Here is a 72,089-nt window from a genome sequence, read left to right as displayed (position 1 = left end):
TACTTGCTACCAATTTGTGCGTATTATATATGACGATTCTATAGTAACAAATAATTGTGTCATAAGAATATACTTATAGTAACGATTTAATTGTGAAAAAGTTTAAATTGTTACAATTACTATTTGTTACAACGTGCAGGTCCAAGAATTTGACTGCTAAACCTGGGGAAAAATGAAGAAAAAAGCATTTCCAAAAGAAGTTAAAACTGAAGAGTCACCACTAATCATTTTATAGGGTGTGATTGGCCATAAAAAGTTTTATCCTTTTAATAAAATATTGAAAACTATACATCTAAACCATCAATGACACATAACTAGTGGCTCTTCAGATTTCAACCAACGGGACCGAAGGTTGATTCCCACAACTATACATAATTGAGACATAACGCATCCAAGGTGCCTTCTAAGTCACCGTATCCCTTTCTAAGCTCTTAAGAAACACCATCCACTGTTCCTTAAAAAACTTCTAAGGAACTCTTTTGCATTAAGCTTAATAAGAGGTGTAAGGGACTTTGTCTAAAACAAAAAGAGAGCTCAATTGGTACATTAAAAATGGCTTTGATCTACATATATAATAGCTAGATACAACTAATCATCCTTCATTTTCATTTCCTTCAACAATGATTCAATGATCAAATAATTTTTGCCAAAATCATTAATGAATGATTAATTTTTTGCTTCAATTGTATGAAAAAATTGGTTGCTGAAACCTCTATATACCTTAAAACCTTCAGGAAAATCACTAAACCATAAACTACCAAAGCAAAGATGTCCATAACCCAATCTTTCCTAAGATTTTGGAGCCTAATATCTTGTAAGAATGTCCATAGTATTCCTTTGCCAGCCCTTCTTTTCCTGTCATCCACCTGAACATTGACCCTAATTAACTTTGCCAATTTTTTCTATCTTGACAATTTATATGCTTTCCAATACATTCTATCAGGCTTGGATAAATCTAGGCATAGTAAAGCAAAATACTCCTCTATGGTGGGCATTAAGTCCTTTTTATTAAATGTGAAGCATCAAGATTCAAGATTTCAAAAACTCACCATGACATTTAGTAATTGATCATTAGGCTTTACCATTACCAACAAGGCAATGTCTTCGTATTTGGCTATAAAGGTTGTCTTCCTTTCTTATTCTCACTGACTCCAAATGTCTTCTAAATCCATCATATCTTTTTGCCTCAAATCCAAGTGAACAAACTTTGAAAAACTTACGGCATACCTATTCATCAGACAATCTTTTTTTATTAGCTGTCTATTTTTTAACTGCTCTTTAATGTCCTAAAATGACTTATTAATCGATAACTCCACTTATGATTCTTGGAATATCATGAAAACTTTTACTGATAAATTACCTAAGATGAATACCTCTGTGGTTTATGTTAAGAATGATGTATATAACAAACAAAATAAAAGAAAACACACACAAAAAAAGAAAAATTAGTAAAAGGAAAGCTTAAAATGTAAATGCAATGCAAAAAAATAAATTAACTTCTTCAAGCAATTTCATTTTTTTTTTCTTTCCATTCTTTTTTCTTTGCCTTTTATTCTTTTTTTGTTTTTGTTTTTGTTTTTGTTTTCTACCTTTTTTTATTATTGTTCTTTTGCCATTCCTAACAATTTTCACTTTCTTTTTTTTTATTAAAAGCAACAAAAACACATTATCAAAATATTAAATGAGAAAGGTAAAAAGCGTTCTTTTATGTTACTTAGGGTAATTTCTATAAGAAGGGTGTGGCATAGCTCTAAGGCTAGGTCCTTAAAGTTCATTATGTTGGGTTGAGAATTGACACATCTAAAAGTTTTCAAATTATTTTTCACATTATCGTCCATCATAGACTAATGAGACACACCGATCCTCACCTATTACTGGCTACAAGTAAAAAAAGTTTAATCTGAGTAAAAGTGTTTCACTAGCCATTGAAGAGGTGTTCATTTCACGAGAGCATAATTACTTTACTTCCTCTTAAATAGGGTTAGAGCCTAAGTATAAAGCTTGTGTATGTAATGCAAATATAAGTGTCTATGAAGGAATATACTTACCTTTCACATTTTTCAAAAATATCCCTATTCTAAATGACCCACAATTATTAAGAATAAAGTAAATAACAATTTAAACTAAATAACATAATTAAAGTATGCATGAAATGTTGAACACATATTTTTTTCAAATATTATGCTTTTTTTTAATTAAGAAAATTGAAGTCAAGATATTTTTTTATTATTATTTTTCAAATTTTTTTTCTTTAGAAAAACTAAAAAAATTAAAATTAAGCAATTAAGATTAAACACTAACTAGAACCATCAAACCAAAATTTATGATAACATGCAATCAAATTTTTTGCTCAACTATCTAAAAATGTGTCCCTTGTAAAGTTGCTAAATAGTCATGATGTGTGGGTTCGAAAATCTAACCATTGGACTTGGGAAAAAACGAAGTAAAAAACATTTTCAAAAGAAATCAAAATCGAGGAGTCGCCACCAATTCTTCTTTAAGGTATGATTGACCACCAAAAAATTTTATCATTTTAGTAAAACATTTAAAATAAGTTTAAAATTTATTAAAAAGACATTTACGATATGTGAAATCAGAATTGAGTTTGAAAGTCAGTTAAGCATGAGGAAGGATTAGCACCATCATAGCACCCGTTGAAAATGATACCAATTAGTTGTAGTAAATATGGTCCTATTTTAATGTTTATAGGTTAATTCTTTACTTTTACTTGTTAATTCCAAAAATTGAATCTCTTTTTCTTTTTAAAATTTTCCTTCTGAATGTAAATCATTTTTAATTTTTTTAAAGCAAAAATAATTTATTTTTTGATCAAGATGAAAAAGTCCTAAGTATTAAGATATTTGTTCCACCCTCTTATATTTAGCTAGAGCTTAAAAATGTCTTTAACTTAGGAGTATTTAAATTGTCCCAGAAAAACCAAAATAATACCTCGCATAAATGATAATCATTGAGAGTTCCTCTATATTTAGGTCAGATCTCAAATGTTATTTTTATTTAAGATATTATTTTATCTTAAAACACTTTGCTTGAAAAACTTCATTTACAAAACATAAACTGGTATGCATGAGCACAACAATATATAATATATGTGCGATAGTGAAAAATGAATGACAAAAAGTAAATGCATAATAATTTAAGAGTGTAGGTAACAAATTAGTAAAATGAGATGCAAATGCATAAAGTGGGTCAAGTGTTGGTGTTAGGGTTTACAGATTAATTTGGATTTTTGGGGTTTAATTAGGTTTGGGCTTATGGTTTAGGGTCTAGAGTTCAAGGTTTGGTTTAGGGTTTGGGGTTTGATTTAAGATTTATGAGGTTTAGTTTAAGGTTAATGGTTTAGGGTATGGTTTAAGGGCTAGTTTAAGGTTAAAGGTTTAGGGTTTAGGATATGGCTTAGGGTTTAAAGTTTAAGGTTTATTTTATGTTTTAGGGTTTGGTTTAGGTTAAGAGTTTAGGGTTTGAGGTTTAGTTTAGGGTTAAAGGTTTTGTTTAAGGTGTAGGGTTTGCATGGTGAATACATGTAACAAAATAACTAAAATGTCATTAATAAAAATGCAACCTTTATTGCATGAAATATGGATGAATATTGACACCAAGACTTAAGCATATTTACAAACATACCGCAAATTAAACATGTATACAACAACATAGTAAAAATGGATCAAACACTAAGGATTTAAAGACTAAAAAAGGTTTGGCCAAGCCATAATCAAGGGCTTGACTGAAACCTTTGAGGGTCAATTTCATACTCCATTATTTAGCCCAAAAAATTTTAAACGTTTGAGGAAAAAGTTAAAATATCAAATTTTCTTATAACAAATAATTTCAAAATTAGAAGAAAAAGTTAAAATATCAATCTTTCCTTAAAGAAAATAAATTCAAATTTTCAGGTAAAAATTGAAATATCAATCTTTCCTTAAATGAAAACAATTTTAAAGGTTTTAAGGAAGAATTAAAATATAAATTTTCCTTTTAAAATAATTTCAAATTTTTGGGAAAATTTGAAATATGAATTTCTTCCTAAAATTAAATTCTTTTTAAGATTTCATAAAAAATAAAATAAGTGTTAAATGATCCAACGACAAAGCTTTTGCAATATAAACAATTATTTTCTTGTATACTCTTAAGATGAGAAAATTCTCTTAATTTTTTATCAAAATATTAGAGTCAATTGAGAATAATTCCCAACATGTGTAAATTTTTTATGTTTAAATGGATAACACAAAAATAACTAGTACCATCTTTTGATGGGTGTTATGAGAGTGGTATAACATTTCTTATACGTAACTGTACTTCCAAATCTAGCTTGATTTTGTATACTAGAATCTACCTTTTAAAAATATTATTAAGTCAAGTTTAGAACTTTTTTTTAAAAAAATGGGACAAGATTAAATTAGGTGGCCAATCTCATTTAAACACAAAAAAAATATTGGTAACGACTCTATGTCTAGTGATCAAGTTTACAGACTTATACGTTATGATATTTATGAAGAATATTATCTTCGTTTTGATGGATTATTACAGAAACCCTAAAATAAATGGATGTTTTTAAGATTATACCTAAATATAAGAGAGTTAAGTAAATGTTTCAATACCAAAGGTTTTTATTTTAATCCAAAAAGAAAAAGAGTTGCATTTTTTAAATAGAAAAATAAATAAAAAATGGAAATTTATGAAAGTAAATGAAATTCAAGGGATTATCTTTAAATATTAAAGTTATGATTATTTTTTCTCAAAATTAAAGATAACATACAATTAATTGGTATCATTTTTGAAATGGGTGTTGAGGGATGCTAATCTTCCCTTACACATAACCGACTCTTAAACCCATCTTTGAATTCAAAAACCAAAATTACCTTTTTGGTAATCCTTAAATTTGTTTTTGGTTTTATTAAAAAAATAAACTTTTTAAATTGCTAATCATACCTACAAAAAAATTATTAGTGGCAACTCTATGTTTTGATTTTAAAATGTTTCATCTAAATGATCAGATTCCCATACCTATACGTTGTGATGGTTTGTAGTTGTAACTTTGTTACATTTTGTATTGCCTTTCTTTCGGATATACAAATGTTTGCTCGTAAAAAAATGCTAGTGATTGGAAAATGAATGAATCTGATTGTTTCCTATGATGTAATTTTCTTAAATATGTTCACAAGTGACTAAAGTAATGTGTAACTCATTGAAAGAAAACTTCACATCTGCAGTAAATGGTGCTCAAGGGAAGAAGCATAGAAAACTTTAGCTCACTTTTTTGAAGCCTTTTCAGCTTAGAACTGATGTATGCAAATTGTTTGTTTAGATAATACTAAAAAGAAAAAGGCAAAAAAATATTTTTCTTGTTATTTGAACACCTACTGGCTATTGGGAAAGAGTAATTTTAAAGGAAGCAAACTTGGAGAAGAAGCATTTTCAAGCACCATTGAAAGAAACAACAACTTTTCCGTCATTGCATTTTTGTTTGATCAGGTGACTTAAGCTGAAATTTATATATGTTTTTTTTTTTTTTTAAATTTTCTTTCAAGATTTCATATAAGTAAATTCACACTTCTTAAATCTAACTTTACTTTTTCTATTTTAAGTTGATTTCAAAATTTTTATGATTGATTTTTCCATTAATCAACTGATTTAAGTTAAATTTATATATTTCTCATATGTAAATTGTACGTTTGAAAATGAATAGGTATTATTCCTTTATTCTTTTATAGATATATTATGCTATGTATTTTTTAAATTTAATCATTTTAATTTCTTATAAGCATTCGGATTATAGGCTAAGTTTTGTCTTCATATTTGTCTTTGAAATTTTATTGAAGATCAACATCTTATACTTGTAGATTCTTATTTTTTCACACACTTCATTGGTTAAATTTACATTAAAAATAATAAAAAATTAATTTAAAAAGATTAAAAATCCTGTAGCAAAATAAAAAATAATTTTGCTAATGTTAGTATTTACAAATAATAAGTAGTGAATAACATGCATGTGTCTATATAGTTCTAATGAATACTACTTTTTTAGAATTTTCACAATTAAAAGAAACCATATGTAGGAATTCAAAGAAATTCTTGAGCAAAATTCTCCATTGGAAAAAAAATTTATTGATATAAGGGATTGGACAAATTAAAGCAACAAAAAGAATGGGTAACCCCTACAATGGAATGATCCTCTTTTCATGTGCAAATTTCATCAAAATATTGAACGAGAGACCAACAGAACAGAAAAACAAGTTTATGAAAAGCATGGGAGTCTCCTAAGAGGGATGGTGTAGAGCTTACTCTCCTGTATGGCTATGCTTTTCATAGATTTTTTTTTTTTAAAAAGGGGTAATATATTACTAGTCAGAATGAGGTACAGAATTGACAAGCCTTGGGATATTTTCAAGGCAATCCCCCACCCATGACTCGTCTGCAAAGGCATGTAAAGCATATCTAGCAAGGCTATCAGCATCTACATTGGCATTGCTTCTAATATGTCTTACCTGAAAAGAGGGAAAAGCTTTTCTATTGACTTTGATATCAATCAAAATATTGCCTACGTCAGTTAATCCCATTTATAACTCGCAGAGCATCGAAAAGCATCTCCTTCATGAACCGTGTTTTCCACCCTAAAAAAGGAGGCAAACTCCGATGGTCTAGCAGCAGCTGGAGTTTCTATTGTGTTCGGGTCATTCACAGGATTTAAATAGCGGTCACGGTCACATTTTCGATCACATAGCATTTGTCACGTTTTCGGATATAACGAAAATAATTGCGGTCATTGCGATCATCACGGTCGTAAAATTTTTTTTTTTACACAATTTATTATAAAATGTAATAATTATAATTATAATTATAAAAACTCTTATTCAATGATTTTAAAAATAGTTTATGACACTCTATGTTTTTTATTTTCTAAAAAAATTATTCACAATTTTATTTAAATTATAAAAATAATTCATATTTGGTTTATCCATAAAATTTTTCTTGGCCAAGTTCATATTTAATATTAATTTCAAACAAATCAAATATTAACAAAACATAATAAGTTAAATACCAAGCATTTAATTTAATAAAATTACAAACTTAAAAATATAATAATTTCAAATTCCATCAACTACAATTATTGACACATATTTCAAATTTTACCACATGGTAGAATGACGAGGACGATCAGATTCTCTATCTTCACTTTGAGAGCCAAGTTGACTCCATCGCCATCCCTGAGGCCATTGTTCTTGACACATTTGAGGTGAAGGATATATTTGAGGATGATACATTTATGGTGGAAGGTAAATTTGTGGTAATTGATACATTTAAGGTGGAGGATATATTTGAGGAGGTGGATGATACATTTGAGGTGGATAATAACCATGTGGAGGTGGATAACCATGAGGAGGTTGAAAATTAAGTTGTTCTGGTGGATAGTAATGTCTTTGAGTACTAGCAGATGATTCACTATACTCAAAGTTACTAGAATTTGATCTTTCACCTCAAGATGAAGAACCTCTAGAAATTTCATAATGGTGCTTCTTCGCTTTTCCTTTTGATTGAGCTGTACGTGCACTTTGACCCTCACTAGATTCAGCAAATGGATTTCCTCTGTATTATGCCATATTAATGAAAAGTCCACCAGTAGCAGCAAGCCCAAATTCTCCTCCAAGTGGGTTGTAAGGTTGATTTGCATCCATATTATCACCAAAATTCGCACCATCACCATCACCATCATCACCATCATCACTCTGACTTGGTGTTGACTTGAACTTGAATGAGACACATTCCTTTTTTGAGATTGATGTGATCGTTCAAAATTCATTTCATTATCAGAATAATCTATAGGCAACCAATCAGAGCTTTAACCATCTAATAGAGGATTTTCTTTCTCTTGCAGCCATTCTGTTAGTGGATCATCATCTTCAAAAATATGGTCAAGGCTAATAGGATTAAAACTATTATTTATTTCATCAATGCTCATTCTTTTCTGATGTCTCATCCTCAACCTCATGTTATAATAGGTATATACAAGTTTCTAGAGTCTTTCAAACTTCAATCTGTTTCTTGCTTTGGTGTGAATATAGCTAAATGTGCTTCAATTATGTTCACAATTTGATGCAGATGTTGCTTGACTAAGCACTTTGATTGCTAGTTTTTGTAATTCAGGAACACAAGTGCCATATATCATTCACCACTCAGCTGTATAAAATTATTTAAATTAAATTTGAATGGGCTATGCAATTAAATAATATAAATAAATTATAATTATTTAACTTACTATTTACCTGGATTCATTTGCTTCCAAGCTTTTTGTGCCTGTGGATTACCAAATGTTTCATGCTTGTCTCGAAATAATAACAACTACATCGATTGAAAATACAATAATAAATGAATAAATAAAAAATAATTTAATTTTTAATACATAAAATAAATGTTAAAGTTATAAAATAGTATTAAATACTAACCTGATTAATCATTCTTATTTGAGTATCTATCGAAGGTTTTAATCTTTCAATAACTGCTTTTATACCTTTTAATGTTTCCTTAAATACATTTACAGAATGTTCCACTCCAAATTGAAATTGTGGATTTAGATAGTAACCTAAACATAATTTATAACAATATTATACTATTTAAAAAATAAACATATTTTTTAAATACCATCTATATTCTTGGTTAACTTATCAGCTGAATGTAAGTCAAAGTGCATGAAACTCCATCTATTGTCAATAATTTTTTCATATTCAGTAGAATAACGACAAGTTTGTTGAATTACTTGTTTAGCTCTATCCATAGCCTCATAAATAAAGCCCATTGTTGGTTTTTCATCACCATCCACAAGGCGCAATACTTTTACCAAAAGCTCATAAATTTTTATTATATCGTCTGCTTTTTTTCAAAAATCTTTTTTCAAAATGATTTTTTTGGCTTCATAAGCAAGTCATGATTTTTGTTGTCCCCATTTTGAATCTTTAAATTCCTATATATTTATCAATAAATTTTTAGAGTAATATATTTTAAATTAATATTTTAAAACAATAATATCATAAAAAGATGCTAGATTTAAATAGTTGTACTAATTACTAAGTACTAACCTTTGAATTGAACATCTCTCTTAAACTTTGCTTTTGCCTCATTATTTCTTCTAATTGTTTGAAATGAGTGGTAAATCGAGTAAGAGCAGGAGGAAGTATTTACTTCCCTTGTGTATGTTTCTTCATCAAATAACAGTCCAAATGTGATTGTATATAAAACAAGCCACTTTCTTTGCATCATCCAAAACCTTTGCCACATTTTTTTTCTTCCCAATATTTTCAAAGCACAAGTCCAAACAATGAGCTGAACATGCTGTCCAATACAAATATTTTCTATTCTCCATTAGTCTTTTTCCTACGGCCTTAAGGGCTACCTCGTTATCAGTGACTATTTGAACAATGTATTTTTCTCCAATTTCTTCCACAACTTCATCTAATAATCTATAGTAAAAGTTTGCATCTTTACTACGAATACTTGAGACATCTACAGATTTCCAAAAAAGGTCCCTTTACTATAGTAAACAAGGAAATTAATGATATGCATTTGATTCAAACTATTGGTCCAACCATCACACATCAAAGTGACACCCAGTTCATTCTAATAAGTTTTTAATCCATTAACCCATTCATGAACTTATTGATACTTAGACTCTAAATACACATCTGAGACCTCATAAGGTGTTGAAAGTCTTACATGTTAGCCAACTTTTGCTACCACAGAAATCAAATTATGCAACCATAGAGAATTTGCTAATTGAAAAAGAAGTTGATCATATATAAAAAATTTTGATACTGATTCACCCATTTTTCCTCTTAATGTCTTTAGAAATGAATCACTTACTTTTGACTGTCCTGAACTTTTACTTCTAACCAATTCAGGAATAGCTCCCCTTAATAAAAATTCAGACTCATTTGGAGTTGATTTTCTTGTTCTTTCTTCAAAATATTCAGAATTGAACCATGAGAGCTTCGTCCTTCTTCATATATGTTACTCCAACCACTAGTTCTTTGTTTGAATTCTTATATTCTGTGCCACTCATGTTGTGATTGGATAATACCTCGCACGGCTTGTCTAGTAGCAATGTCTTCATCAATAAATCTTTCATAATGATCTTCCTCTCTTAACTGTGATAAAAATTCATTTTTTCCTTTTGTTGTCAATTTTTTTTTATTTGCTTTCTTGAATGAGTTTCATCATACTTTCTCTTACTATACCTATTAATAATATAGTTAAAAAAAGAGAGAAAATTAGTTGCACATGCTTATTTAATTTTATAATTTTTATTAAGAAATTAATAATAATATTTTCAAAGAAATTAAAAAAACATAACATACTAGTAACGTGAGGCGGTGCAACATTGCTAGTTTTATGAGCAATGTGTTATTTGAAACGTATTATTCCTCATTTTACAACTTTACCACAAAGTTTACATAAAACATTTTCTCTTGTATTTGGTACAGGTGTTCCAAAATGCCAACCTATACTATCATTTGGAGCGCCCTCTAATCCTTTACTCGGAAACTCTTCACGTGGTGGCATACTTACTATTTTCTATAAAAATAAAATAAACTTATATTTAGAAATATTAATATTACTTCTTATATCATTAAAAATTGATTTTACGCTAAATTTTTTAATTTTTAATTTTTAATCTTACGAATATTATTAAATAACTTAATCTTTTTGATACACTAATTGATATTAATTTTTTTATCACAAATAACTTCAAATAATTATATAATAAATACAATCTTCAATAATTACACAAAAATAATAAGAATTAATCTAATATCAAAAGAATTGACAACAATATAAATATCAAAACAACAAAAAAAATTATTAAATTTCATATACAAAATTATAAATTAATATCTAACAAAATCAAAATATAATATTTAATTTTAATTAATTTTCGTCTAACTTATATAAAAAATTTATCAATAATTTTCATCTACAATCTCTATGTATATCATATTAAATTATTAATTTCTTAATTTTTTTAATTAAAAATCTTCAATCCCTCTAATTAGATTTTATCTAAAAAAATTTCAAAAATTAAAAGTTTTCAAACTTATATTTTAATAAAATTTTAAAACCTATATTTTTTATTTTTTAGTTTTTAATCTTAATAAGAGTAATAGATCATAAAATGCTAAATTTGTTAAGTAACTTAGTTTTTTTTATACACTAATTGACATAAAATTTTTTTATCACAAACAACTTTTAATAATTATATAATAAACACAATCTTCAATAATTACACAAAAATAACAAGAATTAATCTAATATCAAAAGAATTGGCAATAATATAAATATCAAAACAACAAAAAAAAATGAAAATTCAAATACAAAATTATAAATTAATATATAACACAATCAAAATATAATATTTAATTTTAATTATTTTTCATCTAACTTATACAAAAAAAATTTATCAAAATTTTTCATTTAAAATCTCTATATATTATATTAAATTATTAATCTTTTTTTTTTAATTATAAATTTTTAAAACCACTAATTAAATTTTATCTAAAAAATTTTTAAAAATTAATTACAAAATTAAATAAAAAAATTCAATCCCACCCTCCAAACACCCCACCACACCCAATCCCTCCCCACCCCCATCAATCCCTCTCTACCTTCCCCCCAATGCCCCACCACACCCAATCCTCCCCACCCCATCCAATCTCTTCCCACGTGTCTAATATCTCAAATTTGTTTAATTCTTTCTAGCAAACGACAGACCCTTCTAGAAACGCTAATACTCTCTTCTGTTTATCTTCTTCTTCGTGCTACCTTCGTTGGCTTTCCAAAATTTTCTTCTTATCTCTTTTTTTTTCATCTCTCATTTTCTCTCACATCCTTTTATCATTATCACTTGCTGACTTACCTAATATCTACGGATACCTCGTTCGTCTTTTAAACTCTCATAACATATCATTTTATAGAAATTTTACAAAAAAAAAGGTAATTTAACTTTCTTTTCTTATCTTATTTGATCTTGAATGTTGATTGAAAACTTGAGGTTGATTTAAATTTGAATGCTGAAAATGCCGATTGAATGGTTGAAACTTGAAATAACTGATTTATTTTCTAGCTCGTTTTTAAATTTATTTTGATGATAAAAATTTGATATTGTGAGCTTTATTTTTTGCTTTAGCTTTTACTTTTACTTTTGTAGTTTTATTGTTTTATTCTATAGATTTAAAATTTATTTTTTTCTTGAACTATTAGATCCGTGAGTAGAAAAACGAAATAGCGACAATAACGATCCGTTATTATCACTATTACCCGTTACGCCGTTATTTTGTGACCGTTACTCTCCGTTTTTACTGTAAATAAATTTTTCACCATTTTTTATCTAATAATGATGACAAAAGGTAACGCTACCGTAATTTTACGGTCACTATTTCGCTATTAAACCGTTATTTGAATCCCTATCGCGAGCTTAGGAACCCACGGACAGTTTGAACCGTTAACGAGTTAGTGAAGAGAGAAGATCCCGACATTGTCTTCGTAAGTGAGACTTGTTAAAAGGTAATGCATTAGATAGAATCAGCAGAAGATGCAATATGACCTCGGTGTTTGGCATGGTTGCGGAAGGACGAAGTAGGGTCCTTGGGATGCTGTGGACGGCGACTATGGAACTTGGCCTATTAAACTTCTCTAAGCATCATATTGACATGGAGGTTGTGGATCAAAATGGGAACGAATGGAGAGTTACTGGATTTTACGGTGAACTGAGGAGTGAGGACTGCTAAAAAGAACTGAACGTGGAGTTTGCTGGAGAGATTAGCTAGTCAATCATCAAAGTCGTGGCTCTGTTTAGGGGACTTCAATGAGATTTTGTAGAGACTTGAGAAACAAGTGGTAATATACGTCCATACAGACAGATTGGAAGAGTTTAGTCAAGCTATTGTGGGAGCCTGGCTAGAAGATTTAGGATACCATGGGTTATGGTATACATGGGAAAGGGAAAATGAACCTCAAACAGTGGTGCGCGAGAGGTTGGACAGAGGGCTGGGATCTAAAGCATGGATAGAGTTGTTTCCACTATACGCAGTCACAAATCTTGTTTCCACAGTCTCTGACCATAACCTAATCATTGTTGATAGTGAAGGTTGCAAGGCTACTGGCATAGAAGGAAGAAGAAGGCCAGATTCTTACTTTAAAAATGCATGGACAAAGAAGACAGACAGAGAGCATTCTAGGATGTATGTGGGCCGAATATATGCATGAGAATATCCACATGAGATTATGACATACTGGGTTGGGGCTTAATGCGTGGAACAAAACAAGGTCAGAAAGTCTCCAAGGTGGGGTCTCTAGATTAAAAGAGGAGTACAATGAACTCAAAGCTATGAAGCCCACAAGTGAAAACCTGAGGAAGGCAAAGGTAATACGCAAAGATTTAATACAGCTATGGAAAAAGAAGAGCTTTACCGGTCACAGAGGGCGAGGGTGAACTGGCTTTAGAAAGGGGGATAAAAACACATCTTATTTCCATACACAAGCATCGACCAGGAGGAATAACCTGATTAAAGGATTAGAAAATGACAAAGGGTAGTGGATTGGTAGTGAAGATAGGATTAAAAACATGGCAGTCCAGCACTTCCAAAAGCTATTTGGTTCTCAACAACCTAGTCAAATTGAGGACATTATGGAAGCTGTGGGTTGGAAAGTAACCCCTGAAATGAATGCACAACTGGTTGCCGAGTTCAAGGCTGAGGAGGCTCATGAAGCTATCAAGCAGATACATCCATCTAAAGCACTAGGCCCGGATGGAGTGCTAGCTCTTTTCTACCAAGAAGTTCTGGGATATTATGGGTGTCCTTCTTGGATGGAATGACCCCATTGGAGGATGTAAATGACACCAATATTGTGTTTATCCCTAAGATCAAGAACCCGAAGAAAGTCACCAATTTTTGGCCTATTAGCCTCTGCAATGTAATCTACAAAGTCATTGCAAAGGTGCTGGTGAACCAGTTCAAGGGGGTGCTTCCCCATTGTGTTAACGAGAACCAAAGTGCCTTTATCCCCTGGTGATTGATCATGGATAACGTTTTGATCACCTATGAGATGAATCATAAGTTAAAGATAAAAAGAAGAGGGAAAGAAGGATTCATGGCACTCAAACTTGATATGAGTAAGGCGTATAACAGGATTGAGTGGCCGTTTTTGGAGGCTATGATGGACAGGCTTGGATTCCATTCTCGATGGATTGATCTTATTATGATGGACAGGGTTGAGTGTCTTATTCTTTGGTTTTAAATGGTGAGGTTACAAATAGATTTACTCCTCATCAGGGATTGCGCCGAGGAGATCCCCTCTCTCCTTATTTATTTCTACTATGTACTGAAGGTTTCTCAGCCCTCTTCACGAAACAATAGCTAGAAAATCGACTCAGTGGGGTGCAAGCAAGTAGGAAAGGGCCTAGAATCACTCATCTCTTCTTTGCAGACGATAATTTGCTATTTTTCAAGGTAAATCAACACTAATAGAAGCGTGCTACAAGAATATCAGAATGGTTCTGGCCAACATATTAACTTGGAAAAGTCTTTGATTTATTTTAGTAGAAATGTTAATGAAGTAACCGTGAGGGAATGCGCCAACTTTTGGGGGTCCATCGGACTTTAGATCCTAAGAAGTACCCTGGCCTACTGACCATGGTTGGAAGGAACAAAAAGATAGCATTTAGTGAATTGCAGGATAGAATTCGGTCAATAATTGATCTGTGGAGTAGCCAAGTACTATTTATGAGGGGTAAAGAAATCCTTATTAAATCAGTTCTCCAAGCTATTCCACCTTACAGTATGAACTATTTTCGACTGCCGAAAAAATTATGTCAGGATATTAATAGCTTGATCGGCAACTTTTGGTGGAGCACAAGGAGAAATGGAAAGGGCATACACTAGTTTATATGGGACATGACGTGTATGAGCAAAAGAGATGATGAATGGGGTTCAGACACTTTGGAGTTTTTCAATCGTGCACTGTTGGCCAAGCAAAGGTAGAGGTTACTCAATAACAGAGAATCCTTGCTCTTTAAAGTTCTGAGCAATAGGTACTTACTTCCCTGATGGCAATTTCTTGATAAAAAAGCTAGGCTGGGAACCGTCCCTCACGTGGCGCTGCATATGGACAACAAAGTCGAACCTGTTGAATAGAATGTGGTGGAGGATTGGGGATGGGACTAAGGCACGAGTTTGGAAGGACAAATGGCTCCCTCATAACAACTTCTTTGTTTCCAGGAAACCATGGCTAGAGCATCTAAGGAGAGAACGCAAATGTATAGAATTGATTGACAACCAAACTAGAAAATGGAATAGGGAGTTGTTGGACGTGTATTTAGCACTGAAGATGCAGACCTAATTAGCTCTGTTCCTCTGAGCTTAAACAACCATCCAGACATGATCATTTGGGCGTTCGAGAAGAACGAGAGGTTTTTGGTTCGAAATGCGTACCATATGATGATGACAACTCAGCAGCATGGTCTGGGCAAAAGCCCAAAGACAGGAAGGCAAACATGGATGAAACAATGGAAAACTAGGGTCCCTAACAAGATTAAAATCTTCGGATGGAAGCTAAATAAGGGGTTCCTGCCAACTCTTGGTGTGCGACGAAGGAGGGTATAGAAACACAAACTATCTACCCAAGGGGTGGAAACCACAAAGAAACAGTGGTTAATGCCATTTGGGACTGTGCTAAGATCCTAGAGATATGGAACTTGGCTAAACATCCAGCAAGATGGAACGGGATCAACCGTGATGTAAAGGATAGGTGGCTTAATGAGATTGCAAATGAGGCATCCTTTGACGAGCTAGAGCGTGGACTGGTGCTTTGTTGGGCATTGTGGCTTAGCAGGAACTTGACTGTCAAAATGGATGAACACCAAACACCAGAAACGACGGTGAGATTAGTTGAAAATTACCTGAAAGAGTTTGTACAAGCCAATGCTACTTGTCAAAAGAAGTGTTGAGACAAAAAGTAGGTAGAAGCCATCATCAGCAGGTTTTGTAAATGTCAACTTTGATGGTGCCGTTAACCTAGCAGGTAAAACGGGTGGAATTGGAGTACTAGTACGGGGCGCTAATGAAGGGATCATGGGGGTGACCATGAGGAAGGTGACCAATGTGAATGATTAGTGATTCAAATAGCGGAATAGCGGTGCAAAATTAAGGTAGCACAGCCATCGTTATTAGATAAAATAACAGTTGAGAAATTTATTCACAGCAAAAATAGAGAGTAACGGTCATAAAATAATGACGTAACGGGCAATAGTGATAATAACGGATCGTTACTGTTGCTATTCCGTTCTTCTACTCACGGATCTAATAGTTCAAGAAAAAAAATAAAATTTTAAGTCTACAGAATAAAACAATAAACTTGCAAAAGTAAAAGTAAAAGTAAAAGCCAAAGCAAAAAATAAAAGCTCATAATCTGAAATCTTTATCATTAAAATAAATTTAAAAACGAGCTAGAAAACAGATCAATTATTTCAAGTTTCAACCATTCAATCGGTATTTTTGGCATTCAAACTCAAATCAACCTCAAGTTTTCAATCAACATTCAAGATCAAGTAAGGTAAGAAAGAAAGTTAAATTACTTTTTTTTTGTAAAATTTTTGTAAAATGATATGTTGTGAGAGTTTGAAAGACAAACGAGGTATCTATAGATACTAGGCAAGTTAGCAAGTGATAGTGATAAAGGGATGTGAGAGAAAATGAGAGATAAAAAAAAAAAAGATAGGAAGAAAATTTTGGAAAGCCAAGGAAGCAGCACGAAGAAGAAGATGAATAGAAGAGAGTATTAGCGTTTCTAGAAGGATCTGTCGTTTGCTAGAAAGAATTAAACAAATTTGAGATATTAGGCACATGGGGAGAGATTGGATGGGGTGGGGAGGATTGGGTGTGGTGAGGCGTTGGGGGGAAGGTGGGGAGGGATTAGGTGTGGTGGGGTGGTGGATGATATATGGCACTTGTGTTCCTGAATTACAAAAACTAGCAATCAAAGTGCTTAGTCAAACATCTGCATCAAATTGTGAACGTAATTGGAGCACATTTAGCTATATTCATATCAAAGCAAGAAACAGATTGAAGTTTGAAAGACTCCAGAAACTTGTATATACCTATTATAACATGAGGTTGAGGATGAGACATCAGAAAAGAATGAGCATTGATGAAATAAGTAATAGTTTTAATCCTATTAGCCTTGACCATATTTTTTAAGATGATGATCCACTAACAAAATGGCTGTAAAAAAAAGAAAATCCTCTATTAGATGGTCAAAACTTTGATTGGTTGCTTGCAGATAATTTTGATAATGAAATGAATTTTGAACGATCACGTCAATTTCAAGAAAGGAATGTATCTCATTCAAGTTCAAGTCCAACACCAAGTCAGAGTGATGATGGTGGTGGTTTAAGTTCAGATGATGATGGTGATGGTGATGGTGTGAATTTTGGTGATAATATGGATGCAAATCGACCTTACAGCCCACTTGGAGGAGAATTTGGGCTTGTTGCTACTGGTGGACTTTTCATAAATATGGCAGAATACAGAGGAAATCCATTTGTTGAATCTAGTGAAGGTCAAAGTGCATGTACAGCTCGATCAAAAGGAAAAGCGAAGAAGCACCACTATGAAATTTCTAGAGGTTCTTCATCTTCAGGTGAGAGATCAAATTCTAGTAACTTTGAGTATAGTGAATCATCTGCTAGTACTCAAAGACATTACTATCCACCAGAACAACTTAATTTTTGACCTCATTATGGTTATCCACCTTCATATGGTTATTATCCATCTCAAATGTATCCTCCACCTCTTCAAATATATCTTCCACTTCAAATGTATCAGTTACCACAAATGTACCATCCACCACAAATGTATCATCCTCAAATATATCATCCACCTCAAATGTATCAAGAACAAAGGCCTCAGGGATGGAGATGGAGTCAACTTGGCTCTCAAAGTGAAGATAGAGAATTTAATCCTCCTCATCATTCTACCATGTGGTAAAATTTGAAATATGTATCAATAATTGTAGTTGATAGAATTTGAAATTATTATATTTTTAAGTTTGTAGTTTTATTAAATTAAATACTTGATATTTAACATATTATGTTTTGTTAATATTTGATTTGTTTAGAATTAATATTAAATATGAACTTAGCAAAGAAAAATTTTATGGATAAACCAAATATGAATGGTTTTTATAATCTAAATAAAATTGTGAATAATTTTTTTAGAAAAGAAAAAACATAGAGTGTCATAAATTATTTTTAAAATCATTGAATAAAAGTTTTTATAATTATAATTATTACATTTTATAATAAATTATGAAAAAAAAATTTATAACCGTGATGATCACAATAATCGTAATTATCTTCGTTATATCTGAAAATGTGACAAATAATACGTGATAAAAAATATGATCACGATCGTTATTTAAATCCCTGTTAATGACCCGAACACAATAGAAACTCCAGCTGCTGCTAGACCATTGGAGTTTGCCTCCTTTTTTTAGGGTGGAAAACACGGTTCATGAAGGAGATGCTTTGCGATGCTCTGCGAGTTATAACTGGGATTAACTGACGTAGGCAATATTTTGATTGATATCAAAGTCAAGAGAAAAGCTTTTCCCTCTTTTCAGGTAAGACATATTAGAAGCAATGCCAACGTAGATGCCGATAGCCTTGCTAGATATGCTTTACATGCCTTTGCAGACGAGTCATAGGTGAGGGATTGCCTTGAAAATATCCCACGGCTTGTCAATTCTGTACCTCATTCTGACTAGTAATATATTTCCCCCTTTTAAAAAAAAAAAATCTATGAAAAGCATAGCCATATAGGAGAGTAAGCTCTACACCATCCGTCTTAGGGTCTATTTGGACGGTTAATAAATTTGATTTTAATGAAATTAAAAGTAATAATAAAAATAATATTAATTGTTATAATGATAAATTTAAAATTAATAATAAAATATGTATTTAAATATAAAAATAATGTAATGATGAGATAAATTATAACAAAAAAATGATCATTAAGATATTAGATTAAATATAAGATATTAGATTAAATATTTATATAATAAAAAATTTAAATTATTTAATATTTATAAAATTTATTTATTATATAAAATTTATTAATAAATAATAAAATTTATTCAAATTATTTATTAATATATTAAATAACAAAATTTATTTATTATAATAAATTAATGAAATTATTTTACAATTTTTAAATAAAAAATAGTTTAAAAATATTCTCAAAATAATCATAAAAATATAAAAAAATAAAATAAAAAATCCTTACGAATGAATCATCAATGACCTTTAGATGATTGACTAATAGAGGTTGACAAAAGTCAATTTGAACTAACTAAACTGATCAAAATTGAGTAAATTCAGTTGATTTGATTTGATTTATTCGATTTTGATTCTAATCAATTTTTTAAATCAATTAAATTGGTTTTTAAACATTGAATTTTGTTTGGGTTCATCGGATTAGGCACCGATTTTGAATTTTATCTAATAAAAAATGATATTAAATAAAATATTAAATAATAATACATTAATTAATTAAATATTAAAAAATACAAAAAAAAAAGTAAAAACAAAAGCACAACAAAAATGAATGATGAAAAAAATTGAAACTGAAATCAGGAGTCAATGGGTGCCATGCACAGCACCATTGGGCACCCACTTTCTATAAACTCGAAATCCTTTTGAGACTTGTGCACCATGCCTTTAACAGTCACCAGCCATACCCTATCCACCTAACCACTTATTCACCAGTAGCCACTACCCACTCTTCCAGGTCAGCTTTATAAAAACCCCAACCAATAACTAGCTCGACCAACAATAGACACCCCAAAGATGACCTAGCATCTCACCACCTTGCATTCAAGTCCATATTTGATCAATCCCAAAACTTATTATAGCCTAGCTTTCACTAACCTAACAGAGTCCCGGACTCTTACAACCTTTATAAACCCTTCAGACATCATTCAACTAGAAAGGCACATCCTCTACCCTAAGTCCTAATATTGTGCTTCAGCCTTCACCTAACTTAGCCTCCCTTTGCACCCACCCAACGCCCTCAAAATCCTTAACCCCATTCCAACCAAACACCATCCAACACTGAACCCCAACACCCAACCTTTGCATGCACCTTCACTCATAGCAGCCCGACTACCTAGAAACCAATATACCAAAAAAAAAAACCTTCATTGGAACGACCCCACCAAAAAAGTCACTGTCAAAAGTTTGCAACCATAACCAAAAAAAAAAAATTTCAAGCCATAAAAAACAAAAACAAAAAAACATAAAACATAAAAATAAAAAACATAGTCTCTTTAGAGAGGGAACCCAGCATTGGTTTACATAAAAAAAAAAAAAAAAAGGGAAAGCTTGGAAGCTAAAAGGTTTTATTTTGATTTGAGGGGATTGGTTTGTTTTTAGGTGAAAAGGATATTGAAATGGGAAAGAAAGAGGCGAAAATGTGTGCTTTGGTTGTTTTTTTTGCATTTTTTAATCACCAACGGCAACTGACAATGATGATCAATTATTGGCAACCAGTTGGCCCTTGATTTTTTTGGTTTCAGAGAGTTTTTGGACTTTATTTTATAAAAAGAAAAGAAAATGAATAATTTTTTTTTTAGCTTTTATATAGGCAGCTGAGGGTAAAAAATGTCATTGTTTTAAACCTCCAAAATCTACGTGCCAGCCCGCAACCCTACTCAGGATCTACATAATCGACTCACGACTCGACTTCCTTCGGTCCAGACCAATGTTGATCGACCTAGACCGCTAAACCGATGCCAGACCCGTTAACCAATCTGGTTAAAGTAAAAAAATTTTTTTTTGACTTTTTTCTTTATATATTATTTTTGTAATTTTGAGTTTTATTATTAATATTTATACATGTTAAAATTTTTTAAATTTGTTAGGATAAATATTTGTTGTTTTTATAATATGAAATTAATAAAAAAATGAAAACCAAAAAATAAATAACACTAAATAATGAAAACACAAAGTCTAATTTTTTTCTACTAAAAGTTAAAATGAACTTTATCAAACAATATAATCATAATAAAAATAATAACTAAGGATTATAATACTAACACTAAAAGATTGATTTTTAAATTTTGATTTTTTAAAATTTGAAAAATGGGAAATAACCAATAATAAAAAAAATGTAAGAAAAATATTTTTTATTTGATGATGAGATTCAGATATATTGGAATAATGATACCTATGAAATCTTTATGTGAGAATATTTTTTAAAAATACTACTAGTATATTGAAATATTTATAAAAAGTTTTTAATACAATAAATTTTTTTTACTATAAAATAGTAAATAAAAATAAACTAATTTGTTAAAAATAAAATAATAAAAAATGAGAAAAAAAATTTTATCTGAGGATAAGATTCTAAAAATATTCCGAATAGTGATGCTTGGTGAAAATTTTTTTAAAAATATTACTAATATATTAGAGTATTTATAAAAACTATTCAATATGATAAGAGTTTTTCTTTTCTTCAATAAAAAATTATAAAATAAAAAAACCAATAAAATTTTTAAAGAAAAAATAAATTTGTGCATCAACATATTGTCATTCATATTGCATGCATATTTTTATGAAAAATAAATTCAAATCTCCGAAGATGAGATTTTAAAGTATTACAATAAGTAATACCTAAGAAATCTCTAAGTAAAAAAGAATTTTTCTAATATTATCAACGTATTGAAACGTTTTAAGAATTATTCCAATAAAAGGGTTTTAATTTATTTTTTCTGAATAAAACGGAATAACAACAACAACAACAACAATAATAAATAAAATTTCAATAAACAAAAAAGTTAAAAAAATTATTTTCAAACATTAAAATTAAAACTATTTTTATCAAAATCAAATGATAACATGTATTTAATCAGTACCATTTTAAATGGGCACTATAAGAGTGTTAATTCTTTATTATGGGTAACTAACTCTCAGACTCAAACTGTTTTGCAAACCTTAAAATTATCTTTTTAATAAATTTTAATTAATTTTAAATTTTTATTAAAATGATATCTTTTAATAGATTGTCAATCATACCTAACTAAAAAAAATTGGTAATGATTTCTTGTTTCTTTTTTTCTTTTTCGTTTTCAAATTTGTCAGATCCAAAATCGTTATAACATGATTAACTCAATCGGTTTTTTATTTTTAAAATTGATAATCGAATTGATCTAATTAATCGACTCTCTAATAAGTAAAGATAAAAAAATTGAAATGAATATTTTTATTTATTTTCTTCTTGTAAAATGTTGTTGAAATTATTAAATCTTTTAATGATTTAATTTGAATAACATTTGAATTTAAGTTTTATTGAATTGAATTTGTAATTAAATAATTATTTATAATAAAAAATAAAAAAAATTTAATTATTTAATAAGATTAACTAAATTGAATTAATTTTTATCGATTTAATTATGATTAATTATTAAATAATTTTTAATTAATTTAATTATTTATTAAATAAAAATTAATTAAATTAATTATTGATATTTTTCAAATCGAATCAATCCAATCTACCAATTACTCGTCCATATGGACTAATCGTCAATCGTGCTGTTAACAAAATCTCAATTGACACAACTTTTGATTACAACTGCAAAGTCATAAAAGGCGCATAGCAATTCAAAAGGAGCCCTAAGGCATGTGACACCAACAGTGTCAGTGTCTTTCTACCCAGAGCCAAAGGGCCAGCTAAGCTACACCACCTAGACCGGCGCACTTGCCGGCTCACGTGGGGCTCAAGTTCTAACGCTAAGCGCACGTGGTTAGCTGTTAACCTCAAATTTTTATGTACGAATATTAATTTTATCTATATATCTAATGAAAACTTTAATTTTTTATTCGAATAAAAATAAATATTATATTATAAATATAAAAATATAAGTGTATATAATTTTAAAAGTTTTACTAGATATAAAAATGAATAATATAATATTTGACTATATTTATATATTTTTTTATATTTTCATATATTTTGTAAATAAAAGTTTTATTAAATAATATAAATTATTATTTTAGATTTATTAAAATTAATTTGTTTTTATTAAAAATTTTATATTAATATATATTTATAAAAAAATTACTTAAATATATAAAATAAAAATTAAAAAATATATTTTTTATTTTTTTAAAAAATTATAGGTATGAAGAGTATTCATATTTATTAGATATCCGTAAAATTGAAGGTAAAAATAAAAATAAAATATTTATTAAATATAAATAAGAAAATAAATATAATATAAAATTTTAAAAATAAAAAAAAAAATACTTTGACATCTTTATTACTACGGACATGTTTTTAAGCTCAAAGTTGTCTTACTTGTTCGACAACTTTCCATTTCTTTCATCAAATTCCTAACGTGGACCTCAAGGGATTCTGATTTCTGAACCGAAGACATAGCTTGGAGTTTGGGTGAAGAGAAGAAAGAAGTTGTCTCTTCTAATTTCGTTTGACAACAAAAAAAAGGAAGAAAAATTTCTGAAATGGGGAAGGGAGAGGGACAATTCACACCCCATACATTAATGGGTGTTTTCCTTTTCTAGTTTTGTAAACAATAAGTGTTTAGCCATATGTCAATTTTTTTTAGTTGTTAAAGGAATAATATAATGAAAAAGACAACAATGAAATTTAATGTCAAATAAGAAAAACAATAATTGAATAATTATCGGCTTTGATTCCTCTTTAATTAATTTTTTTGAATTTTTCACCTTATTCCTGCTTAAAAAGTTATATTTATTTTTTAAAAAATTTTAAATTTTAACATATGTAATTTCTTTTTATTTTAAATCCTAACTTATTTTAAAATTAAATTTTAATTCAATTATCAATGTAGCCGTCCTTGAGAGATATCATCAAATAAATTAAAGTTTAAATTTTAATATTTTTAATTTTTTTTATTCAATCTTCAAATTAAGATTTTTTAAAAATATTTTTAAAATATTGAAAAAAATATTTTTCACTTTAGTCATTAGTACAATAAATGTTAGACTGTTGGTTACTATTTTTTATTATTAAAAATGTATCAATAGCAAAAGTTAATTAATTAAGAGGTATAATTATAGTCTGAAATTTATAATTTAAAAACAAAATTACTAAATACACATTCAATTATTTATTTTTGACAAAAATAATATTTTTTCCAGTGCCATATACTTTTTAAATAATTTAATTTTTACAACAATGCTAACTACTTAAGTTTAGTTTAATATTATTGTTATGATTGGAAAATTTCAGTTTGAAAAAAAAAAAGTTTAAAAAGTACCATAAAAAATTATTTTGAAAAACTATGAAGATTTTTAAGTGTTTGCCATTGGTGTGAAAAATTATTATAAAAAATGAAAATATCTAAACAATGATTTGCAAAGGGCAAAATAGGTTATTTTTGTTAAAAACAAATAATTTAGTGGGCATTCGGTCATTTTCTTTTTTTCAAACCCTGAATTTCAAAACGCAACTACACATCTTAATTAGTTATTGCAATTTGCACATTTTTTAAGCATTTTTAGCAGTAAAAAAAAAAAAAAAAGCTTTTGACATATTATTAGCATTGCTTTTACTTTTAAAAACTATGCTTTAGAATCCAAACACAACACCAAAGGAAAATTAACCATAATTTTTTAAAATATTTTTCCAACGCACTTTTTAAAAAAAAAAAAAAAAAAAAAACCAGCAATACTAAATTAATCTTAATCATATATTTCCTCATCAAATTAGGAAGGCTTATTTATATGGTTGATAATTTAATTCATCATCGACGAATTTTGATCTTATGAGATCGATTTTTTTTTTCAAAATTCAAATTTTGGATCGAATCGAATAGGATAAGATTATGAAATAATCGAGATTGGATCGGGTTCGAATTTTAAGAAAATTCAACCCGACCCGATATTATATAAAAAATTATTTTTTAATTAATTAATTAATTTTATTTATTTATATATATATGTATATTTATATAATGATATTTTTAAATATTTATATTTAAAAAATAATATTTTATTAATTTTTTATCAGATTAGATAAAATACAATTTATATAATATCAGGTTGGATTCAAATATAAAAAAATAAAAAAATTTGAATAAAATTAAATTCGAATTTGATAATACATAAAATCGAATTGAGTTTAAAATGAATAAAATTCATCTCGAATTCGACCCGATACCAACACTATTTATTTAGAGTTGAGGTTTAAAAGTGCCTTTAGCTACAGTACTCGTTTTCAGCACAACCTCATTGCTAAGCAGGGTGAAAAATTTTGAGTTTTGCAGTCAAAAAGTTTGGTTTTGCAAACCAAAAGCAAAAGATACTTAAGAGATGTGCTTGCGGATCACAAGTACTTTTGAAAGGCAAAATTATTTTTTATTTCTATAACTTTAAATTTTAATATTATTTTATAATTTTTATTTTTTACATTTTAATACATCAATAATACTTTTTTTTTATTATAAAAAAGATCACAACTTAAATATACGAAAAAATATTGCAAATATTAAAATTTGACCAGCAACATTTTTTTATAATAATACAAAACATTTAATATTCTTGAAACTTTTTTCAAACCGAATTTTTTTCAAACTGGAACAGTAATGCTAAGACCCGAATGTTATAGTGCATTCTTGCCATTATTCTCCTTCAAAAATTCTTTTTTTCTTCAATCCTACCTTTCTACTTTTTCATCATACCCTTGAAGGAAGAGGGAGAAACAGGCCAACCAGATTGCAGTCCAACAGCTCCAGCATTTTTTTACACATTTTTTTTTTTTATTTTCAATGCTCTTTTAATTATCAATCATACAATTCCGTTTTGATTGTTCATTGTGTTTGATTGAGCCGAATGGTGCCAACTAAGGGTTGGGTAACATAATTCGTTGGTACAATCTTCTAGTGATTGTACCAAGAACTTGGAATCCAATCACCAGGTGCATATAAACACTGCTCAAGGATAATTAAAATATTATTTTTTTAAAAAAATTGAGACAACGTTTTTAAAAACTTGAAAAAAAAAAGTTAAAACAATGACTTATGATATAAGGCAAATGTTAAAGACCATTGAATAATACATATAGTGCCAAAATCCGAACATGCATTAGGAACCATCGCACGAAAAAGGAAGCCAGATTAAAATTGGTAATTTTTTTTTCTTATGTGCAGCACTTGAAAACAAGTATCAAATTAAGAATGTAATCGAATCGATTCGAGTTGATACAGTGAGAAGTTCGAGTTCAATTCTCAACTCGCGATTTGATACTTGATTCGAATTAAATCAAGTTTCATTTTTTTAATTCGAGTTCGATTTGTGATCGAAATCGAACTATTCGAACTCGCTCAATTAATCTCGATTAATATATAAAAATAAACTCGATTCGTATACTCGATAAGAGTTCGATTATTTGTAATCGAGTTTAAACTCGAATTCGATATATTTTATTAATTAAAATAATAAAAATATATTTAAATATAAAAATTCGATTAAGCTTGTGAGCTATTCGAACCAAATATAAAAATACTCGAACTCGATTCGATCGATGACTCGAGCTACTCGAGCTCGAATTCGACTCGATAATAATCGAATCAAATTCGAATTTTATTCGAATCGAACACGAATAACTTATAAATATTAATGTATCATTTACATCCCTATATCAAACTAAATCAAAAGATTGGAAGTAAACCATAAATATAAACCAAAATTTATTCTAATGCTCATATTGTCGAGGAAAATTAGCATTTGGGGTTTGCTTTATAAAAAGGATGGAAAGTTAAGCTATAATATATGGAAGTGGTCGTAAAACCTAGTTATTGGATAAACAAATTTTAAATCCTTATCATTTCCTTATTTCTGCGGAGCAAATCCGAAATTCTACTGTTCAAAGGAAAAAAGAAAGCTACAGCTAAACCTGCCTTCCTAATGTAAATAAGTTGCACTGTCTATCAGGAAAAAAGAAAGCTACAGCAAAACCTGCCTTCCTAATGTAAATAAGTTGCACTGTCTATCAGTCAATGTCCTCCGTCGGACTTCTCTGAGGCAACTGCATGCTTACTATGTCTTCTCTAGGAACACGGCACACTGATGTGCTACTGGAGTCGTTAACCATCTGCCGACTTTCAGGTGTAGTTAATGCCAAAAGTTGCGTCGACTCTTTAGTAGGCCGGAAGACCAGGTAAGCGATTGCAGCCAAATAAATCGCCACACCTGAAAATCCAAATATTTCCAGAAATACGACAGCAACAAGTTTCCAATGACTGTGAAGAAGCAAGTGGATGAAGCTCGTCACAAGATAGTATATGTTTATACCCATGATCAGGGAACCAATGATCCATGTCACAACTGAAACCTGCATAGAACTTATCAAATAAGTAGATTCTTGGATAACAGAAAAGGAAAGACCAGGCATCTGAGTTATACTACAGAATGTAGACACTTTCTTCTAACCAGTACATATAAGGCCAAATATAGAGAAATTGATCCGTGCTTGTGATAAAAAACAAAATAAACACGCAAGAAAATTATACCCTATGCATGAGTGAGAAAACCTTCAAGAATCCTGGCCAAAACTTTTAAGTTTAGAATAGCTTATGCGTAACAACGCTTGGACAATATATTGATAGCATTCAAAATGAACAAAAGCCACTGGAAATTTTAGGTCGAACCAATTCTCTAAAGCTTTATAACTTTTAGATGTTCTCAGCCAGATCATTTTAATGACAACAATTGTTTATTCAAGCAACTCCCGAGAACAAAGTCAGTGATAATATTTTTGACCAAGTTTGTAACTAGATAGCACCTTGCCTTAAATCAGGAAAGCAAAATTAGTCTTACCGCAATTGGGTTGACGTATGTCCCCATCTTGGTCTCACTGCTGGTGAACTTGAGAAGTGGAATGAGAGCAAAAGGCAGCTCAAAGGATAAAATCATCTGCAAACAGGAATCAAGGACAACTAACTTGAGGATGATGCAAAGAAAAATCATGATTCCTTTTTGTCATAACTATGACAATTCTAATGATAAAATGATGCAACTTCCTCCGATTCCACTATCAAAAAGGAAAAGAGAAGGCTGCGAAAGACATGCTCAAAAGTGATTTAAATGCATCATTTACTCAGATTTCTTTGCAGGATCGACTATTCCAAGTTAATTATTTAAGCAACATGTGGAAAAACACTTATTTACAGCTGATTGTAATCTTGTAATCTATATATTTATATTTGTATCTCTAGAATTAAGTATTTGTATCCCTAGAATTAAGGAAGATTTAGTTTCCTAGTTTAACTCTTAGTTAGTTGTATATAAACTTAAGATTCTTGTATAATTAAAAATAAGCAGTTTTTCAATATATACTCAGTTTCCACATGGTATCAGAGCTTTAGGCTCTTCTTGGGAAGCAAAATTTTCAACCTTCATTGCTGACTTTTTTAGGCCTTCATTGACGAACCCTTTCAAAGAAAGATATCACTACCACCCAATTTGAGGAAATGTTAACTGGGAAAATCACTGGAGTACTACAGATATCTTAGAAACAAGAAGAGTTCAACAAGGAAGAGATTGAAAAGCTAAGAAACTTATTTAAAATCTCTGAAAAGCCTACTATGGTATATTCTTTGGGTAAAGTTTCTACTTCAGGTAAAGCTTCCGGATCTCATGGATTAAATGTCTCGACTAAGCTTATTACGAGTTCTTGGTTCATTGACTCATGAGCCACAGACCACATGACACATTCCTCACAAAAGTTTAGTATATATAACCTGTGTCCTAGTAATAAGAAAATTGTTGTTGCTGATGGTTCACTTACCACAGTGACAGGATTAGGAGATGTTCAAGTTAATCCCTCATTTGTTCTTAAAAATGTTCTTCATGTTCCTAGATTGTCTACTAATCTGATATCTATACAAAAACTTACCAGAGATATGAATTGCAAAGTAACTTTTTATCATTCTTATTGTGAATTTCAGGACCAGAGTTCGGAAAAGATGATTGGACTTACTAAGAAGAAGGATGGACTATACTATCTTGAGACATCAAATAACACAAGTAGTATCAAAAATAGTTTACCTTTGTCATTTCTTTCTGAAAAATCTTCAAATAAAGACAAAATCTGACTTTATCATTTTCGTCTTGGACATCCTTCTTTCGGAACCTTGAGAAATATGTTTCCTTCTTTGTTCAAATGATTAAATGTTGAAGATTTTCATTGTGATATTTGCGAATTTGCAAAACATAGACGTGTGTTTTTTTCAATCAGTAACAAAAGATGTTCTATTCCCTTTTACTTGATTCATAGTAACATTTAGGGTCCCTCTACAATTTTTAATATTTCTAGTGCGAGATGATTTGTTTCATTTATAGATGATTGTACTAAGGTCTCTTGGGTTTTTTTACTTAAATCCAAATCAGATGTGAATAGTGTGTTTTTAAGCTTCCAAAACATGATCTAAAATCAATTTGGAGTGAGAATCAAGAAATTTAGGTATGATAATGTAAGAGACTATTTCAACCAGAGTCTATTCACCTATTTCCAAAAAGAGGGGATTATCCATGAGTCATCTTATGTTAATACTCCACAGCAGAATGAAGTGACAGAGAGGAAAAACAGTCATTTACTAGCCACAACCCGAGCCTTTTTTTTTCAAGCAAATGTACCTAAATCTTATTGGGGGGAAGCTGTTCTCATTACCACACACATTATAAATAGGTTACCTTCAAGAGTTTTGGGATTTAAAACTCCTATGGAACTACTCTCACAATTTTATCCCAACCTCAATACCACAAACAATCTCACACCTAGGATATTTGGTTGTACATCATTTGTTCATGTTCACAGTCATAATTGGGAAAAGTTGGATCCAAGAGCGATTAAGTGTATTTTTGTGGAGTATTCTTCAACTCAAAAAGGATATAAGTGCTATCATCCTCCTACCAAAAAATTCTGTGTCTGCAGATGTCACTTTTGAAGAAAATAAACCATTTTTTACTCAACCTTATCTTCAGGGGAAGATTTCATTCATGGAAGATAAGGATAAAGACTTCTTTTTGCTTGATATGCCCCTTTCTTCAACATTTACACCCATTAATTCTTCTAAGTCGAAACCTGTTTCTGCTGAGCCCAAGTCAAATATTGAATTTGAGTCTGAACCTATTCGAAACACGGAAGATGTGATAAAGGATAATATTGTTCTTGATTCTATGAAAGAATTACAGGTGTACTCAAGAAGGAAAGTTTCAAATCCTGAACCAGTGCTAGTCTAAGAACCTGATCCTAACTCTGAAAATGAGGTAACTACAATTTTTGACTCTGTTTCTCAAAATAAGCATGAATCTCTTAAAACTATAACTAGTGATTATGATTTGCCTATTGCCATTAGGAAAGGAACCAGAGAATGTACTAAACATCCACTATACCTAATATCTAATTTTGTGTCATTTGAAAAATTCTCATCATCCCACAAAAATTTTCTTGTGAGCCTAAATACTATTTCTGTTCCAACTACATTATCCGAGGTATTATCCAGTGAGAAATGAAGGCAAGCCATGAAAATAGAAATGGAGGCAAGCCATGAAAATAGAAATGGAGGCCTTAGAGAAAAATCAGACATGAAAACTGGTAGAGTTGCCTAAAGGAAAAAATCCAATGGGGTGTAAATGAGTTTTCACTGTAAAATACAATGCAAATGGTACGGTTGAAAGGTATAAAACCAGGTTAGTGGCTAAGGGCTACACTCAAACCTATGGAGTGGATTGCCAGGAAACCTTTGCTCCAGTTGCCAAGATGAATACAGTTAGGATTTTGTTATCATTGGCTGCAAATTACAATTGGCAGCTTCAACAATTTGATGTAAAGAATGCTTTTCTACATGGTGATTTGGAAGAAGAAATATATATGAAGGTTTCACCAGGATTTGGAGGTCATTTAGAAGCAAACAAAGTATGCAGGGTGAAAAAAGCTTTATATGACCTTAAACAGTCTCCTAGAGCTTGGTTCGAGAGATTTGCCAAAGTGATGCTAGCAATGGAATATAAACAGAGTCAAGGAGATCACACATTGTTTATCAAGCACTCTAATTCAGGGAGAGTCACAGTTATACTAGTGTATGTTGATGATATAATTGTAACTGGAGATGATGAAAAAGAGAGAATTTTTAAAACAGTGTTTGGCTAGAGAATTTGAGATAAAAGAGCTAGGGAGATTGAAGTACTTCTTAGGAATTGAAGTAGCTCACTCACGGCATGGTATTTTTATCTCACAACAGAAATATGTGATGGATCTTCTGAAGAAAACTGGGAAGCTTGCATGTAAACCTGCAAATACCCCTATAGATCCTAATCATAAAATTGAAGAAGCTAATGAAGATGCTGCTGTAAATAGAGAGATGTACCAAAGATTAGTTGGAAGACTCATTTATCTCTCAAATACTAGACCTGATATAGCATATGCTGTGAGTGTGGTAAGTCAATTTATGCATAGTCCTAAAGAAGTGTATCTACAGGCTATCTACCATATATTGCACTATTTGAAGGCCAATCCTAAGAGAGGTATCTTATTAAAAAAAAATTCGGGATTAATTCTAGAAGCATATACAGATGCTGATTATGCAGGTTCAGTAACTGATAGAAGATCCACCTCAGGCTACTACACTTTCTTAGGTGGTAATCTTGTGACTTGAAGGAGTAAAAAACAGAATGTGGTGGCAAGATCAAGTGCTGAAGCAGAGTTCAGAGCAATGGCTCAAGGAATTTGTGAACTACTATGGTTAAAGATTATCCTAGAAGACTTGAAGATCAAGTGGGATGGACCAATGAGACTCTACTGTGATAACAAGTTTGCAATAAGCATTGCACATAATCCTGTGCAACATGACAGAACAAAACACATTGAAGTAGACCGACATTTCATAAAGGAGAAACTAGACAGTGGGTTGATTTGTACACCTTATATATCAACCAAGAGTCAACTTGCAGATGTGTTGACTAAAGATTTCAGTAGTGCAACATTTCAAGAAATTATTTCCAAGCTGGGAATGGAAAACACCTATTCACCAGCTTGAAGGGGAGTGTGGAAAAACACTTATTTACAGCTGGTTGTAATCTTGTAATCTGTATATTTATATTTGTATCTCTAGAATTAAGTATTTGTATCCCTAGAATTAAGGAAGATTTAGTTTCCTAGTTTAACCCCTAATTAGTTGTATATAAACCTAAGATTCTTGTATAATTAAAAATAAGTAGTTTTTCAATATACATTCAGTTTCCACACAACACACTCCCTTTATCCATCCAAATGCGAGATATAGGTGTCTTTGTGGTATATGAAATACTTCTATTTGATGTAGCCAAATTAGTATCCTCACATGACAAAACAAACAACACTTCTTTTCTTCCTCCAACATGGAATCATAACAAAAGTGTTAAGCACAAAAGAGTAAAACCGAGGCACATTTAAACTAGATGGCTGCTTTATATGTAATATGATATTCTGAAACCACTGCTAGAAACATGATATCCAATAGAACATCAAGTAGTAAACAAAACTGTCATGGCACATCAAAACCTGCCGCTGCCCAACAAGCAAGTAATTTAATTAAGGGCACAACAGTCAAACAAGGAGCTACCACATTTATAGTACTGTAAAGTATCACCAACTATCAGAGAACCATTTAACTGAAAAGTTTATGCTGATCTCAATCTCTGTTCCGCACCCAGACTAAAACCAATTTGCAATATACAGAGAAATGCAACATGGACACAAGGCCACAACAGACCGCAAACAGACCAATGTAGAACAAGCACCATTTAAAGATCTCTAACATGTAGTTGCATGTGCAAACTTTTTGGGGCTCTGTGAGGCCTAAGAGCAAGCTTTTATCTTGCCACATGCTAGAATTAAGATTTTAGTTCAATATAATAAAGGATTGGTAAAGACAAGATAGTAACAAGTTTTGAGTTACCATACTCTTTTGGGTAAAGTGGCTACTGTCAAAACTTAAGCCCATAGATTAGGGCATGTTAGTATAATAATTTTACCATTGCACCAAACAATGGCCCCTTTGGTGGGCAATACAATCAAGGAAACTCAGCTTAATTATGCAAGCACCCCTTCAGCTAATTCACTAAAACTACACATAGAAATCTCACTCTATTCCAAAGATTGATATTATTTTATTTAGACACATGCACCAAAAAATTTTGCAAGAAGAAAACATTACAGGCAAGAATATCATACCGATGCAATGATAATTAGCTTTCCGGCCCCAGCAGAGCCACCAATGACAGCAACAATTAAACTAGGGACAATAGCCAAGCATCGAGTAAGTAAGTTCCGAATCCACGGTGTTAGTCGTAAATCAAGAAAGCCCTATAGAAAAAACAGGATAGTCCAAAGAAACAAACTTAATGCAATAAGCATATATCTCAGACAGAGAGCAAAAAAAGATACAAAGGTTATAAGGCTACTATAAAAATAGCTTCTATCAAGTTACTTTGAGAAACCAAAAAATCAACCAATCTTTTGTTAGTGAATTATAGAAGGAAATGAAAGAAATAGAGCAGAAATAGTTTTTTTTTTTCCTTTCTTTCTTTTGTGGAAAAGAAAAAGGAGTTTACTTCTTAAGTATTTCCGAGAGACAAAAAGATGGTCATTAAAACCAGTGGACACTACTAGATCAAACTAACCGCAATTAGTTTATGATCAAGACTTATTTGATCCGAGAAGAACAAGATAAGAATCTATAACCTATGATCTTGACATGCCAAGCTCTGCAAATTAATTTTTATCAGAGTGATGAAAAGGTCCGGTTTTATAGCACCTTAATAACAATTATTTATAACTTCAAATTTTCAATATAGAATTGCTTACATTGTTTTATTCCCAAAAGATACCTAACCTGCAAAATGCTATGCAATAGAGTAATAAAGTACCTGCATTACATATTGCCCAGCATATGTTCCTGTTATAGTAGAACTCTGACCTGATGCAAGCAAAGCAATTGCAAAAAGTTTTGAACTCCAATTACCTAGGACATTCTGTAAACAATAATATAAATAATATCATTTTTCAAATCTAGAAAGTTCACGAGTGAACAAAAATTATCTTAAGATGAAACAAATTAAAACCCGAGAGTCAGGGAAGTAAAGGCAGCTAAAGAAGTCATAAAATGGCTAGGGACCACATACACTTAGTAAGAACGAGGCCTTGTTCAGGTCTAAATCCTCACAGCTAGCTTGATCTTCTGGATTCAAATTTGAGGAATTGCAAACTGCACCACTTACAGAGATAACGGAGACATTAATGAGAAATGCCACCATCAAAGCAAAGCCACTTTCTATCATATAAAATCTGCAAGCCTCCTGCAGACAAAGTACTGCTTCAGATATTGCTCATTGGTATATAGAATAAATCATCACTAACATGTAATGTTTCCTATTGTAGTGAATGGTATCTTGCTGCTTTTGCCTCCATAAATTTAACTAAGTCTTACAGAGATTATATTGTTTGAGCACTCAATTATGATTGTCGACATACTTTGTAACTTAGCTTTCAGAAGAAGGGGAAAATAAAAACCCAGAAACCAAATATAGATTTTCCGTCCGAGAAGGAAAGTGATTTGGACTCAGCACCTAGCCCATCAGACTATTATCTACAAAGGTTGAGCTCAGTGAATTGCCATGAGCAGCTTACAAATATAAACTCTCTCTTGAATCTTCTCCAGCTAGAAAAATTAATCGAGTCAGATTTCAGAGAGCTAGTCTCTACAAAATTTGTTGGCGGAACATGCATAACTAAATACTTAAATGCCTATATTTAGTTAAGCAAGAGGACTTGAAAAGAAACTAAACTACAAATATGATAAAATGGCTAACTATATTGCTCTTCAAAGGAGGCAGATGTTGTAAGATTCTCAACTATGTTTGGCAAATATGCACATTAGGATCATATTTCCAGTTGCATATGGAAAAGCAAGTTTAAAACTAGTCTGCCTAAAGAACTTAAAATTATCCAAGAAATGACCTTAATGCCCCGCACTGATCGTGGGATTCTCCTGGAAAGCACCAATGCTGAGTGGAGAAAGAGGTTGTGCCTGCAAAAGGGTCACAGAATCCAACAGATTTACAATGTCTCAAGTGGCAGGAATCACTAGAAACTGGGATGAAAAAGACACCTACGGCATAACCATAGCTCCAAGAAGTGAAATGGCTAGACCAGTAGCACCATTTCCTTTGAGTTGAGGAACAAAAAGCCCATCAAGAACTTCACTGGCCACAGGCTTCGCATAGCCAAGCTCCGCAGAAAAGCACCCAGCAATTGTAAGTACAAGAAGAGTGATAAAAAACTCAAGTTTCCTAACCTGAAAAATAAAGAACATAAAGGATTGAGCTAATTCCAACAAATCAATATCTTGGATCAATTAAACAAGCCAATAAAGTTGTACTTCGTTGGTTCAATGACACAGAAGAACAAACCAGAAAAATACAGTAATACCTAGATGTATAAGGCATACAAAATCAATCAACATACCCCATACTGCTGCAATGCTAGAAGAATCAATGTACTAAGTCCTGTCAAAAGGACACCAATCCAAACTGGGATGTTGAAGAGCATATTCAATGCAAAGGCTGTGCCAATCACTGGACAAGGAATGGATCATAAGTCAGAAGTAGAACCGAACATGAAAAACAATTGAAAAGGCAACAGAAACTAAGCCCCAGGTTTCTGTCCAGTCCATCCCAAGCAATTTTTATAAACAGCATTAGAAGGTTAAAAGTTACAAGAATGAAATGGAAGCTTTAAGAGTCATGCACAAATTTAACCAACATTAAGCACTCAAAGAGTTAAATAAAGATGGTAAATGGACTAACTACAAGAAAATTTTAAAAATTAATTGAAGTGCTGCATCATTTCAAACCTTAAGTTCATTTTTCTGAATATAAAATATATTTTCCTGAGTTATTTCACATTGAAATGTTTCCAATTAAATTAAGACCTTTATCATGCAGCAATAAGACCTCATGTTCTTCGGCTTTTAAGCAAATAAGCTTTATCCTCACCTTCAGGAATATCACATGCAACAATTGCAATTTCAGCAAGAACCCATAGGATGAAGTTTGGGCCTCTAGGATATTCAGCTCTGCAGTGTTCTGCTAAATGCTTCCCTACAACAATGAAAGAAACATTCAAATGAAAAAAATAATATATATATCAGTACTTGTGGGAAAACACTTATTTACAGCTAGTTGTAATATTGTAATCTGTATATTTATATTTTTATCTCTAGAATTAAGTATTTGTATCCCTAGAATTAAGGATAGAAAATTATGATAAATAATCCCTCAATTAGAGGATCAGTTTTAGGAAGATTTAGTTTCTTAGTTTACCCACTAGTTAGTTGTATAAAAACCTAAGGTGCTTGTATAATTCATGATTTGCAGTTTTTTAATACACATTCAGTTTTACTCTTAGTTTTCCACATAGTTTTATTTCTTAGTTTTTCCACATGGTATAAGAGCTTTAGGTTCTTCTTGGGAAGAAAATTTTTTCAGCCTTCGTTGTTTAATTCTATTTCATGCCTTCATAGCCAAATCTTGTTAAATCTTTTAGTCTTATTTTTTCCTTATTTGGCCTTCATTGTCTAGAATCGTCTCTGGTTAAACTTTTACTATCAAGGCTCATTTCAATCCTAACAAAGATAACCATGCTAGAGATTGCAAAATCAACCACTACTACTCGATTTGAGGAAGTGACAATTGGTAAAACCATCGGAGTACTACAAAAGTATCGGGAACAAAAAAAGTTGGACAGAGAAGACATTGAGAAACTAAGAAGCCTATTGAAAGTTCTTGAAAAGCCTACTGGAGTATGCTCTTTGGGTAAGGTCTTTAGTTCAAGTAAAACTTTTGGTTCTCATGGATTAAATGTCTCGATTAAACCTATTACAAATTCTTGGGTCATTGACTCAGAAGCCACAGACTATATGACGCATTTCTCATAGAAGTTTAGTACATATTATTTTCTAGTAATAAGCAAAATTATTGTTGCAAATGGTTCACTAACTACAGTGGTAGGATTAAGAGATGTTCAAAGTAATTCCTTGTTTGTTTTTAAAAATGTTCTTCATGTTCTTGGATTATTTCTGATATCTATATAAAAACTTACCAGAGACATGAATTGTAAAGTGACTTTTTATCCCTCTTATTGTGAATTTTAGGATCAGAGTTCGAAGAAGAAGATTAGACTTGCTAAGGAGAAGGATCGATCATCCTATCTTGAGACATCAAACAACACAAGTAATATCAAGAATAGTTTACCTTTGTCATTTCTTTCTGAAAAATCTCCCAAAAAGACAAAATCTGACTTTATCATTTTTGTCTTGGACATCCTTCTTTTGGAACTTTGAAAAACATGTTTCCTTCTTTGTTCAAAGGATTAAATTCTGAAAATTTTCATTGTGATGTTTGTCAACTTGCAAAGTATAGAGGTGTGTCTTTTCCAATTAGTAATACAAGAAGTTTTATTCCTTTTTACTTGATTCATAGTGACATATGGGGTCCCTCTACAATTCCTAATATTTCTGGTGCAAGGTGGTTTGTTTCTTTCATAGAGGATGGTACCAGAGTGGTCACTTGGATATTTTTACTTTAATCCAAATTATATGTGAATAGTGTGTTTTTAAGCTTCCAAAACATGATCCATAATGAATTTGGAGTGAAAATCAAGAGATTTAAGTCTGATAATGCAAGAGACTATGTCAACCAGACTTTATCTACCTATTTCCAAAAGGAGGGGATTACCATGAGTTATCTTATGTTAATACTCCATAACAGAATAGAGTGGTAGAGAGGAAAAACAGTCATTTACTAGTCATAACCCAAGCTTCACTTTTTCAAGCAAACGTACCCAAATTCTACTGGGGGGAAGTTGTTCTCACTGCCACATGTTATAAATAGGTTCCCTTCAAGGGTTTTAGGATTTAAAACTTCTATAGAACTACTCTCACAATTCTATCCCAACTTTAATATCACAAATAACCTCACACCTAGGATATTTGGTTGTACATCATTTGTTCATGTTCACAATCATTATAAGGGGAAGTTGGATCCTAAAGCAATTAAGTGCATTTGTGTGGGGTATTCATCAACTCAATAAACGTATAAGTACTATTATCCTCCTACCAAAAAATTTTATGTGTCTGTAGATGTCATTTTTTAAGAAAGTAAACCATTTTTTATTCAACCTTATCTTCAAGGGGAGACTTCATTCATGGAAGATAAGGATAAAGATTTCATTTTGCTTGATTTGTCCTCCTCTTCAACATTTTCACCCATTAATTATTCTGAGTCAAAATCTGTTTCTTTTGAGTCCAACTCAAACATTGAATTTGAGTCTGAACCCATTCCAAACATAGAAGATGTGATAAAGGATAATATTATTCTTGATTCTATGAAAGAATTACAGGTGTACTCAAGAAGAAAAGTTCCAGATCCTAAACCAATGCAAGTCTAAGAACCTGATCCTAACTCTGGAAATGAGGTAATTACAATCTTTAACTCTGTTTCTCAAAAAGAGCATGAATCTCCTAAAACTATAACTAGTGATTATGATCTGTCTATTGCCATTAGGAAAAGAACCAAAGAATGTACTAAGCATCCACTATACCCAATCTCTAATTTTATGTCATTTGAAAAATTCTCATCATCCCACAAAAATTTCCTTATGAGCCTAAACACTATTTATATTTCAACTACATTATGCAAGGCATTATCCAGTGAGAAATGGAGGCAAGCCATGAAAATAGAAATAGAGGCCTTAGAGAAAAAAAAGACATAAGAACTGGTATAGTTGCCTAAAAGAAAAAATCCAATTAGGTGTAAATGGATTTTCATTGTAAAATACAATGCGGATGGTACTGTTGAAAGATATAAAGCCAAGTTGGTGGCTAAGGGCTACACTCAAACTTATGGAGTGGATTATCAGAAAAATTTTGCTCCAATTGCCAAGATGAATACAGTTAGGATTTTATTATCATTAGTTGCAAATTACAATTGGCAGCTTCAACAATTTGATGTAAAGAATGCTTTTCTATATGGTGATTTGGAAGAAGAAATATATATGAAGATTCCATCGGGATTTGGAGATCGTATAGAAGCAAACAAAGTATGCAAGCTAAAAAAGGTTTTATATGATCTTAAACAGTCTCCTAGGGCTTGGTTCAGGAGATTTGCCAAAGTGATGCTAGCAATGGGATATAAACAGAGTCAAGGGGATCACACATTATTTATTAAGCACTCTGATTCAAAAAGAGTCATAGTTCTATTACTGTATGTTGATGATATAATTGTAACTGAAGATGATGATAAAGAAAGAGAATCTCTAAAACAGTGTTTGGCTAGAGAATTTGAGATAAAAGAGTTAGGGAGATTGAAGTACTTCCTAAGAATTGAAATAACTCACTCATGGCATGGTATTTTCATCTCACAATAAAAATATGTGATGGATCTTTTGAAGGAAACTGAGAAGCTCGCATGTAAACCTGCAAATACCCCTATAGATCCTAATCATAAACTTGGAGAAACTAATGAAGATGCTGTTGTAGATAGAGAGATGTAGTAAAGATTAGTTGGAAGACTCATTTATCTCTCACATATTAGATCTAATATAGCATATGCCGTGAGTGTGATAAGTCAATTTATGCATAGTTCTACAGAAGTGTGCTTACAGGCTATCTACCGTGTACTGCACTATTTGAAGGCCAATCCTGGGAGAGGTATCTTATTCAAAAAAAATTCGGGGCTGGCTCTACAGGCATATACGATGCGGATTATGCAGGTTCAGTAACTGATAAAAGATCCACCTTAAGCTATTGCACTTTCCTAAGTGGTAATCTTGTGACTAGGAGTAAAAAACAGAATGTGGTAGCAAGATCAAGTGCTAAAGCAGAGTTCAAAGCAATGGCTCAGGGAATTTGTGAACTACTATGGTTAAAGATTATCCTAAAAGACTTGAAAATCAAGTGGGATGGACCAATGAGACTCTACTGTGATAACAAGTCTGCAATAAGCATTGCACACAATCCTGTGCAACATGACAGAACAAAACACATTGAAGTAAACTAGCATTTCATAAAGGAGAAACTAGAGAGTGGATTGATTTGTACACTATATGTATCAACCAAGGGTCAGCTTGCAAATGTGTTGACTAAAAGTCTCAACAGTGCAACATTTCAAGAAATTATTTCCAAGTTAGGAATGGAAAACACTTGTTCACCAGCTTGAGGGGGAGTGTGGGAAAATACTTATTTACAACTGGTTGTAATATTGTAATATGTATATTTATATTTGTATCTCTAGAATTAAGTTTTTGTATCCTTAGAATTAAGGAAAAAAATTAGGAAAGACAATCCCTCAATTAGAGGATCAGTTTGAGGAAGATTTAGTTTCTAAATTTACCCACTAGTTAGTTGTATATAAACTTAAAGTGATTGTATAATTCATGATGAGCAGTTTTTCAATATATATTCAATTTCTCTTAGTTTTTCACACAATTTTATTTCTTAGTTTTTCCACAATATCAAAATATAAAAAGAAAATATATAGCAATATACACCTGTAACAACACCCAATTTGGCAGCCAATGACTGAATAACAAGAGCAGCACATGAAGACATTAATATGATCCAAAGTAACTGCAAGAAAGATATAATTATCATAAGAGGAACTGAGGCAGAAATTTATTTTTCAAAAAAAAAAAGAAATAAAAGAAAAGGAGAAGTTAATGTTAAGTTTCCTCACAGGTACTCATGTTGTTCCAGTAACCATATTGGCATAGATCAAGAAAGAAGCAGTGTCTATTGAGGCTCAAACAGACCACAACAAGAGACCATTTTTCTCATTTAAAGTTGTTTTGGATAATGAATTTTTACAAATAAGACCTTGCTAAAATGAGGAATTTGAAATGTACCAAAAAAAAAAAAAAGAAATTTACAAATTTTACATCAACTTCCAATAGTATTGTCACTCTATCCTCCTACTCTCCTTTGCAAACAGGACTTACTATCAAATTTTCAAATTGTCTAGAAAAAAAAAAAGAAGAGAATAATTTAAAAGCCAAATAAATGCAGTAGAAAGTACTCACACCATACTTGTACTGTGCTCCTGCTTGCAAATCAGTTTCAACTATAAGTTAAAACAAAAGATTAGCGTTACAATTATATGCTTATGTTAATTTTGGTAACACAAAGAAAACTTCTAAAATATTGATCTTACAATTTCCAGGATCAATATATGCAATTGAAACAAGGAATCCAGGACCTATGTATGCAAATAAGTTTTTCCAGCTTTTTCTCTGCATAAATAAATTGTCAATAATGAAAATTATCATGAGTCCAGTGAACACTGAATTCTTATACATAAAAAGTGCAGTACATTTATAGAGCAATGGTCATGCCAGGAACTTGTTCAGAAAAAAATCAGAAAATTGTAAACTTATAGACCAATTGTCCAGAAGGAAAATGCAACCTGAAAGAGATAATACCAAATTTCCCTTAACCAGTATCCAGAGAGGAAGAACAATATCTAAGCAGGAATTTAATACATAAAATGTGTAAAGTTCTATCAAACTAGCGTAAGCTCAAGAGACAACATACCAATAGAATGGTAACCATTTCTCATCTTTTATTCATATACTACAGCATTTCAGCTCTCAGTGATTACTCAAAATCTCTTTTCACATCATAAGGTGCAATCACAATTATGAGCAGATCAAACTAGCTGATGAATCTATGGCTTATTGAAAAATAATTATCAGATACATATTGAATTATTTTATCCTTGCTACTTAAATGAAGACACCACGTACAAATCCTTTCACAGTTGTAAATGAAACCTCAATGATTTCCTGTTGATCACCCCATATCATATTTTTTGATATACACATATAATACTTTTTTTTTCTTTATTTAACTGCATAGGTTTTGTATGATCAAAGAATATAACACCATCATAATTCAACATTCTTCTTTGCAGGTACTATCCATCTGCAAACCTCCTATGTTGACAAAAGATTCTTTTCTAATCTCTTTTTTATCCTATCCTATTCTTTGTGCAGAAAATTCCAGACTAGATAGGTTTATGCCTTTCTCTATATTAAATATTGTTTCCATAAGATGTGCATTTCTGGACTAATTGTATAGGAAAATGGAAATTACTGACTTCCTTTTTAATTGTATGAGTCATGATGGTACCTCTCCCAAAGCACTTAATAGTAAAAAACACAAAGCAAACAAAAGTATAATGAAATAATGGTTTCCCCAACATTTAATTGCATTTTCACAAGGTTTCTTTGGCAACATAAGGCTCACATCTTATTTCCCTGAATAATCTGTAGTCATTGAGGACCACGCAGAGACTTTCATTTTATAACATTCACAACCCTCAAACCTTTTGATAACTTGGGATAATCCTGATTTATAATTTCTTTTATAAGTAAAGATTTCACACATGGTGAAATGCCCTTCCATAAGCAATAGCAATATTGAATTGATTTTTCTGATGCATATTTAAATTTCTCGGACTACAGTTTCAGAACACTTCTTAGGAAATACTTAATAGCAAAAATATAATTCAATACTTTTTCTCTCAGATTGGCATCAAAATCCATAAGCTGGAATTGCAATATGTAATTATAAATTACAAAATCCATCAGAAAATAGAAGAAGAAACAAGAATTCTGAACACTTTCTTATAATAAATCTTGTAATCTTCAAACTTGGTGTCGTAAAGACATTTATAGTGATTGATTACCCGAAAAAAATTTAAAAGAACCCAACTAACACTATAGGAAGATATAAACCTAATTGTTCCTATCAACAGTAAGGGACAAATAAAGAAGGCATGTTAAGCAACAAATGCAGACTTCACATGATACGGAATAAATCATACCACGTCATGCAAGTTTCAAAATCCATTATCAACTCATCTAGTCAGAGATGATTTAATGACAATTTCTTAACTAATCCCTTTCTGCAGTAAACAATTGAAAAAGTCATCCTCAGCTTATTATTAAATAGGACGCCAAAGATGACCGTAGCCATCCTCCTATAGCCATATTCCAACAACATCACCAATTAACACTCTTGCTATGAACATCTAAAAAGTCATCTTCACCTAAATCCACCAATTGACTGAGACCAAATAATTCCCACTCACATCACTTGAATCTTTCTCTCCCAAAATCTTAGTGGAGGTTTCGGCAAGACCTCTCCTGAACTTAATCAAGCCATATCAACAATCACCTACTATAATATATGCTTTATCATTTACTCTTCCTTAAACAAAAGAAATTAAATAAGAATCAACAATTACAAAAAAACGTTCAATTCAATAATAAAGATTCTATAAAAGATTATATGAATAACCAATCAAACTCACGTCTGGCACCACTATCTGATCAGTATCTGCATTCTGGATCAGTGGTGCATTTGCGAAACTCTGGTTTCCGATAGAAGCAATGAACTGGGGTTGCCCAGAATTCGAATCCGCCATACCTTCTTTTTCCTCTCTATTTTATCCAACTGAACTTAAAACCAATACCCAAATGAGAAAATCAGACAAAAAAAAAAAAAAAAAAACATGTATTGGTTACATGGGGTTCAGCTTTAAAGCAAAATCCGAGCAATCTGGTTAGCTGAGACAGAACAATAAAAAAGAAAAAGAAATGAAAAAAAAGATACAATTTTTCTTGGCAGGCAAACTAAAAGAGCAAGAACAACATGAATAAAGAATCTGACAAGCCTCAGCCCGTAAAAATGAGCATAAATGAAAGAAGAGAAGGAAAGAGCAGATACCCAGAGAGCCTCTCTGTACCAGTTTCTTCTGTGTATAATAAAGATGTAACTCTCTTCCTATAATAGTCTATTATATATAGAGAGTGAGAGTGAGAAGAGAGGAGTTGTTCGATGTGGAAGTCTTTCTCACTTAAATTTTATATTTAAGACAACTTTTGGCTTTTGATTGCTTTTTGTGGGCTCTACTCTCCAGTTTACAAGTGTCTTAAACTCCTGTTTTCTGGTTTTACTAACAGCATGGAGATCTCACTCTCTTGTACCGTTCCTTGTTTCCCACGTACTCCGTTTACAAAGTACAAAACTGTTTGTTCTTCTCTCAAACCATTTCCACGATAGTCCCCGTGAGCCAATTTACCTTTTCTCTTTAATTGAAAGAGTGAGTCCATTCATATATATAATCTAATTTTAAATACGATATAATGATATAATATAAAAATAATATAAAAAAATATTATATATATTTTTAAAAAAAATATTATATATATTTTTAAAAAATATATTATATATTTATATTAATATAAATTTTAACATGATATAATTCATATTTTTTATATATTAATATATCTAAACACGTGAGATAAAATGAATAATATATTTAATTTAATTTTGTTATATAAATATACGTTTAATATATTTTTATATTTATTTTAATTATAATATAAACTATAAAAATTATTTTAATTTTTAATTTTTTAATTATGATAATTAATTAATTATTTAATATTACATAAAAAATATTTTAAACATTTAATTATGATATTTATTTAATAATTATTATGAAATTATTTTTTATATTATGAATATAAATACAATATAAATATTAATATTAATATTAGTCTTATATATTATTATTTTATTCTTTAATTTTTAATAATTTATTATTTTAAATTTGATACTAAAAATTAATATATTTAAGTAATATTTATTAAAATTATATATATTAAATACATATTAAATGGATATTAATTTTTTTCATATTTAAGTATTTTTATATTATTAATATGTCAAGTTTATTAAATTATAAATTATAAATAAATTATAATTATTTATTATTTTAATTATGTGCTTATATATATTCGTATTAGTTATATTTATTCATATATATTTATATTATTCATATTTATTCGTATCATATTTAAATAAATAAATTATATATATATTTATTTATCGTATTATATCACGTGTAATAAATATAATAAATATATCGTATTCATATTTAAGATTTAAATATATTTTATAATTTATGTTGTGTTATTATATATCAAATATGATAAGATATATGATAAAAAAAACTAAAATTATCATATCTATCCAACCATCACCTCCTATGATTTAGAACAATTTGTTTTTTCATGGGACAAGATTTAGTTTCTTAAAACAACAATTTTTATTTTGCTTAATATATTTAACTCAAATAAATTTACTTTTAATATTATTTTTTATTAATTTATTTTGACAATAATAAGAATAAATACACAATTAGATTCAAATTGTCTTTATAAATAAACTTTCATTGTGGAGAAATCAATTATTTCTCCCAATCTTTACTTGATATGATTTAAGTCTTCAATATATGTGATTAAGATTATCAAAATTTTATGCGTTCTTTCGTAATATTAAATTGGGTTAAATATTCATTTGACCCATAACTATAACACCCCGATCACTTTGAGAATAAAACTTTGCAATCAAATTCTTGAAGTTGAATTGATTAACAATGTTAGTCAAATGCTGATGTGGCAAATTTCAGTCAACAAAACCATGTCACGTATCATTTAATTTAATTTTTAAAAATTGTTTTTAAGTATAAAAAATATAAAATATAAATTTTAAAATTTTTTATAAATATTCATAATTAAAATTTTATTTTTGAAAAAAATAAAAAAATAAATTTTAATTTATATTTCAAAATAAAAAATGAAATACATAAAGTAATTTTTTTTAATTTTACTTTTTGAAATAAAAAATTTTTAAATTCAAAAAGTGAATGGAGTCGAGGAGAGAGAGAGAGGAGAGAAGGGAGAAGGTGAGGGTCGGCCTACCAACGATGATATATAGCCCACTAGGAGCTAGATCTAGCTGGTGCGAAGCAGCTTTGACGGATCTGCTTCTGGTTGAGTTCCTTCTTCCGTCGGCCTTCTCTCTGCTTCCCCAAACTTGCCGACGCCACTCCTGTCCTTCGTCTCTCTCTCCCATCGTCTCTCAATTTGGGTTTTTTTTTTTTTTTCTTTTTTTATTTTGTTTTTGTAACTTTAAAACTAAAAAATTTATGTTTTTTTACCTTTTGAATTCCTTTAAAATATTTCGTATTTTTATTTATATTTTTATTTTTTAACTAAAGATGTGACGTGAATCCAAAAATGATATAACGACATATGATTGGTTTTCAATGTCACATCATCTTTTAAGTTATACATTAATATTATATTGTAGGGGGAAAGTACATGATGGAAAATAATTACTTGTACTTAATTGTGAATAAAATTTTTGTACAGGTACCAATGTCATAGAATAACATATGTTCGAGGGTCAATAAATATTTAACCCTATTGAAATTATAACATGGAATCGTTTTTTGGTATATATGGTTAATTTTTTATTGATTTGTAAAAAAATACTTATTAAATTGTATTTATTCATAAAAATAATGAATTTATTTAATAATTTTTTTGAAAATTATTTTCATTAAAATTGATTTATAGTTTATAATTTTTTATAAAATGAAATATCATAATTTTATAAATTGTTCATTCACTAAATATTATTTTATATCACTATTTTATAAAATGTTTGTTGGTTTTAGGTTGAATGTGTAGTTTAAGGACAAATATATTTTATATTAAAACTTAAAACTTTAGTTTAAATTATAATTTCGAATTTTGATACTAAAATAAATTTATGAAATAAAAGAAAACTATTTTTATTATATAATTTATATGAAAATTTTTATTTAAAAATTGCAACATAAAATGTTCAGTTTCCTGCTTATAAATCATAAATAAATAAATCAACTGACTTGCGGTATCAGATTGCAAAATTAAAAAATTCGGTAATCGAACGGTGTAGAAACAGGCTAATCTAGTGCAATGTCTATCGTTAGCCGCATATGATAATGCCTCCTTCATATTCTCCAACGTATGGCCGTGCATGAAGATGTAAAAAGCATAAACCCACATTGGCACGTCATAAAAAATGAAAATGCGACCCGCCATCAGAGAAAACCCTTTGCTTCAAAGAAAACGACAAGCGACATGCTACGTTTGTCGTTACTGGATAGCCATATGGTTGGTTGTAATTTTAGGTAAGGTTTATAACTATTTGGATTGAATAATATTTTATTTAACTTTTTAAAATAATATATAATATTATAAATTTTTTAAATTTAATTTGAATTCGAATTAATAAAATTTTTATTTGAATTGAATTTTATCTATTTGATTTGATTTATCTATTTTTAAAATTTAATTTTTTATATATTATTTTAAGAAAATTTTTAATATATTTAAATAAATTTATATATAAAATAATTATTTTTATTTTATAAAAATTAAAAAATATATATAAAAACTAATAAAAATATATAATTTGTTTCATTTTTTCAAATTTTCATATCTTGATATGAAATTCAATTCGATTTTTATATATACATTTAATATTTAAAATTGATTCGAACTGTTTAAAAAAAATCGATCCAAACATTGCTATTAGGGGTATTAAGTGGTCCAAATGGTATAATGGCATTTTTCTTCATTAAAAGCCTCTGGTAAATAATTAGGGGTATTTCAGATATTTGTATCGACCTGACCTGACACATTTAGTGTTACATTAGCTCGGTCATGTCATTATTGTTTCTCATTAACCCATTATCTTTTATCTATAAATATAGGTATCCAGACGATAATATCAAAGTTTGATCTTGTCATAAACCTTTTTCCTTTCTCTCATTGCAACCTCTTTCATCTTGATTTCTGACTTACACGTCGAAGTGTAAATGCAGATAACATTCCCTGCCTTTGCTTCTGATCATTCTCTTCCTATTTTCTATTCTTTCAGGAATATCCTCACATTAGAGGTTGGCACAAATATTTGGCGCTTAAGTAAGAGCTTTTCCATTCATTACCCAAGCACGAAATAATGCCCCCTAAGAAGAGAACTTTAGATGAAGGAGAGATAGTCGTTTCGATTGAAATGGAGACATGTAATAGCCAGTATTCGAATTAACTTGCCCCACAATAGGCTATCTAGCTATATAGCAATTCCAAGTCCTGACCAAGCAGATATATGCTATTAAATAAATGTTATAGACTATAACCCCACCCCAGGCCTTGAAAGTTCTCGACCTAGTTACCCCAGGGTAAAAAGTTGTGAAAAGGTAACCGAGCTATGAAAAGATGGAAGCCTCCTTGACCTTCAGAGAAGAAAAGTACGACATTTCTACTCACCACCACCCCATTCACAACTCAACACATGCTATAACCCAAAAACCAAAACAAACTATCCCAAAGCCCTTGCCAAACAAAGACTTAAAAGTTTATATGCAAGCTATGGAGAAATAGCTAAAGGTGAAGGTAGTGAGTTTTGAAGACGAGCTTAAATTTTTGGAGGCCTTGCCTTTCACCGAATAGATTGATAGAGCAATGCCTCCTAAAGGGTTTAAAATGCCAACTTTAGAAACTTACGATGGTACTCTTGATCTCTTCGATCATTTGAAACTTTATAGAGCTAACATGATGATGCAAGGTACGGATGAAACTCTGATGTGTAGAGGCCTTACTATTACCCGCAAAGGTGCAGCTCGATCTTGGTATAATAGTTTAAAACTAAGGTTAAGCAAAATATTTAAAGAGCTTAGCAATTCTTTCTTGTCTCAATTTATAAATAGCCGAAGAACGAAGAAGACGACATTAAGCTTGACATCAATTTATCAAGGCAGTAATAAATCCCTAAAAAACTATGTCACGTAATTTTAACGTGAAAGATTTACAAGTAAAAGACCCAAAATAAATGGCTGCTGTAGCTATCTTGACAAGTGGACTTAGTGATAGAGAGTACCACCTAAAGCTAACCCTATCATTAGAGCTACCTAAGACTTTGGCCAACGTCTTACTTGTAGCTGAAAAATATATAAATACTAAAGCTGCATTGAGAAACACTAAGGTGAGAGAGGCTCATCCCTCCTCTTCGGTCATAAGAAAGTCAAAGATTTTTACGATTATCTTCTAAGAGGGAGACGATATAGGGCCTAAAACCTTAGTGGAGAAAAAAATTATACTATACTAAATACCTCATTAGAAAGGATTTTGATGCAAATGAAGAGAAATCTGGAGCTCAAATTGCTGAAGCCACATAGATAGAATTCAATGAGGGATCCAACCAAAAGATATGCTTTCCATAAGGACATAAGCCATAACATCGAGGATTGTATCAACCTAAAAAATGAAATTAAAGTTTTGATCATAAGATGTCTGTTGAATAGATTTATGGATTAAAAAAGATAAAAACAAAATGATTAGATTACATATGGGACTAAAAAAAGCCCACAAAGGACATGAAAGGTAAGCCAGAGGAAAAAAAATGAAAAAGTTCAAAGAGATGAGCAAAGACAAAAAAAAAAAAAGGTTAACCTGACAATAATAAGCTAATCGCTAGAGTGATTAATGTGATTATTGAGAAAAGCTCAACCTTGATAAAAAGAACGTCCAACTCGGGTATGATCATGGCCATTGGCTCTTCAATAAAAAAAAATTAGAAAGATGAGTCTATCTCATTTAGCTCGAAAGATTTAAAAGGAATCCAACATCCCTATAATGATGCTATGGTAATCACGGCAATGTTAGATAATTATGTGGTTAAGAAGTTCTTATTCAATAATGAGACTTCGATCGATGTCATGTACTACACCACTATGAAAAAAATGGATATTAAGAAAGATCAATTGCAATTGATTATCATAATCCTAGTAGGATATAGGAACAAGCAAGCACCAATGAAAGTGACTATCAAACTACCGATCTTTTTGGCAATGAAATTGAGGACAGTCACTATAGTCATAGAATTCATGGTAATAGACATCCCATCTACCTATAATATGATATTGGGTTAACCTAGCCAATTTGTTATGCGACTCATAGGCTCAACTCCCTATCTAAAGGTAAAATTTCTAACACCTTTGAGGGTTGGAAATGTGAAGGAAGGCTAATCCATAGTGCGATAATGTTATATTATGATAATGAATGAGAGGACTAGAAAGCAAACTGATAGCTCAGTTAAGACCAAGAATGCTAAAAAAAAAAATGACAAGCAACAAGAACCAAGGAAAAACAAGAAAATAAGAGTAAAAATTTACAACATATGACCAACCTGACAGAAGTGTGCTATTAAACCACTCTAAGCTCTTAAGCTCTAATAGCTCTAGTAGAAGATACATCTTTTGTTTCATCTTTTGAACTTTTAAAATGATTTTGAAGGTGACTGAGCTCTTAAGCCAATAAAAACATTTATATGTTATTTAAAATGAGTTAACACGCTGACCAAAATAAAAATTGAAATGAAAAATATATTCTATTCAGCATATGTTTTGATTATTTATCAATAATCTACTGATTATCACGTTGGCATCTATCTTTGTAAAAAATTATCCTGACCTAACTAAATTAAAAAATAGTAAAATAAAGTCTGACCCTGATGAAAACTGACCTAAGCTAGTAGAAGACCTTGTGACTATACTATTTTAAGAAAATATTCTAAAAAAACACATGCAAATCAAAACTAAACTTGAACATAAAGAATAATTAATTCAGCTTTTAAGAAAAAATGCTGACCTATTTACATGGACACCATCTAATATCTAGGATTGACATCGAGGTAATGGTCCATAGGCTGTATACTAGCCCAAACACAAAACCAATTTTACAAAAAAAAAAAGACCTTTACACCAAAAAGATAGAAAGCTATCGAGGAAGAGGTTGACAGATTATTACAAGCGAGGTTTATTAGGGAAGCTTACTACCCTAAATGGATAGCCAATATGATTATGGTCAAAAAGTATAACAAAAAATGGAAAATGTGCATTGACTTTATTTACTTTAATAAAGCATGCCATAAAGATGATTTTTTCCTAGAATAGATCAACTAGTGGATGATAGTGTCGAGCATGGCCTTTTTAGCTTTATGGATGCCACTTTGGCTATAAAAAAATTAAAAATGTTGAAGGAAGATGAGGAAAAAATAGCTTTCATCACTGAAAAGGGCCTTTATTGCTATAAAGTGATGCCTTTTAGCTTGAAAAATGCAAGGATGACTTATCAAAGGTTGGTCAACAAGATCTTTAAAAATTAGATGGGCCATAACATGAAAATATATGTGGATGACATAATAATCAAAAGTAAGAGCTTCGTTGAGTACTTGAAAGATCTCGGAGAAACCTTTGACACTTTGAAAAAATACAAATGAGACTTAACTCGAGCAAGTATGCCTTTAGAGTTACATTGAGTAAATTCTTTGGCTATATGATCAATAAGAAGGGGATAAATATGAACCCATAAAAGGTTCAGGTAATCTTAGATATAAAAGCATTGAGCTCAGTAAAAAATGTATAAAGGCTAACTAGAAAAATAACCCCTTGAGCAGGTTCATATCTAGATTCGTAAAATAATGTCTACTATTTTTTAAAAGTATTAGAAATATCTCTGATTTCAAGTGGACCATTTAATGTTAGAAAGCATTTGATGAACTCAAAGAGTTCCTATCTTTTTTGCCCATCTTTTTTAAACTGAGATCCAATGAGACCTTGTATTTATATCTAGCAACCATAGACCAGACCATAAGCTAGGCTTTGGTCCATAAAAAAGAAGGATAGGTAAAGATCGATCTATTTTGTAAGTAAGGTACTACCAGGGTTAGAGATAAATTATAGCAAAATAAAAAAATTAGCTTATGCGATTGTCATGTCGGCCAAAATACTCAGGTCATATTTTCAAGCCCATAAGGTACACGTATTGATCGATCAATCATTGAGGTAGGTTTTGCAAAAGCTAAAATTATCAAGAAAATTAATTAAGTGGGCAATAGAGCTTAGTGAATTTGACCTATATAAACTTCTCAGGTCAACCCTAAAGTCTCAAGTGTTGATAGATTTCGTTATAGAGCTTACGTCGGCCTATTCTGATAAATAACTTGAAGAGAATGAAAAAGCTACAAAAAAAGAAAGTTGAAAACTTTTATTGATAGATTAGCCACAAATAATGGTGGTAAAGTCGACCTTATTCTAATCAGTTTGAAAGGACTATAGTATCAATACCTCTTAAATTTTAGATTTAAGGCATCCAATAATGAAATAGAATATGAAGCACTGATAGTTAATTTAAGATTAGTAGCTAAGCTAAATATTTAGCATATCATCGCGTATAGCAATTCTTAATTGATGCTTAGTCAAATAAATAGTAAGTTCAGAGCTCGAAAAGAAAAAATTTAAAGATATCTAAACAAGGTACTCATTCTTGTAGCCAACTTTCAAAAAGTCTAGGTAAAAAAAATATTAAGGTCTGAAAACTTGATGGCAAATGCCCTATCTAAATTAGCCTCAAGAATAATGACTGAGAATTCAAACCAAATCTTAGTGAAAGAATTGGCACAAAAAAGCACCAAGGAGAAGCTTTAAGATAAATCGAGGAAAAAAAAACTTAGATGACCCAAATTAGGGTATACCTGACTATGAAAGAGTTACCCTATGATAGATTTTGAGCTAAAGTATTAATAAAAGAGGCTTTTTAATACACGATGATCAATGAAAAGTTATACAAAAGATATTTTAACCTACATTATCTTAGATGTGTGGATGACAAAGAAGCAAATTATGTCATAAGAGAAATTCATGAATGAATAGGTGGAAACCACCTTAGACCTTAGCCACTTACCTACAAAATGCTTAGGTAAGGTTATTAATGGCTCACTATCAGAAAGGATATGATTGATCTGACAAAAAGATGTGACAAATGCTATAGGTTTGTCTATGTACAATATCTTTCATCGATTAAGCTTACTCTCATCATTAGCCCTTAGCCCTTCATGTAATGACGAATGGACGTCTTTGGACAATTCACCTTGACCATAGACCAAAGGAGATTTGTTCTGATAATGAAAGACTACTTCATGAAATGGATAAAAACTAAAGCCCTAGCCACTACAATCGATACCCAAATCGAGAAATTTGTGTGAAAAAACATAATTTGTAGTTTCAGCCTACCTCAGTCTATAATAACGGATAATGATTAACAATTTAATATTTTGAAGTTTAAAGAATGGTGTTCAAATATTTACATTAACTTAAGATTTATGTCGGTCGCGCACTTTCAATCTAATGGACAAGCTAAGGGCAAAAATAAGACAATATCAGAGGCCTTGAAAAAGAGATTAGATGAGGTGAAGGGAAAATGGGTTAATGAACTCCTCGAGGTACTATGAGCCTTGAGGACAACCACCAAGGTACCCACAAAAGAAACCTCATTCTATCTGGCATTTGAAACAGAAGTCAAGCTGTCTATCAAGATAAGTTTTTTGAGTTTGACAATTTGGTTAGGGTTGAAAAAAAGAACTGAAGAGGCCCTAAAGATTGACTTAGATCTAATTGTAGAGTAAAAAAACATGGCTCTGACACGAATAGTAGCTTATCAATAGATGGTATTTAGCTATTATAACAAAAGAGTTTGACATAAAAACATCAAGAAGGGTTACCTAGTATGTAAGAAGGTTGAAGCCTTAAGAATTGATGACTGAGGTGGTAAGTTAGCTCTAACCTAAGAAGGACCATGTACAGTTAAAGAGGTCTTTCATGATGTAACTTACGAATTATAAGATATGAACTACAATTGCCTACTGAGGACACAGAACACAAATAATTTGAAAATATATTATTAGTAGCTCAAATTAAATCGAGCTTATAATTGTAATTTAAAATAAAATAAAGTTATGATGATCTTTTTATTGATTAGCCTAAGGATAATGCTTTTGACCTAATGTATCTGACTTTAATGTTAGGCCTGAATGCAAAAATTATTTTAGTCCTTAAATTGTTCAACCTAATTCGAAGCTTACTCGAATCACGCTGAAACTCATAATATTTAATTACTCTAATTAAATCAATTATCTTGGAAAATTTAAGCTTAGGAGTCACTGTCCAATCTAATTCTAAGTCATGAGGTCATTTTGTACATAACTATCCAAGCTTAAACTTAGTAAATTTAAACTAAATAAAACTGAACTGAAACTTTAGAACAAAAAGTTATAAAATTTTCATTAGTAATCTCAGGTTAGTACCAAAAAGAATTGTCATTGATAAAAGCTAATTAGAGTGATTTTTTTTTTATTAAAGTCACAATAAAAACCCGAACTTATACTTCAATAAAAAAATCACAAAAAAGTTTACAAAAGTTAATAAAAAAAGAGTAAGCATCAGCAGCATTAGCAGTGGCACTAATATTCCCAGTAGCTATAGCGACATTGACTTGTTCCTTCTTAATTGCACCCCCTCAACCTCAATTCCTAAGGTAGCCTCGAGCTCGATGTTCATTACATCATCATCCTCTCCTTCTTCTCTTTTTTGTTAGAATGATTTGAAGGAGACCTTGATATGATATTGTTCAAGTCAAAATCAAAGAGATCAGAGTTGAAATCAGCAAATTTGAACTACACCTTGTCTTTCACCAACTCGAAAGCACCAATCATGTTTTCCCTAGAGAACTCCACCTCGAGTTTGAAAAATTCACTGAAGGCTTTGAACTCTTCAATGGCCTTTTCTTAGTTTTTTATTATCCTTTTCCTTAGCCTTCAGTTTAGACGTTAGCCTGGCTATCTCAGCCTGAGCATCACTAAGTTTTAGCTTGGCCTATTTTCTTCATTGACTTCATTGAAGCCTTCTCGATATGGATGTTCTCTAGCTTAGCTATCAGCTCGTCGATCTTTTTTCTTTACTAGGCCTTTTTCTTATGAAACGCATTGATGTTGGACCTCATACTACCTAAAGCATCTAAGCTTTTTTAGTGCTCTTCACTTAAGATGTCATATCCTTCTTAATCTTGAATAGGTAGGCCATAGTTAGATATGTGTGATGAAGGGCTTGGGTGGTATTGTCCATAGGTGTAGGGGGAGTTTTTGAAAGAATACATAAGACAAACTCAAAATATAATAAAACAAAAAATAGAATAATGATGGACTGAGCTAAAGTTAGACAATAATTACTATAGGGAGAAACTGTAACTTTATAAAACCTCTTAGCCACATCGAAGTTCTCGAAAGGTTCATCAATTAAAACGTACTCTAGCCTTGTACAAACCACTCTAAGTGGGGCCTTAATACCATGGACTCTAGATTCTTCAAGGTAAAAGAATAAGCATGATCCTTGGTTTCTTTGTAGGTGAAAAAGCTATCGAAAAGAGCTCTGGATGAGCTACGATTTTATATTTTTTGCTAGTAGGAGAATACTAAGCTGAAGAGCTTGGTGGCATACCCACTATGTGGTTGATGACCTTATTCCTCTAGCAAGAAGGAGCTTCGAGCTAGATCTTTTTACTCTAGACCTTTTTGGGCTTGGACTCGTGTTAGAAGAAGGAAAAATTGAAATCTTTCTTGGAAAAAGACATCTCTGTAAAATTTGGCTATGAGTTAGATATAAAATCAAATGAAACAAATATCCTACGAGGTTACCTCACACTTACCACAATACTTTATTTCATTTATTATTTCAGGGAAAGTTAGCTTGTGGGTATCTAAATGAGCTCCCCCCTATGAGTATACTCCATTATTTTATCCTGATATGATAAGTTTAAGACAGAAAGAGCAACAGGCACATCTATAAATTGGTCGAGCTTATTTATTACTTCCCAGGCCTTGACTCGACCTCATCTTTGACCTCAACCTCAACCTCGATCTCATCATTTTATTTTGTTTTTATTTTTAAAGGTAGATAAATAGTAACTTTCAATTTTTAATAGAGTTCAAGCAATCAACGAACAACTTCTTATTAGGTCAAGCTGTGATATAGTACCACCTTCTATCACTGAAATATTTTTTAATAGAAAAAAATTCCTTGAATAAAAAAATATCGAGAAGAATATCTAAGTGTTGACAAAGAATGATAAAACCTATTATGTACTTATAGAGTTAGGGGTGAGCTGAGTGATAGTTAAATTATAAGAATTAAAAATTGAAACAAATAAAGAATGAAGTGAAAACCTTAGACTAGCCATGAACAAATCCCAATTTACCCAGAACTGATGTGGCTCTAGTTTATCGATGACTCGATCTGAGGAGTTCAGTAACAATATGCTATACCCTTCTTCGAAAAAATGAAAGTTTATTACTAGAGCATGGATATGATAAGCCAAACACATATTAGAGGTAGTCTTTGAGATTTTTCTTGCCTTTTAATTCCCTTATCACATCCTTAGAGGTCATATTGAGGTTACAAAAAGTATATATAGGAACTTTGGCCAACTCGTCCTGCCTTAAAAAATTTCCCCTATCATCACCATTTTTCCTATTAAAAGCACTTTTCTCTTTCTGTTTCTCCTTGAAACCCTCTTCATCGTTAAAATTTTTATTATCAAAAGACTTAGACTCTTGAGCAAGAGTAGGAATCTTAAATAAGGTAATCGTCGAGAGCACCATAACCTCGAAAGAAGAATGAAAATGTGATGTTAATAAAAGTTAACCAAAAAGGAATAAAAAAAATAACATGAGTGTTAATGGGTGAGAGAACAGAAGAAAAAGAAAATTGGTAAGACTAAACCCCTGAAAAAAAAAACTGTAAAAAGAAAAAAAAGTTGGCCATAGAGGATGGACCGACATGAGAGACAGAGAAAAGAGGTAGATTTTCCAAATTAAAATCTATTTGAACATATAGCTCTTTCATGCTTAGGACTCACTCTCTTTTTGCCCGATCATTTTCATCATTCTGTCTTGCCCTTCCATGAACTTGAAGTTAAGCCAGTAAGCCATTTTGTGATAGTCTTGACCTTTGATTACTAGAAGGACCAGGTTATTATCGTCTTGCTCGAGCTAACCCCTTAAGCTCTATCTTAAAACTACCAGCCTCTCAAGAATTGATACTGAAATACATGATGAAGAAAGAATGTACCAAAAAAATAGAGAGAGCGAATGAAAAGAAGAAAATAGTAAGGTTAGAAAGAAAAAAAGCTTATAAGGTTGAAAATTCTTAATCGGATAGAGAGTAAGAAAGCATAAAAGTGGAAAATAAAGACCCTAACAACCCTTTATATAGTTGCACCTCAAATCAAATGAGCGGCCTAGATGATGCCATGTGCCAGAGTGCCATTGGAAGATGTCTTTTCATTTTTTTTGCTTTAAATTGTACTGTTAAAACTATCTCTCTTCTCATTTAATGTGACCTTAACCGCCAGACCTGATCAGATTGTACGATTTCTCGGATTGAACTAGTTGGTCAACTAATGGTTGGTTCATCACCAGAATTCAAAACAAAGACTTGAATCCAAATTTCTGGGAAAATGCCTAAGTCTCATATCGATCAAATGAGCTTTCATCCTAATCCCAGATCATTTCAGACAAATGACATTTTGGTACCCTTCAAACCAACCATACACTCATTCCAAGGCATATGTACAAGATCGAACTTGTGCCAAGTCAACTTATAGCACCTCAGATTGGGCTATAGGAAAAGGCCAACTGTCTTTTAATGTAGACCTTCGTGTTGACCTTGGCCATAGGAGATTAGACCTTTCGTTCCCTCTTTTTTCATACTAGTTGACCTCTGTAAAATGAACTAATAGCGTGTCCAATAGTCTAATATTTAGATTGCATGGTAGGAGGATAAAATATTAGGGCATTTAGTGGTTCAAAAGTCGTAATGGCTTTTTTCTTTATTAGAGGTCTCTAGCAAACAATCAGAGGCATTTTGGACATTTGTACTGACTTGACATGTTAGGTCAGCTTAACATAGTTAGTGCCACATTAGTTGACCACGTTATTATTGTCCCTTGTTGACCCACTACCTTTCATCTATAAAATTAGGCATCAAGATGGTGTTATCTCAAGTTTCATCTTATCTAAAACCTTTTTCCTTTCTTTTTTTTTGTCTTCCTTCATCATGAGTTTTGACTTATACGTCGGAGTGCAAACGCAGAGAACCCTTCACGCTTTTGCATCTGACCATTCTTTTTTTATTTTTTATTTTTTCAAGAATATCTTTACATCTGAGCTTAGCATAAACAACTATGAATTTGAATCAATTTTTAATTTTCCCATTTTTTCTTACCCCTAGTTGTACAATGCTATGATGCTACACACCATTGCTATAACAAACTTAAATCTATTTCTCTTGGATTTATCTTTCGAGTTTTTTTTTTTTTTTATAAAAGAGATTATAGATTTAAAAAGATTATAAATATTAAAATATAAATTTCAAATTTATTGTATATCACATAAAAATGATTATATGAATCATTAGAAACTAAATTTTAAATTTTTTATTATTTTGTTATTCATGTGTCTTTTAGTATATTTTTAATCATCTTTTTATTTTCATAAGATATGAGTAGATTATATACACCAAATTTACCATAATATAAAGGTCGATCATTTATTAGTCATGCTCTAGATTATTTATATCAAACTATTTAAAATAAAACAAAGTTATAATTAATACGTTTGGTCTCAAGAATCTGGCTACTTAACTATTAGTATATGTATTTTTTTATATGAAAAATTGAGTTTAAATCTACTTTTTTAATAAAAAACCATTAAGGTTGGCAATTAATCTTGTCATTTAAGATAGAGCTAAACAGTGATGTAGCCACGTTCAAAATAGAGGTTAATTGATCCCATGCACTGGAATCTCAAAAAACTTCATTCAACATAGGCATTTTAATAAGGTTTTGTATAATTCATCTACATTGACCTTGCTAGAATTAATAAAAATCTTTAAAAAGTAAAAATTTTTCCTAAATAAGCTTTTATTTATATTATATTATATATTATAAAATTTTTATTTGATACAATTTAACCACTAATAAAAATATTCAATTAAAATGTGAAATGTGACATTTTCAAATATATTATCACATAGATTAAGTTTTTACTTTTACATATTTGAAAACATTATTTACTTATTAATGAAATCTTGTCTCAATAGTAAGAAGATTCAAGTTTTAAGCATCTAAGTTAAAATTTCACCAAATGTGAAATTTAGCTAAAATTACATGTTGATTAGTTGGTTGTTAATTTGACATGGTTATTAGTTTCATTTTTTGATGTATATTAAAACTTATATAATTATGTTTGTAATTTTTCTAATACATATAATTTCATTAAAAATTTTGTTTACTATTATATCTAAACACAAAATTTGTCTTCTTTGGGAATACAAAGATAAATAATAGCAAACACATAATTTGTCTATTTTGGAAAAAAATGTAAATAATAGCAAATTAAGAATGAAATAAAACCTAACTTAACTAATAAATTTTTATAGATGATCAAATCATAGATCTGAAATAATATCTCATTATCATTTATTAACTTTTTAATGATAATGAAATAATATATGCTATAGTTTTACAAACTTAAAAGTTTCATATTTAGTATAGATTTTTTTCAATAATATAATTTATATATGATACCATATTTACATAACGAAAGTTGAAATATCTTCCTCTTGAAATTTTTTTAGGTACACTCATGTCGTAATGGTTTTGGGACCACTAGACAAAAAAATTTTAAAATTGAAAAAAAAAAGGAAGAGTTACCACCAATGTCTTTTAGGGTGTGTTGGCTACACAAAAATTTTATATTTTTAATAAAACTATAAAAACGGGTTTAATGTTTATCAAAAACATAAATTTTGGTTTACGAAAAATTAAATTGAGTTTGAGAGTTGGTTACATGTGGAGAAGGATTAGCACTCCCATAGCCCATAAATTGGTACCAATTAATCATGCGTTATTTTCGCTGTTGGATTAAATGGTTTCGATTTGAAATTTAATAATAATTTCTTTTATTATGTTTTGATAAAGAAAGTAATATTATAAAAATTCTTTATTTAGGAATATCAAGAAAATCTTTAAGTTAAAGAATTACTTTTAAAATTCTCCAACATCTAGGTAGAATTTAAAATAACTCATTTTGCTTAAGATTTATCATAATATTCCTTCAAATGAAAGTAACACTCTTTGTTGATGACTCTTAAATATCTAGGCAAAGTACCAAGAATTATTTCCTCCAAAATGTTATTTTTGTTTTACTTTATAATTTCACATTTTAAAGTATGTATTATTATTTTTTAAAAATGTTATATATGAAAAAAGTAAATAACAATACTATCAGGTAGTAGACCAAAATTAAATGTGTAAATATGTGTAATGAGTGCAAACAATAACAGAATGACAAATGTATGCCTATGGATGTTATACAAGGTGATGAAATACAAATTTGAAATCGAGCTCTCAAATATAATGAGACCAACCTGACTATCTAATATCTAAGCAAAGTTTAGGTACAACTATTTATATTTAAGATCCCATTTTACATTATTTTTTATTTAATCCTATTATTATCGTGGGTTTACATTATTTTAGGGTTTAGGGTTTTGATTTTTAAGGTTTCGAGTTATAAGGTTTTTGATTTTAGGGTTTCAAGAGTTTAGAGTTTAGGGTTCTGATTTTAGAGTTTTAGGGTTATAATTTTAGGGTTTTAAGGGTTTGGAAAGTTAAAAACAAACATGAACATCTCTAAAAATTATCAATATCTAAGCAGACTTTCAAAGTTTGATTTTTATGATTTTCGAAAATTAGTTAAAATTTTTCATATATTTCTTTTTTTAATATAAAATTATTATTATTTATTGCTTATTTGTTTTTATTTTTATTATTTAATAATTTTCTAATATTTAGGCGAAATTATTTATTATTATTCTTTTAAAAATGATTTTTATTCTCTTTATCATCTACGTAGTGAAAAAATCTTATTATTATTATTATTATTATTATTATTCTATTTTCATTATCATTTTACATATATATGTATTTTTATTTTCTATTATTTATTTTTTGGTTATTAATCTCCTTTATTTTTCAAATTTAAAAAAAAATCAAAAGTTTTGAAATCATTTTCATTTTTATTATTGTTACTACTATTATCTTGTTATTATTATTTTATTATTTTATTATAAGGTTAATTAAAATTTTATTATTAAAACTATCAAGAATTTAAACTTTATTATTTATTATTTATCGTTATTTATTTTTCATTTTTATTTTTATTATTATTTAAAAAAAACAAATATTTATTTCAAAAAATTTTACATTATAAACATAAGTAAATGAAAAAACAAACTAAAAAAATAACTTAAAATAGTAAAAAAAATTAAAAAATAAAAAATACCTGAATCAACCAGTTTAGTGGTTTGATCGATTTCAGCCAGTTCGCTAACAATTTAGTTAAATTGGACTAAGGCTAGCAACAGCTCTGGCCTAGGTCAGGTCCACGTGTAGGTTTTCCTTTTATTTTTTTTCAAATGTATAAAAGCCTCTTTTTTTTTTTTTTTGCTATTTGAAATCAAACTTACCTTAAAAAAATCAAATACTCTCAAAAACCCACTTGTCGACCACCTTCCATCGTGTCAACTACAATCCTCAATGCTAGAATTGAACCAAAAGTTACCAAAATCTTCCACTTGTCCTTTTAAACATTTCTACCTGAATAGATTTTCCTAAAGACTTATGAATTTTCTCAAATCTGGGTTAGAGTTCGCTATTTAAACACCCTTATAATGTTGTTCTCTACTGTCGATGAAACCTAAGCTTCCACTACACCGTTTCCCTCTCCTTGGCCTTCTTGCGCTTCAAAGATCTCGTTTGAAAATCTCTTTGAAATACTTCAAATGAAAAATCTCGAGAAAGTTGGTTTCTCTCTCTCTTCTTAGATTTTTTTTTTTGTGGTTTTTGCTTGTTCCTGTAAAATATTTATGGCTAGTTTTCTTTATCGTTGATAGATTACTAAGGTTTTTTTTGGGTATTTGGTTGTGATTAGATTTGGTGGTTAGGGTTGTTGTAGGTGGAGGCACACCGTGAAGGGTCAGGGTTTTTGAGTTGTGAACAAGGGTAGTGGTGCAGTTGGTGCAGGTCCTAGGATGGTGATTACTTGGTTGGTGCTTGAGCACTTGACACTGGTGGCAATATAGAGGCTCTGATGCTTCGTTTCTATAAGAAGGTCGATTTTGGTGTGAGTGCTGGTATTAGGTTGTATAGGGAATTGTTCGATTACCGTTAGGTTGGAAGTGTGTGGGTTTTATGCTTGGCTGAATAATGCCCACCATAGGGTTAGATGGCTAGCTATGTAAGGGGGACTTGCTTATTTTTGTAGTTTTGATGGTATCTGGGGCAGTGGGCATTTGGCACTAGTGATAGGGGAAATTTGGTTTTTTTCATCGTCGAAGGTCCTCCCGATTGGGAGTTCAAACTAGTTTTATAGAAAAATGGGATTGATAGTAGGGGTCGGTGGACACGAGAGTTGGAACTGGTTTTGTAGAGATGGTTTTAAGATTTGGGATTGAACAATAAGTCAAATGATAAAAAATGATCAAGATGACACCACAAATCAAAAAATAAATAATCGACTAAGACAACACCACAAGTCAAAAAATAAAAAACGATCGAGACAACACCATAAGTTAAGTAATTACAGAATAACTAGGATAACATCATCAATAAAAAATAAAGAATGATCAGGACAACATCACATGTTAGAAAAAGTAACTGCTAATATGGGTTTGCATGCCAGCTCATTTTAAACTTATGTGTCAAGTAATCTGGGCTTAAATTTTATTGGGTACTAGCTAAACTTGGTTTAAATTTTAATGGTGTGCCAGATAATAAAGGCTTAAATCTTTCTTTGATGTCAGTTAAATTGGGCTTAAATATAGGTGCTAGCTAAACTGGGCTTAAAATTTCATTATGTGCCAAGTAAACTAAGCTTAAAATCTTTTCATGGTGCTAGATAAATTAGGCTTGACTTTTTGTGTAGACATTAATTTTTTTAAGGAAATGACAATTTCTATTAGAAATGAAAAAAAATGAAAAATCTCTTTCTTAATGGATTGGATGATTTTGCATCTAGAGATTCTAGCTGATTCAAAAAGATTTTACCACTTAAATGAGATAAAATGGGAGTATACTTTATCAGCTAATTTAAGCTTATATGCCAACTAATCTGAGCTTATGTGCCAGCTAATCTGGGTTTATGTGCCAGTTAAACTGGGCTTATATTTCATTGTGATAAGATAAACTAGGCTTAAGTTTTCATTAATGTTAGATAATCTGGGCTTACATGCCACCTACATTGGGCTTAAAACTCATTGATGTCGGTTAAATTGTATTTAAAAACTTTATTGGTGCTAGATAATCTAAACTTGCATGCCAGTTACATTGAGCTTAAATTTTATTGATGCCAGCTAAACTGGGCTTAAAATTTTATTGTTGTCAGATAATCTGGCTTACATTCCAGTTACAATAGGCGTAAATTTTATTAATGCTAGTTAAACTGGGCTTAAGACTTTATGGGTGCCAAATAATCTGAGCTTGCGTACTAGCTACATTGGGCTTAAATTTGATTGATACCAGCTCAATTTGGCTTAAATCTCATTGATGCTAGCTAAATTGGGCTTAAAACTTCATTAGTGTCAGATAATTTGGGCTTGTGTGTTAACTACATTGGGCTTAAATCTCATTGATGCCAACTAAACTGGACTTAAAACTTTATTGGTGTAAGATAATCCGGGCTTAAATGTTTAAGAATTCGTGATCTTATAAGAAATGAACAAGGTAAAAATTTTCTTTCCAAATGAATTGAATGGTTTTGTAGATGGAGATTTATGTTCATTCAAAAGGGTTTCAACACCTGAAAGGGATAAAAAGGACATATAATTTTTCATGCAAACTCATAGATAAAACATACATTTTTTCTAAAAATAAGAATTCGTTAAAAACTAAACATATTCAACATTTTGCTTAATCCTAAATGCAACATTTTGATATATGTCAAGGTTAGTTGTAAAGGTTCAAGATTTTGAAAGTAATTTGAGATTGGACAAAAGTTGAGATTTTCAGAATCAACTCATCTCAGACTCTTTGATATTTTGGATCTTTCAACAAGGTTTGGTTTACCTTTGTTCAGCATCCACCGCATTTAGCATTAGGAGTGGCCTTCAAAGTTTGCTTTAGACTACTTTTTTAGGGTTTTCACCCTAGAGCCACATTTATTTTTCTTTTTGTTACTCTTTTTTTATTATTTCACCATGCATTTGAGAATTTGACCTTATCCATAAAAGGAAAAGAATTTTTTTGAAAAGGGTTAATGATTCAAATAGGAAAATAGGTAATAAAAGAGAACCCAAAAGATTCATGGTCATCTTTTTCAAGAGAAACTCTTCAATTTTAAGCCTCCATACTTGATCCAATATGGATTTTTTACAAGATGTAACGTAGGTTAAGGTTTGGAGTTGTCAAAAAAAAAAAGAATAGAAAGGCTCAAAATAAGTATTTGAGGGTATTTAAAATCAAGGATTGTTTTTTATTTGAAGAATACACTCTTAGGTATATTCTTTTTTTATTTTCTTATTCTTTCCACCCATTCATTTCTTTTCTTTTCTCTTCTTTTATTCTTTCTTTCCCTTTGTTTCTCCATTTTTTTGAATGGATTCAAAACTTTTATGAATTTTTAAATTAAGCTATTGCCCCAACACATGGGAATCCATTTGGACATCCCATTCTTAACCCCTAACGTGTTCCTTTTTATCCTCACGTGGAGGGTGATTCTTAGTTAGGGTTTATTTTGAAAGAATTCAATCAGCTCAAAAGGGTAACAAGGAATAAATTTCTACCTTTATAAAGGGATAATGAAAGATAGTCATTTGTCATTTCAAGCATAAACACTCAAATTGAAGAGCAGTTCCCTTTAGGTAAATGAATTTGAAGAAAGGTTTTCATTTAAAAAAATTTTTTTTTACCTTTTCTATTTTGGGCTTTTTCCTTGTCCTTTTTCCAAAATTTTAAATTTGTCAAGACTTTATTTGAATTTATTCGAATTTTCTAAGTGCATAATATCATAAACATTTTTTTTTTTGCTCTTTGTTTGCTTTTCTCTTTTTTTAAAATTTTTTTACATGCCCTTCATAACTCATACCTAAATTCATTTTGCCAATAGTGTGTTTGACGAAAAATGCCCCATTTTAGCCAATCATCATTAATGAAAGTTATTACAAGAAAAGAGTTATGTGGAATGAACAAAAAAGGGTCATATGGAATGAACTCGTTTAAGGTATCAAATGATCCATGTAACTTTACCAAAAAGAGAACGAATGGGTTGATCATAGCTCAAATTATCTTAAGGCCAACGAGGTTTTTCTTTTCTGATCAACGTGCCCTTGAGAATCATGGTCAGGCCAATTTTAGGGTAAAAAGCTAAAAAATTGGTAAGTTTCATGATCAACGCACCCTTGAGACACATAGGCTAGGCTAATTTTTTGGGTAAAAAGCCTGAAAGGTTGGTAACTATATGCAACATGCCTCTGAGACACATGAGCCAGGCCAATTTTTGGGTAAAAAGTTGAAAGGTTAATAATGCTACAGTTATTCTGAAGGACGTGAGGTGACTTTAACTTTGAAAAAATTTTGAAAAGTTGGTAAGTTTCATGATCAACGCACCCCTAAGACACATAAGCCAGGCTAACTTTTCAGGTAAAAGGGCTAAAAGGTTGGTAAATATAAGCAACATGCCTCTGAGACACATGAGCCAGGCCAATTTTTGGGTAAAGAGCTGATTGCCAACTCATCTTTAACTCAACTTTTTTTTTGTTTTTTGTTTTTTCCACTTTTTTTCTTTCATTTTTCTTTTTAGGCATTTCCTTTTTTATAGCCTCGGTACTTAACTACATAGGGCTTTTATTTAAATCTAACATTATCCCTTTTTTTCTAATTTTCTTTCAAAGAACTCTTACAAGTCCAAAATTCAAAAGAAATTATAAACATCAAATAACAATATAAATCCATGAAATCTTCATGGTGCACAAGATCTATTCATGCAATGCAAATATTCAAACCTGACCAAAAAATTTACATTCCCAATGGTACTCTTGAAATGTCATTCAAAGTTACATAAACAAAAGTTTCCCACTTGACACTTTAACTTTAGCATCATTGACTCGTAACTCTATTGCTATCAAACATCAAGACCATTAACCAGTTATTTAAACTTTGTGGGATCTACATCGATCAAAGCTTGAACTATATACTTGAAGGTAGTACAATCTTCTATGGAATACCTTTCGATCTCATCATGAAATTCACACTTAACATTGGAATTATACCACTTCAGGTAAAGAGGCTTTCTAAGTCTTGTACAGATGATATAAATCATATGATTCTTGATAAGTAAGGTGAAGAGCTTAGCGTAAGACATCTTAACTCTTTTTCTCTTATGGTTTTTTGAATGGCTTAGGTTGATTTTTTGTTCTATGAATATTTATAGTGAAGGAATTTAAGTATATAGATAAAGTGGTTAAAGAAAATTATTAGCCTGAAATGTCAGTTGGGAACAATATGGTGATCATTAAGAATAGTTATTTCCCAAACCTTCTTGTATCATGGTGAGGTTTCTCTCATTTCACCTTTCAACAATTATCTCTTGGGGCATATCCATCAGAAATAGTTTCTTGCCTTTCATTTGGAATTTTCACATTAGCATCCATAATTTTTCTCTTTTTTATTCCATCCTAAATTCTGCTCATAGCAAACAATAAATCTATGAACTCTAATGAAGTATTGTTGTTCAACTTATCACAATACAAAGAAAGAAAGGTATTCACAAACAGGGAATTCAGCTCCCTATTGGTAAGAGGTAGTCATACTTGCAATGCCATCTCTTTCCATTTAACAGCATATTCTTTATAGCTCTCACTAGAATTTTTTCTCATTTTTTGAATGGATAATTGACTTGAAGCCAAATCCAACATATACTAGTATTGCTTCAAGAATGCCTATGATAAATCCATTTAAGTGTTATCTCGAATGGGTACCTATTATGGTTATGGTCAAAAAGCATAGAAAAAATAAAGGATATATGTTGACTTCATTGACCTTAATAAAGTTTGCCCAAAAGATGGTTTTTCTCTCCTTGAGATATATTAGTTGGTGGATGATAGTGTCGAACATAGCCTTATCAGTTTTATAGATGCCTACTCTCACTATAATCAACTTAAAATACTAAAAAAAAAGAGGAAAAAAAGACCTTTTATCACTAAAAAATACCTTTATTGTTACAAGGTGATGCCATTTTGTTTGAAAAATACATGAGCAACTAACCAAAGACTAGTCAATAAGGTTTTCAAAAACCAAATCAACCAAAATATAGAGGTATACATAGATGACATGATAATAAAGAGCATGAACCTGGTCAAGCACTTTAAAGACCTAGAGAAGACCTTCAACACCCTGGAAACATATAACATTAGGTTTAACCTGAGCAAATGTGCTTTCGAAGTCACATCGGGTAAATTTCTCGACTATATGATCAATAAAAAGGGGATAAAGGTAAACCCAAAAAAGGTTTAGACAATCTTAGATATGAAAGCATGACCTCATGAGTAGGTTCATGTCTAGATCAGAAGAAAGATGCCTGTTTTTTTTCAAAATCTTTAAAAACATCTCTAATTTTAGATAGACCCATCAGTATCAAAAAGTATTTGATAAGCTTAAAAAGTTCCTATCCTTTCCACCTATCCCTTTTAAGTTAAAGCCCGATGAGACATCATATTTGTATTTAGCTTGTTATTGATTAAGCTATTGGCTTAGTTTTGATCTGAGAAGAAGAAAGAAAGCAAAGGTCGATCTATGTTGTGAGTAAGGTGCTAACAAGGTTAGAGATAAACTATAATAGAATAGAAAAGTTAGCCTATTTTGTAATCATGTCAACTAAAAAACTCATACCATACTTCCAAACTGACACGATTCATGTGCTAATTGACCAACCATTCAGGTAGGTCTTATAGAAATTAAAATTATTAGGTAGACTAATCAAATAGGCAGTAAAGCTTAATGTGACCCGCATGTATTACCCAAGTCAGCCCTGAAATCCTAAGTATTAGCAAACTTCATTGTAGAACTTAAGTCGACTTATTTTGATGAATAACCTGAAAAGAACGAGGAAGTTAAAGAAAAAGAAATATGAAATTTTTTTTGATAGATCAGCTACCAGCCACAATAGTGGGGCCAATTTCATCTTGATTAGCCTGAAAAGCCTACAATATCAATACATCCTTAAATTCAGATTCAAGGCATCTAACAAAGAGACTAAGTATAAAGTATTGATAGCCAACCTAAGACTAGCAACTAAGCTAAATATAAAGCATATAACTCTATACAATGACTTTTAGTTAATAGTTGGTCAAATAAACAGGGAGTTTGAACCTAGGGAAAAAGAAATCTAAAAATACTTAAACAAAGCACTGGCCCTTGTTGTTATTTTTTTACAAAGTTAAGGTGGGGAAAAATACTGAGGTTAAAAAATTCAATGGTAGACTCCTTATCTAAGCTAGCTTCTAGAATGGTAACAAAAAATTTAGGTTAAGTCCTAGTGGGAAAATTGGCATAGAAGGTCACTAAAGAGAAACTAGTTGAATAGATTAAGAAAAAAAAACTTGGATAACCCCGATCAAAGTATACCTAACCATAGAAAAGCTACTTAAAGATAAGCTAAAGCCTTAATAAGAAAGGCTCTTTGGTAAACTATGATTAACAAAAAGTTATACAAGAGATCTTTCAACCTATTTTACCTAAGGTGCTGGATGATGAGAAAGCAAACTATGTTATAAGAGAAATTTATGAAGGGATATGTGGAAATCACCTTGGATCTCAATTGTTGGCTTATAAGGTACTTAGATAGGGGTATTATTGACCCACTATCAGAAAGGATGTAATAGACATAGTGAAAAGATGTGACAAATGCCAAAGATCCACCCATGTGTAACATTTCTCATCAATTGAACTCATTTCTATCATTAGCCTTTGGCTTTTCATGTAATGGATGATGGATGTTTTTAGACCATTCACCCTAGCCATAGGCAGAGGAGATTTGTTTTGGTAGTAGTAGACTACTACATAAAATGGCTTAAAGTTGAGGCCCTAGCTACCATAATGAAGGCCCAAATCGAGAAATTTATATGAAAGAATATAGTTTGTAAGCTCAGCCTACCTCAGTTAATAATAACAAACAGCCCAAACAATTTGAAATTTTAAGGTTCAAGGAATGGTGTTACAACTTCTACATTAATTTAAGGTTCACGTCGATTGCCTACCCTTAATTTAATGGCCAAGTCAAGGTGACCAATAAGATGATATTAGAGGCTCTAAAAAAGAGATTGCATGAAGTTAAGTGCAAGTGGGCTAACAAGCTCACTAAAGTGATATAGGCCCTAAGGACAACCATAAAGGTCCCCACAAGAGAAACCCCTTTCCACCTAGCATTTAGAATAAAAGCCATAATGCATGTTAAGATCGACTTCCTAAGCTTGAGAGTGAACTCAGGTCAGAGGAAAAAAATGAAAAGGCCTTAAGAGTCGACCTAGATTTGATTGAAAAATAAAAAGACGTGGCTCTAACTTGAATAGCAACTTACTAGTAGATGGTATCTAACTACTATAACAAGAGAGTTTGATCGGTGCTTAAAAAGATAAAAGCCTCAAAAGTCAATGATCGAGGTGGCAAGTTAGCTCGAACCTAATAAAGGCCCTATGTGGTTAAGGACATCATCCATGATGCGACTTATAGATTACAAAACGTGAACGGTATTCCTGTTCTAAGGACATGGAATGTAAATAATTTAAAAGTCTAATATCAATAGCTTAGACTTAACCGATCTCACACTTATAGCCCAAAAATCATTAAATGAAGTTATGATGATCATATTCGCTGTGAGTCTTAAAATTAAGTTTTGTTTGACCTAATATAACTGTAGCTAAGTCTGACACAAGACTTAAAGTCAAATATGATTATGTTTATTCTAACTCTTGAGCTCTAGCTTCAACTAAACTAACATAGTTTGACATGAGACTTGTATCAAAATGGATTCGTAAGTTAATTTAAAGCATTCTTAAACATTTAATTGAATTTTAAGCTCACTTGAACTAAGCTGAGACTTTGAATTATTTTGATTCAAGTTAATATTTAGTTAAGTCATTCAAGCTAAGTTCACTGAACTTAAGCCACGAGATCATTTATTGAACTATTGTCTGAGCTTAAACTTAAACTTTTTTACTTAAATATTAAAGAGGTAAAAAGGAAACAAAATCAAACTGAAACTTGAAACAATACTTTTCATTAATAGTTAGCAGATCAGTATAAAAAATCAGTAGTTAATAGAAGTTTAATAGAGTGATTTGATTCGAGGTCACAACAAAAAATTTGACCTCACTTTTAAACAAAAACTTGTAAAAACTTAACAAAAGAAAAGAAAAGAAAAGAAAAAAAACCCTTCAAGCTTCTTATTCTTGGTTATCATTCATAATAGCAACAGTAGTAGGCCCCTTCTTAGCCTCATGTGCTAGGGTAACCTCGAGCTTGGTATCCATAGTTATATCATCATCTTTTTTTTTTCTTAAAATGGTGTGGAAGAGACTTTGGCCTGATGTTATTCAGCTAATGTCCAAGAAGTCGAGGTTGAAGTCAGCATACTTATATAGCACCTATTTCTTCACAAGCTCAAAGACATCAAAATTTTTTTCTTGAGAACTCTATTTAAAGTTGAGTGAATTCTCTAGAGGCCTTGACCTCTTGGATGACCTCATCCCTACAGACCTCTTTAGCCTTTTGCTTGATTTTTTTTTCTCTTTCTTCTCAGCCTTCAACTGGGACCTCAACTTAGCAATATCAGCTTCAAATTTGCTAAGCTTTAACTTGTCTTGTTCTTTTATGTATTATACTAAGGCTTTCTCTATGTGTATGCTTTTTTAGCTTAAATCGGTAGCTTGTCTATTTTCTTCCTTTTCTTGACCTTTTTTTTCTAGAAGATATTAAGATTGGACTTAAGATTGCCTAAGGTTTTTATGTTTTTTGAAGTTCTTCACCCCAAACAATCAGGTCTTTATTGGCCTTGAACATGTGAGCTATGGCCATGTAAGCATGGTGTAGCACTTGGTTTATGTTATTAGTAAGTTAAGGGGGAGTTTTTGGTAAACTGTAAAGGTCGAACTTAGATTCAAAAAAATAACAAAGTGAATAATAATGGAAGAACTAAGCCTAAGTGAAGTGATACTTACTACTAAAAGGGATGCAACCTTGTAGAACCTTATTGCCACATCAAAACTTTTTAGTGGGTTCTTATTGGGAGTATACTCTAGGCTGGTGTAGACTTTTTTTGAGCTGGGCCTCAAAACCTTAGACTCAGGATTCTTCAGTGTAGAAGAAGAGGCCTTAGTCTTCAACTTCTTGAAAGGAGGAAGAGCTATCATGGAGAGCTCTCTGTGTGTTGTTGTCTTATGCTTTTTGACAATGGCAAAGGGTTGAGCTAAAGAGTTTAGCTGCTTATTCATTATTGGATTCACCATTTTATTCCCCCTTCAAGAAGGCACCAAGCTGGATATTTTTATTTCGACCCTTTATTGGCTTTGGCTCGCATGAAAAGAAGGAAAAGTCAAAGTCCTTCATTGGGTTGAAAGCTATTTCTACAAAATTGAGTTGAAAGTTAGAAAAAAATTAGATAAATTAAAGACCCTACAAGGTTACCTAACAACTACCTTAGTACTTAGATTTGTTTATCACTTTAAGGGAGGTAAGTCTGTAGGCATCTATGACTACCTCCCTTTTTCAAGTGTATTATATTATTTAGTCTCGGTCTGTGAGGTCTAGGATGAAAAGAGCAAAAGACACATCGATTAAATTATCAAGCTCATCTATTATCTCTTAAGCCTTGACCTTCAACTCTCTGTCCTTATTTTTCTTTTCTTTCTAAAGGCAAAGATATAATAGTTTTTTATTTTTTATTAAGCTCGAGTAGTCCGCAAACAACTTTTTATTGGACCGAATTGTAACATAAAACCATCTCTTATCATTTGGGTTTTTTTTTTTATAGAAAAGAAGTCCTTGAATAGA

The 72,089-nt window shown here is 30.8% G+C and overlaps 1 protein-coding gene across 5 annotated transcripts; it reads right to left on the bottom strand.

The window, feature by feature from the left end:
* Nucleotides 1-26,868: 26,868 nt before the first annotated feature.
* NRAMP6 (NRAMP metal ion transporter 6) lies at nucleotides 26,869-46,187 on the bottom strand. Of its 5 annotated transcripts, XM_022868171.2 has the most exons (15): nucleotides 43,924-44,307; nucleotides 43,722-43,763; nucleotides 43,508-43,650; nucleotides 41,345-41,423; nucleotides 41,214-41,254; nucleotides 40,686-40,764; nucleotides 36,134-36,238; nucleotides 35,604-35,713; nucleotides 35,252-35,433; nucleotides 35,097-35,166; nucleotides 34,262-34,435; nucleotides 34,007-34,111; nucleotides 33,312-33,443; nucleotides 27,917-28,012; nucleotides 26,869-27,431 (listed from the first exon to the last, which is right to left on the bottom strand). In XM_022868171.2, exons 3-15 carry the CDS (start codon nucleotides 43,619-43,621, stop codon nucleotides 27,090-27,092), a joined length of 1,629 nt encoding a protein of 542 aa, XP_022723906.1. In that variant the 5' UTR covers nucleotides 43,622-43,650; nucleotides 43,722-43,763; nucleotides 43,924-44,307; the 3' UTR covers nucleotides 26,869-27,089. The 5 variants fall into 5 exon arrangements, with proteins under 5 accessions (XP_022723906.1, XP_022723905.1, XP_022723903.1 ...); XM_022868170.2 differs by lacking the exons at nucleotides 43,722-43,763; nucleotides 43,924-44,307 and adding an exon at nucleotides 45,966-46,187; XM_022868168.2 differs by lacking the exon at nucleotides 43,722-43,763.
* Nucleotides 46,188-72,089: the final 25,902 nt, after the last annotated feature.

This window comes from Durio zibethinus, chromosome 28 (assembly GCF_047325235.1).
Source record: "Durio zibethinus cultivar Kanyao isolate XHJ-2024 chromosome 28, ASM4732523v1, whole genome shotgun sequence".
NCBI lineage: Eukaryota > Viridiplantae > Streptophyta > Magnoliopsida > Malvales > Malvaceae > Durio > Durio zibethinus.
This window is presented reverse-complemented; position numbering and strand designations above follow the sequence as displayed.

Bases quoted from the DNA above. Each gene is read 5' to 3' on its own strand.
- NRAMP6 (XM_022868170.2), bottom strand. From the start codon at position 43,621: ATGGCGGATTCGAATTCTGGGCAACCCCAGTTCATTGCTTCTATCGGA. The intron at 41,255-41,344 runs GTAAGATCAATA...TTTAACTTATAG, and splicing joins ATATATTGATCCTGGAAATT to TTGAAACTGATTTGCAAGCA. The intron at 34,436-35,096 runs GTCATTTCTTGG...CTTTGTCTGCAG, and splicing joins GATCAGTGCGGGGCATTAAG to GAGGCTTGCAGATTTTATAT.